Genomic DNA, 70,716 nt, shown 5'->3' with positions numbered 1-70,716 from the left:
CTGTCTATTTGCTGTAGCTGCTCTAAGAAACTTTATCTCTCCGAGTTTCTATTTGTTCCATTTTATTTTTCCACTGCTCACTTTTCTCTTCTGATTGTTAACTTCTAATTTAATTCCTTTCCAAAGCATTTCAGATGTCTCCTCAAAAATCCCTAGGAACTTTGCATCCTCCCATGATAAGCACAGTCTCATTCTCTCTAAATCCAGGCTATTAGCTTTGTGTTTTTATAAATATTTTGTTATACAGAGTATACTGCTATGGACATCTTTGGTTTTGAGTCTGGAAGCATGTTTGCTTTAACTCTGATGCCACAAGCCTGAGCAGGGCATCAAGACATAAGCGGCAAAAACATCAAGTTAGAGTTCAGAATCCTCATAGCTAATCACTAACCCCTTCCATTTGAAACCTTGTCCAGTGAGGACTTTGAGGCAGATCCATGATGGGGAAGAGCAGAGCCAGTTAGTGAACATCTGAAATCCCCATTAAATGGGGTCAGAATATAAAGCCAAAGCTCCAGCCCACTGTCTGCTTCTCCTTGAACATCTCTGGCACAGATACAAAGAACTGTAATAGAAATGTTAATACTGGTGTGACTAGAGAATGAATGGGTCTGCTTGGGAGTTGAAGCACCAGAAGGAACAGAAGCAGGATGTGTGTAAGAATAGCAGGTGCTGATGGCACTTAGATTAGCAGGTCAAGATCCCAGGACATCCAAAGGCAGCTTCTTAGGGCACTCAAATCAGGAGAGAGAGAACAATGAGTAAATCCTGATGACTTTCAAAGGCAGGACAGGATGGAGAGACTAATCACTGTGAGTTCCTAAAGGGTAACTAAGGCATATTCAAAACCTGCACGTGGTTACCAACCTCAGAATAACCCAGAAGTGATGAAAACCCAACAGCTGATGTTCCTTGTCACCAGTGTCATGGTGAAGAATCCTGGGCAGATCATTCAGACAAAACACCTTGCTGGTTGTAAGAATATGGGTCTGAGAGTATGAATGTGAGTGAGGGAAATCAGTTTTGTTTTTTAAAAAAATAACCTTCCTCCCCATAAGGTCCCAAATTAAACTTCACTACACTGTTGCCACACTATTGCAGCATTATTTCCAACATGGAGTTGGCTGCCAAGCATAAGGTCAAATTCAACTATCTTCCTTCTGTTTCTGTCCCTGTAGATGCCATGTGAAGGCTGCATGGAAAGGGACAATGGAAGCACCGATGCAACCATGGAATTTCTCCTGCTTGGCTTCTCTGAGCTGCTCCGTCTCTGGGCCTTCCTCTTCCCTATCTTTCTTACTGTCCATCTGGCCACATTGGCAGGGAATGTGGTGATTTTCATGGCAGTGGTTATGGAGCCTTCCCGTCCTCCCACGCTTTTCTTCCTCTGTCAGCTCTCTGCCATTGAGCTCTGCTATACCTTAGTCATTGTCCCGAAGGCACTCCTCAGCCTGATAGCGGATGGCAGCGCCATTTCTTTCATAGGCTGCGCTGCCCAGATGCACTTCTTTGTGGCGCTTGGTGGAGCTGAATGCTTCCTTCTGGCAGCCATGTCCTACGACCATTATGTTGCCATCTGTCAGCCTCTTCACTATGTGGCAGTGATGAGTGAGGGGCTCTGCCTCAAGCTGGCTGTGGCATCCTGCCTGGGTGGCTTTGCTGTTGCCCTGGGGTTGACAGTTCCGCTTACCTTTCTGTCAGTCACATCATATCAATCACTTCTTCTGTGATGTCCCTGCTGTGCTGCACCTCGCTTGTACTCAGAATTACACCCTAGAGCTGCCCTTGCTGGCTGCCTGTGTGCTCCTCCTGCTCCTTCCCTTCCTGCTAATCCTGACTTCTTATGGTTGTATTGCTACTGCTTTGCTGCATGTCCACTCCTCCATGGGAAGAGGCAAGGCCTTTTCCACCTGCTCTTCACACTTGGCTGTCACTTTGCTGTACTATGGATGTGCCACCTTCATGTACATTCGTCCAAAGTCCAGTTACTCACCAGCTCGAGACAAGATGGTATCTCTGGTCTACACTAACATCACTCCATTACTGTATCCCCTCATTTATAGCCTGAGGAACAAGGAAATCAGAGGGGTCCTGAGAAAAATGTTGAGGAGGAAGAGAATAGCTCAGCTGAACTGGGATACTATCAGGGCTGTGATGTGTAGGTGTGGTAAATTTTGGCAGAATAAGCATGTGCTTGGTGGAAAACAGTCCCATGACTAGATTAGGACCAGATTCTCTCTAGACTTCACAAGGGTAAACATCCAGGCAGAATTCAGCATGCATTTGTACATCTCTGACAAAACTACATCTCTGCTAAATAAAAGGTCTCTGACATAACACTTTAGATAAAGAGAAATGTCTTTACCAATTTGTGAGGAAGAAGAGCTTTGACCAGTTTGTAATCTCATTTCTGTGATCACAGACATGCTTAGCATGATCAAAAGATCAGCATAACATTATTTAAGCTGCTGTATTGTTTTCACTATTTTTCTATCAATTTAAAAGTAGATTTCAAACTGAGAAGACGATAAATATTCTTAGATTGTTGTTAAGTTTTTCAGTATAGAAAACATAAAGAGTGTTACTGGAAGTTTAGAAGAAGAAGGCCAATGCCTTGAAAGAAACGGAAATTAAGCTGTGACCGTCTCCAAATTTAGCAAAGGCTGCACTCTAGCATCCCATCACAAGCGAAAAGATCATTAGTGTAAATTCATCTTACTTTGAATTATTCTAGATAATGAAATTGAAAGCGGATATGGATTTGACAAGAGTATGAATTTACTGTGCCCATTTTGGAGGATGCAACCTTTCCTTGTATAGGGAGATACTTTAGATTTGGATTGTTCCTCTGGCAGCATAAGGATAAGATTATTGTAGTTATGCAGTTATTGTAATTGCTTTAACAATACCAGTGAGAGTTCTGGTGTATGCTAGACTGCAACAGACATGAGTCTGAAAGGTGCAAGGCAGTGTTATTTTGTGTGTTCTCTACATTTAGGCAGAACAGGATGATTCAGACAAATTAGTGAAGAACAGTTTTGGACAGGAACAGGGAGAAGAAAGCAACTTCAACATTTTATTTATTACTTCATTCCCCAGTGGCTCCTCAAAACACCAAACAGATCTTATAGTTCAGAGCCCACCTCTTTACATATCAATTACTGAGAAAAAATTAAAAGGTTTGCTTCTGTTTCTCTGTCTAATCCAAAGGAAATTCAGCACCCCAGCTGCCCTCAGATCTTCCTGCTGGCAGATTGAGAGAACAGAGTGATATTTGCTTTCTCTGGGCTACAATCATTAAAAATTATGGTAAGTGGATTTGACTAATGTAAAAAAAAATGGCACTGTAACTGAGGAAGTTAACTTGGAGCCATCTGACAAAAGAGAAATGCAAAATTTAAAACTCATATTAAAAGCAGTCTTACAGTTGACAGTTTAGCCAGGCTAACATATTAACACAGAATATTGGCTCTCATGTCAATGAATACTTAATTAATATGAGTGAAGGTTTAGCTGCGTTATTTAAAATGATCAAAGTTGTAGTGAACATTTTAATCACCTGCCAGGCCTGCCAAAAATGAGAAGGGAGGATCTCAGCAAACACATTAGAAAACTACTTTAAGGCAAATACTATTACAGGATTTAAAGATAGTAAATAATTGTAATGAGCATGGGACAAAACTGAAGCCTCAAATCCAAACCCTGTCTAGTCCTATCAAGCTTTGAAGCTAACCCTGCTGTAAGCAGTGGGCTGGACTAGGGCCTCCAGAAGTCCCTTCTGAGATTGCTAGGATTCTACAGCAGAAATTTCTAACTTGCCCTCTAGAAGCTATTGATGTGTTCATATACATGACAATAAAACTAAGGGAGGAAAAGACATTGAGCTTTGTAATGCTGATAAGGACCTTGGAAGGGGTCCTCACATGTTTCTGTCAGCTCTGGGGACTGGATAGCAGAGATGCAGATAACGGCTGCATGAGAGGGTAGCAGGGCTTGTCCTGAATTAGAGATGTTCCTCAGGGACAAATGCTGGTTGAGAGCACTTTAGCAGACCTGTCCTTACTGTGAGGCTGTGGATGATGCCTTTGGGAGGGATGAGATGGCTGAAACAGCAGCCAGGCTAGACTCCTGACTCTTCATTTCTGAGATACTTGTGAGGAGAACAACAAGGAAAGGAAGCTTTCTGTGATGACACTGTTTCCACCCAAGGTCCTTGCAAATGAACTGAGGGAGGAGCTATCTCTGAACCCAAGACCATCCCCCCATCCTACTCCAGCCAGTATTCCCACACCCATCCACAGCACTCTCAGCCCCTCTTCCATGCCCAGCTGGGCTGAGTGGAGGGCTTTGCTGTATAGGTTTGCAGTGAGGATCAGGGGAAAGAGTGGGAGGAGGGAAACTTATGATTTAATAGTATCACATAGTTTATTACCTCCAGAAACCAATGTTTATCAGAGGTCAGAACTTCTCTTTCTTTAAACATTTTCTTCCCAGCCCCAGAAGCCACCTGAGATCCCTTTCCTTCACCCCTCCTTTACAAGTGGCTGGTTCAGTCCTGTTGGCTTGACACAGTATGTTGAGAGCTGGGGAATGCCTAAGTGGAGTAAGACAGCAACATCTCTCAGGTGCAGGATGAGCACAGAAAAAAAAGATGAGAATTTTGAAGTCTTTTTTAGAATTTCACAGGAAACACCAGGCTCCAGTCATTCTGAGGACACTAATAAATTGGCATCCAGTCAGGCAGTGAGTCTGACTCATGTCAGTGAGACAAGTGTGTGTTCCCCTTCCAACCAAAGATGGATAGGGCAGAGTTATCTGTTCATGGGCACCATAATTGTCTGGGTTGGGTAAGGTCTCAAGACCCTCAAGAGTATGAGCATGGCTGGGGACCTGCATTCCACGAAAGGTCATGTCCTTTCTTGGAAGGAGAGTGCCTAGAATCACAAATATGCAGAGGCCAGAGATCTGTCAAACACAGGTGTTATGAGATTGCCCAGTGAAACCACCTGAAAAAACTGTAAACCTTAATGCCACCTTCCTTAATGCTTTACAGATCCATGACAATAGAAAGTTCATCCTTGCAGTTGATTTTGTTAAGGCTACCCTGGGCAAGGCACTGGATGAGAACACAGATTTCACCAGTGTTTGAGCAGGAGAGCAAAGGTCTGTAAGCTCTCATCGGTGTTGTCCATGTGTTCAAAAATTAAGAGGTTTGGAGGAAGATGTCAGAGACCTTGAGTACCACTCGAAGTACTCAAGGTACTGGTAGGATACCAGTGAAACTTCCTTTCACTGGCATGAAACCTGTAAAAAATTTTCCCCAGCCCCAACTGTCATGTTTTGCTGGCAATCCAGGCAAGATATTTCCTAAAAATGTTTCCTATAAATAATCTACCTCCTAAAAGAATTACATACACTTTGGCAATTAAAAAAAAAAAAAATCCTTGCTTTTCTAGGACCCTAACTATAAAAAGTTCATTAAGATGATATGTTTCTGTTATGGGTTAGAGGAGTTGAAATTCTGCTGGAAATCCAATTTATCAAGAACACTGAGGAGATTTTCTAACTACCTCGCCTGAACTAAAGCATATTGTCACAGTGTATCTTGTCTTACATGCAAAGTGAGTCCACCAGCCTCCCTTGTTTTGCATTCTTTAAAAGCTTAGAAAACCTGCAGATAATCCTACAGTTATCCAAACAGCTTCTTTTGTCCTTTGGTCTGAAGCAGGAAGAAAGCATCAAGGTGAAACTAATCTAGCTATTTACAACAATGGAGTTGCAGCCAATGAAAAGGGATGTGTGGATAGTATTAAATCTAGACCGAGGGCTTTGCTATCATGAGGGGTGAAAGCTGCCGGAGATGATGATTTGCTATTTAGAGAACGGATCCTTGTTTTACGCATGTTTATCATTCAATTTGCCAAGAACAGTAGCTATATTGGCTTTAACATGATAAAAACTAGAATGTTATAGGATTTCCTGTAAAATCTTGCATATATATAAGAAGACGGTAGATAAGCCTGTCCTGAGATTGTTTTGTGCCATTATGTGAAATTACCCAGCATACAAAATCTGATATGATCCTACAGAACTTCAAAAAACAAAGTCCACACCCCTATAAGCAGGCTAACAAGGAGCAAATACCCTTAAAGATTCTGGCCTTCCCCCCAGAATCAAAAATATCTAGACTCTAAAAGCTTTTTATTTGCCAACTGGGAGGTTGTGCAGGCCTTCAGTCTCTTAAATGGACTGCCTCAGGGAGCAACTAAGAAGAAGGGAGAAGAAATAGTCAGGAGACCGAAGTGGAGTTGAGGAAGGAGGTGAATGAAGCTCTGCACCAGCTGGTTTGTTTCAGAGTCAGTTTCACCCATCTCTGCGAGGGCCCCCAGATCAAAAAGCCAACTGAACTGGTTGGTGATAATTCCAGCATTGTATCCCTAACCTAAAGCTCTTGGCTTGAATTTAATATGTTGCCATGTTCAGTTAGCTCCTAGATAAGTTAAAGAGAAAGTGGAGATGGAAAGGTCAAGATCCACCCAGTGTGTACCCTAGGCTTGACCTGCATAAGCTCAAAAATATAAGACTGTCTACAAATTGGTACGTAAAGCTGAGGGAAGACCAGATGGCTCAGCAGTATTTGGCGTCCAGCCTAGTCACTGCTAAAAACCTGGACTCCCAAAGCCTGTGTTATGTTTTACTGTGTTTTCAGGCTGCAGGTGCTTTCAACATTCATTTCTGTTTTCATGATTTAAGTTCAAGCCTCAAAATTCAAATGGGAAGCTCAACTGGGAAGAGAGCTGACAAAGAGTTGGGAAGATGTTACTATCACAATCAGTGCCCTCATTCCCCCTGTGAGAGAACAAGGTATCTGATTCAAATATTTTCCCTTGATGTCAACACTGAAACCATTCAGGATGAACAAAGGTTGTTAACACAGTGACCAGCTGCAACTATTGCATTTATGCACAGGATAGCAAGGGCTGGCAATGCTACAACATCAAGACTATGCTGCAACATCAAGAAATAAGGGCAAGCTTATTGTGTTTAGATTGTTGAGGCATCTGTAATTTATCAAGAAGGGGACCATAAAGATAACTGTGGATTTGAAACAGAGATAAACATAAAAAAATTCTAATTAAGAAATAGAAATAAAAAGCTTCATTAGCTCACACATTCAGCTGTCAGTGAAGAAACAAATAATTAAAAATCACACCATCAAACTGATATGGCTGCTTGCAGCATGTTATGAATGCTAATGATTTTTTTCCAATATTGGAGAGGTATTTTCACACTTACCTCTAAGCATAATTAATCTGAGAGTGGGAAAGAATAGACAGAAAATATGAACAAATGACAAATTAAAGAGAGATATGTACTTGCCATGCAGAGACTACTTCTGATATAATAATCTGTGAATCAATTCACTCCATTCCTAAAAATATTATAATCTAATTTGTCTGCAATCTACCTGAAGAGGTCATGAGCATCTCTAGTAGAAATCAAAGTTCTCTGGGTCAAATCTTGTGTTTATGGTTCACCTGCTGTTCTGTTAGTAATGCTCAAAAAAAAATTGAATCCTGTTTTTTTTTTTTTTTCCTCCTGCGGGCAGTAATAGAAATAACAAAATAAGAAGACGTATGCCACCAAGATAAACAAATGTCTTCAAATATGCCCAGAAAGCAGATGTGCTCAAAAAGAAGTGTTAAGTGCAGAACTGTACTTTTTTGATTTATTTGTGTGTGTATATATATATATTTATAATGTGCTGTAATATCTGTTAGAAAGTAACTAACTCTTGTGACCCAGATTTGTACCACTTGTGACAGTTTTATGAAACGGAATGTGAATGTTCGTTTATCACATTATGTTATGGTTAGATTTGGTTTGCTTTCCACTGTATATCCAAAATGTAGTGTTTAACACAAATAATGCTCTGTTTTGCTTAGATTTTTTAAATGGATTCCCCAGTCTCTCATAGCCTGTTTGTGGCCCAAAAGTGCTAACTTGTAACAAAACAAAATCCTGGACATCACCAGAAAAAGCTGATTACATCACTTTTAAGCTATGCGGATTATTGATGAATGGGTTCCTCTCTGCTCCTGACACAACTCAGGCATCAGGAACCTCTAAGGCATCAGATTCATTCCACCACTAGAGGGAGTAGAACCGGGATATGAAGGATAAGGGATTTTCTCAGGCAATTTCTGGTGAGAAGAAAGGTCCTCCTCATTATCAGGATGGTACAATAATTGAGTTTATTCCTGTTTTGTAAGCTCAGTAAAAGCATGGCAGACTTGATGCAGGAGAGGTTATCAAGAGACAACCACCAGAGGACCTGCTCTTCAGCCAACAGCTTAAAAAAAAAAAAAAAGTCTGAGTTGCTGTATGAAAAAAGTCCATGTACAAAATTTAACAGTTTAAACCATTAGATGGTAGGAGTCTATCTTCTGCAAAAAGGCTGTTTGAAGTCAGCTAGTTGAAGTATTCTAAGCTAATTACTGGTGGGAGTAGAGCCAGAAAACTTTCCAAGATAAAAAAAGAAAACATTAAAGAATCAAACTGTGCTCATGGAGGTGACAATAAGAGAGAGAGGGCACAAATTCTCTACAGTGAATGAAACATCATCATACAGAATGTCCCCTATGTTCTATGGAGCTGTCACTGAGATTTTTTTTTTTAAGAATTCTAGAATTAATGGATAAAAGAAATGAATCAGAGGCCAAAGAATAAGGGTCTGGTTCCTTCTCCCAGAGACATCTCCAGAGAAATTTCCTCTTTTAGACTGAAGTGGGACTTGTTGCAGAATGTGGTTGAGGCATTGGCGCTCTGAGTTATTTGTTACTATAATGTCTTACTGAAAGCCAGGTCAAGATGCATGGATTCAAGCTAAAAATATGAAGAGCTGACTGATGTAAGGATGCTTTGTTAATCTGGGAAGTAATATCAAGGGAGGGACTCCAGAGATTGTTTCTAGGTTCAGTTTCATTCATCATCTAGGAGGGCATTTAATAGCATGTTGGTGAAATTCACAGCTCTTTCTAAAATGTGAAGAAATGGTATAAAAGAAACCTAAGAGTACTGCAGTTCAGAAGAAGCACACCCCAGCTCCGCATCTTGGGAGTGCCTTTTGTCCCAACAGGACATCAAGGCAAGACCCTGGTGTGTACCGTTCCTCCCCACTTCCCCCACCACAAGTCCACATTTCTGTAGGAGGAAAGGCCAGGTGTGCTGTCTAGTGGTATATTCCAGCAAGATACCTAGCCTCAGCAATACATGAAACAGAATAGTGGGAAACAGAAGGAAGAAAATTTGCTCTGCAATACAGAAATACTCAGAGGGACTAGAAACAGAAGATGAGATTCAACCCGAAGAAACATTGAGAGTAAGTTTAAAACATGTGACTATCATCATATCATCAAATAGCGTCCCAGAGAAGGCCAGGAAGCAGTGACAGTGAAAGTGCTGTGGAGGTGTGATGATGAAATTTTTTTTGAAATTAAGTTATTTCAGATTTTTTTGCATTAGACACGCAGGGAATTAGCTTTGTCCAACAGTTTACAAGAAAATCCAGCCTTGTGATGCACATGAAGAAAGATCCTGTCAATGAAATACTTAACAGAGCTGCACAGTGATTTCACCTATAATATTCTAATTTATTGGGTAGAGTCTCTGTGTAGAGTGTCTATTTTTCCCATTGGATTTGCAGTTCAGTGCATGGGACAGACAGCAAAGCAATGCAGCAGAACTTTTCCAGGTATCAGTAAAGTTTCAAGCATCTGGGATTTCTATTTTGGATAATTCCCACTTGTTTATAGACTTGCTGCAAATCTTGGTGTGCTGTGACATTAGAACATATTTTTTTCAGCTACCCTTGTGCATATTCTGAGAAGCAGCTGCAGTAGGTAACAAACAAAAAGTGAATCCCAGCCCACAATGGTGCATATGATTTCTGATCCCCATCAGCTGGAATATCCCATCAGACAACCCTAAAAGGAGGAAGAAGAGGAAAGTAAATCTTGTTCAGGCCATCTTGTCCAATAAGCCCTAATAAATCTGTTCCTGCATATTGCAAGTAGCTTAGACCAAATGTCCTGAATATCTGCCAACTAATGAAACAGAGATAGAGAATCCGCAGGTTCTTCACCCCAAGGCTTTGGCACTTTAGATATGCTACAGAGCTGTACAATCAGAGATGGATGCAAACTCTGCTAGCCCTGAGGAACTGCATGCAAGCAAGACCTGAAGTTCCAAGCCTTTTGCCTTAGAAAGGATGTAAGTTCTTAAGCGGTCCTAGAAACTTTCCTTCAGATTGCAAATGGTCCTTTCCCATTCCCATGTCTATGTGGGCCTCACCTACATCGCCCTGTCATGAAGAAGAAGTTAGCTATAGGTCCATCTGCCCCAGTGCTACATCATAGGATGAAGAAGGCCCAGTATTTCACAGTTGAAGACTGAAATGGATACATTGCATTAGTGCAAACTTAAGCTATGGAATGTAGACAGGGAAACATTATATGGGTGCTGTGATGGAAGTGGTTTAAACGGAGGGAAAAGGTAGGTGTAAAAATTTGAGACTAATATAGTACTGCAGGCTGAGAAAGAGCACTTTAGATAGGATTAAACTGGAATAAATTTAAGGGATAACTGCTCTGAAAGACTTCAGCATCTGAATTATTTGAATTGATTATTTTACTTCATGTGTTATGTTAAACTTAAAGCTTAGTATTTTGACTGTTTCCTCTGAAAGGAGCCTGAATTTCTCTTGCTTGTGTTCAACCTCCTTGGGGTAGATTTTGGTTTTCTAAGATGTGTGGTTATGGAATCAGAGACCTTCAGAAAGATTCAGGTGTAAGGGATGTCTGGAGGTCGGTAGTATCAACCCCTGCTCCCAGCAGGGCTACTCCAGCGCTAGATCAGGTTGCTCAGGGCCTTGCCCAGGTGAGTTCAGAACATCTCCAAGAGTGGAGATTCCTTAGCCTCTCTCAGCAACCTGACAAATTCTCTTCTTCCGTCTTCCTTGAGGAGGAGGAAGAAAAGAGAAGGAGAAAAAGAGCCCAACAGAAAGTGGAGGAATACTACCATCTCTATTTTATGGGAAGGGGTGTATGGGGGGAGTAACATCCTTGACAACAGAACAATGTCAGAACGGCAGAAGAGATACCACAAAAGTATCATAAAAGTTTCATGCTTATGTCCCTCAAGGAAGAAACCTAAGGTCCCATGAAGTTTTCCTACAGAGAGAGAGAATCCTGGTTTCTCAGTTGCTAGGTCAGCCCCGGCAGAGCCGCCCGCAGAACCGGGAGCGGAGCCCGGAGCCCTGGGCAGGGCTCAGGAGCCCCCGCGAGCCATGGGGCCGGTCCCGGAGCGCTGCTCTGCGGCGGTCGATCCGGAGCAGGGGCAGGGACAGTAGCAAGGGCAGCCCAGGAGATGGCAATCGGGAGCCTCTTACAGGACTGGAGCAAAGGTAGAGGGAGGCTCCCAGGAAAAAGGGTGGCTGCCTTTAAGGTGGGTTTATTTGCCTGCCAGATAGGAAGTCTGTGATCAGCCCCTTTAAAACAGGTAAAGGCAGTAAGGCTTCTCCACCCACTTGCCTTAATCTTTCATCATAACTGTGGGCCAGGCAGGGAGGTTGTGCAATGTATGTACTCCAATCAGGAGGGTGTGGGAGAGGTTCATGCACTGGGAGCAGGAGCCAAGGCTCAAGGGCCTGAGCCAGAAGAGCAGGCAGGGGCGGGGAGTGAGGCCCCTTCTACAGCCAGCATGGAACTGAAGACCTCAAGCAGCGGCATGGAGCTCTCCCTTGGCCTCCTTCTCTTTTCAACTCTCCTTCCTCCTGAGGTGCTGGGGAAAGAAGGTAAGCGGTGCACCTGGCGGTCTCTCTGCCCACAGGGCTGGGCCTGGGTGGGGAGGGCCCCACCAGGCGAGGGCCCCCCATGAGGGCAGGGAGAAGGGCCTGGCCAACTTGCGTGGGACCCCAGGGACATCACAACCTGCCTGAGCAGAGCTGGCGAGGCACTGCAGAGGCTCTGGTGTCCGGGGAGGGCAGGAGGGTGTGGGGAGAAAAAGCCAGGAACAAGCGCCATTTGACTCTTGGTGACTCTGTGTATGCAGCTCCCAGATGTTTCCCCTCTCTCTCCACCCTCTCACAGTTAAAGCACAAACACCTTGGCATAGCCAGTGATCCAGGAGAGATCTGCCTCTGTTTGCATTTAATGCAAGTGTTGCAGATAACAAGTTTAAACACAAACTCAGAAAGTCCCCCCCATCCACGCAAAACACCCCCACAGTTTCCTCAAAGAACTCTCATGAAGTTATCCCTTATGAGCAAGGATAGTCATTTTTTCAGAGGCTGGGAAGGTGAGATAGCCTCTCTCAGCTACTTCAGTGTTAGAAGGTAGAGCTGGGCTTTATAATTTCCTCCTCCACCTCATCTCTTAAGCCTCCCCTGCCTCCCTTCTCCATCCCAGTTAGTCCCTTTTGTTAGACGTAGTAATCTTCTTTTCTTCCGTCTTGGCAGTTCCACAGGGGTTGTGAAACATCTGGTGAATGAGAATTTCAATAGAGAGGTGAGAAAGAATAAATCTCTGCTGTGTTCCCCACCTCCTTGTGTAGTTAATTCCTGCCAGCAACTTCTTTTCAAATTTCTGGTTTGCACAGTGAGAGGTGTCAGGTGCTTTCCATCCCAAAGATGGTTCTCTACTTCAGCTGCTCCAGGCCCTCAGTCTAGAGGACTTAGTCATAACTGGCAGTTCAGCCATGGGCTCATCTGAGATGCTGTGTGCTGAATGCTCTTTCAAAGTGTTTTTGACTAGCATGTTTGTATTAAGGATTCGGCTAAATGGATGCAGCTAGTAGACATTGTGGAGAAAGCCAAACCAGGTGAGAAGTAATATAAGGTGGCTCCACACAGGCTCTGGTTTCTGAAAGTGCGTGAACAGTAGTTGGCAGTAACACTCAGGGACTTCTCCCTGCCAGTTTCTCACCTATCTCAACCATCTCATTTTGGTTGTGGCTGTGATCCGCTCTTCCTGAATGTGTCTAGCAGGGAGTAGCCCCTTTCCCTGGTACCCTCTTTTATCTGAAGTTTTTCTTCTTCTGGGGAGACCTCCTCCCTTGCAGTTGGACAGCCATAGTGAGATTCTTAGGAGTGAAGCTGTGATCCAAAGAGCCAGTAGCCCTAGAGTACTCACATTCTCTGTACTCTCATAGTCTCTGTGACTTGATCTTCCTTTTTTTGCAGCATCCCTGCTAGTTGTTTCACTTTGAGAAAGCTCTTTCTTGTGAATGGGCTTTGCCTACCCCAGTTAGTTGGCGGCTGAAGGAACAGCTGCTGGAGGTCCAGCTGCATGGCACATGGGCTGAGGGAGGTTCCCCTCCCTGCCTTTCCTGAGTTTCTTTCCCTTTGCTCTCTACTAGAACTTGCCATGCAGCCGCTCTCACTTCCACATCACTGCTTCAGGCCTGGAGTGCATGGGATAGATATTATCTGGGTGATGGTTCTGGAAGGACAAGCTACCTCACCCTGAGAGTTTTTTGGAGCCAACAACACAAGAATAGTATCTCAAATATCTCAGAGAGATTGAGGGAGAAGAGAAGTGAGTGAGGACAGGGTGTCTGTGGCTAGGAAGATTTTGCCATATGACCATGCTGGGCGAATGCAGCAAACCTGCAAAACCTGGATTCTTGCTTTTCCCTTCTCCCAGTCCTGAGTGGGTGTTTCAGAGGTGAGAACAGCAGTGCAATCCCTCTTATCTCTGATTCTGGGCCCACAGCCTGCTTCCTCATTCCACAGGACTCTTGCTGATCTGCACTTTACACTCTATTAGTTGTAGTTGGCAGGCAGCATTTGTAAAGCAGTCAGACGAAGAGGAGGAAATCTGGTTATTTAAATGCCATTAAAATATTACCCCTCCTACCTTTCACCCCCAAATTCTTTTCTAAGGTGTTTAGAAATGACCCTTCTGAATACACCTGCAGGAATCCAAAAGGGAATCCAATGAATTTTTCCTGTTTCCTATGTTCCCAAGCTAGGGCTGCAAAAGCACACTGAAACTAGTAGTCTGTACTGGCAGCACCATATTTAGAGGGGACCTAAAGTTGCACATCCAGCAGTATGACTTATCCCAACTCCTCTCCCTCTTCCTTGTTGGCCTAAGAAGTGATAAATTTTTTATTTCTTTCTGCATCAAGACTTCAGGGCAAACTCTGATCACATTCTCAAATTCCTTTGAGGGCTGACATGAATAGAAAGCTGAGTTTCTCCTTTGTCACACAACTCCAGGAACCAAATTGTAACACACAGGCAGGCAGTGCAACTCTGCAAGAGGTGGCAATGCTGTGCCCTGGAGCAGTTATTCCCTTGCTGTCATAGGTAGTGGCTACCTATGGGGATGGGGAGGCAGGTGGGGAGTGAAAGGATTTCAAGGCTGGGATCAGAAGGTGCACAGCCTGAATCAGAGGTATAGGGGTAGGCAATCTGAGAAACTGAAGTATCTCATGGCTTTTGGGTACTGTGACACAATGGAAAATCCCTTTTACGGCTTCACACTGCCTCTGTACTTTCCCATGTTTCCAGCTCCTCAGCATTGAATAATACCTCTAGGTGACACTGATTGATCTTTTTTGTTGGTAATTTATTTGATCACCCTCCTCTTCATCCATTTTTTCTGCCCCTTTCCTACTGGAAGGAAAGATGTGTTCAGCTCCTAATATTGGGTTCCCATTTGACTAGGTTTTAGTCTCCTGCCCCCATTTGGGGGCAGCTTTAGAAAGCAGAGTAGATTTCTCAGGGTTTAGCATGGAGCTGTGTCTTTGACTGTGTGTAGGGGTGTTACTTGCTGGAGCAGAAGATGGAAGGCAGAGTGTCTCACACATTGGAAAGAACTTTTAACTAGCTGCATTGTCATATCTCTTCCTCTCCTTCCTCTAACCATGCTTCTTGATGGTAAAAGAACACAGTGGATGTGGGGTTGTGAGATCTGAGAAGAAGTGCAAGCTTTGCTTTCTGTGACAAAACTAGGATGAAGCCACTCCATGGGCCATATGAATTGGGTCCCTGATTTTGTTTTCCCCTTCTGGTTTTCAGTGAACCTCCTAGACACAAGCACTGCACAGGGTGAACTGGGCTGGCTTCCAGATCCTCCAGAAGTGGGGGTGAGTATACACATTCCCAGGAAGGGGAGCCATTGGGAATACTACATGATGGAAGAACATAACCCATGTTGAAATTTCACCCTGCCTCCTAGAATCAGGCTTCTTCTGCAGCTCCACCCTCTCCTGGGGATTCCTTGCTTTGTAAGTCCTGCCTCCCTTGCAGCCCCTTCACCTCTGCAGCCTCACGCCCTGGCTCTTCAAGGGCTGTAAATCTTCTGATGCATACTGCCGTTCAGTAGCTCTTAGTGATTCAACATGCCCTTGAAATATATTGTTTTCATGAAATAATAAACCTGAATGGAGAAAGAGGAAAAATCCAATCATCATCCGGTTTTTCGTCCTCTAACATGTTGCAAATACAGCTTATGCCTCTTCCTCCTGGCAAATAACCATGGCAGAAGTATTTCTGTGCACTAGCCTGTGAAGATTTAGAATCTTTGTCTGTTTAAGATTGTTCTGTCTTTTTTTCTCTTATTAAATCGAATGATTCAGTTACCAATTTTTTCTTAATTTTTATGATCAGCAGCTGACTGAACAAATAATTGTAAACTGATGGGTCAGCAATCTGGCCTATTGGGTAGGTGTCAGTGTTCTAGGACTTGATATCCAGCCCTGATGCTGTGTCTGACCCACACAACTGATGAGTGAAGCATTTGCCTTTGTTTCCTGGCTGTAAAATTGAGCTGATGGAAGTGCTTCAAAATCTGTTCCTGAAAGCCCAGCAAATTTGGATCCAAAAAGGCAGCTGAGCTTTCAGCTATTTTTGGTCAAGCAGAGATGAGTGGTCCATCTACTGTTGCGATTTATGTCAGTGAAAAACAGAGAGTTTGAAAGATGGCTTCCTTTGTATTGTGGCAGTGGAGGAAGGAAGGCACAAAGGAAAAGGGAACTCGGGCTATGTTGCAGTGGTTAGAAAGAGGTATGTTAATACATAGTTCCAGTTCCTCATCCATGCATTCATATTTCTAGCAAGCCCAAGCTCTCCTAGGGAGGAAGAGTTTTTACCTTGGCTGCTCATACAGTAGACCTGGGTTCAGCCTACTCCTAACTCATTTTCATAACTTTCCTCCATAATATGCTGTGGCTGGTTTAAATAGGTCACAGCCTCCTCCTATTCCCAGTAGTCTTGCTGGGTGAACTAGAGCCAGATACTGAGGTTCTCATGTACTGTCATAACTGCACTTGTTTCATTTGTACAGCTGTTTTGGTTTTTATCACATCCTACTCAAAACAGGTGCCCTAATGAGACATATGTGTAAGTCACATTTTGTCCATAGTTCCCTTTCTTACTATCATCCATCTGTCTGGTGATTTTAACCCAATATTGGGCTCCAGGCATATACAGGATGAAGTCATCCTGTCTTGAAGAGACAGGAAAAACACTGAAAAATGCCTAGTTAAAATAATATGATAAGAAGACAAAACTTTTCTTATAGAGCAATTGATTTTTGCTGAGGAGGTTCCTAGTGATGCTAGGAGCTGTCATACCCTTCTGCTTGTGCTAACTGTTTTTTTTCTTTTTTTTTTAAATAAGTATTTTCAAAATGCACTTTATTTTAACTGAGAATTGTAGAAGATTCTAGAGAACATGGCCCGAGAGCAATCTAAACTAATAGCTCAAGATACTGATGACAGATGAAGAAACTAATGGATGATGAATAGATTTATTGACTTCTGCTGAGCAACTGTACTGTAGGGATTTGTCTAATCACGTCATTTCTCAATAACTGTTGGGTGAAAGGCTGACAAATTGCCACAAGCAAAAAGGGAACAATAGGTGATTCTCTTGAAATAAGAACTTTGGACAACTTCTTCTGAAACCGTTCTTCCAGAATGAAGTAAATGTGTTTGAAAGAGAACTGAGATTAATTCAGAACATTTTTACACAAAAGAGCTAAGATTAATACTAAATACTCTGACTGGTTTTATTAATAGCTGTCTGGAAACATCAGAGTTGTAGACTTTACAGAGTTCGAGGACAATCTAGATTACATGCAACAATGCTACTTGTACATAACCTCAGATGCCAGAGAGCTCCCATCTGTGAGCTGGATTTGTGTCAATATACTTATTGTACAGAGGAGGAATGTGCTGTGAGGAATCATCATGCTTTATATGGATAGGGGCTCTGAGACATGGGACAGAAGGCAGATACTTCTGTGGAGGCAGAATTATAATTTTGTTTTCTGCTTTGTTTTAGTCATGACATGCCGTGTGTGTTCGTTTCATGGTCAGACACAATCTATATCCAGTTTGCTGGATACGTTCAGCCTAGGAAAACCAAACTGTAACTCTGTCAATTTTAGACAGGATGTATCATTTTTCTGGACTTTTAGAGTGCATTAACTGGCAGTGCAATCTTGCCTAAGCTTAAAGGTGTCATGTAAGACAGAAGTAAAATGTTTGTAGAAGTTTGTTTGGTAAAAGGTTTGGGCTAGCTTGCTTTGTAATGGCTGTTTAGAAAGTGTTTCATTCATTTTAGGTTACTATTGAAAACCAAGCCCTTGAAAAGACAGACTGTAGTTCCTGCTTTACAATCTCCCTTCCCTCCTGCCCCTGCCCCATCATCTAACAAATTCCTTGCTCAAATTTTTGCCTCTTTCTGTGAACTTTTGAGATAGCAATACCAGTTGGGCATGGGGAGGTGTATTACAGTACTAACAATAGATTCCCCTCTTCTAACATGTATTACAGAGCTAATGATAGATCACTTTGAAGGTGTCAAGAGTCTAGAATTCTTGCTCTGACATTTCCTTAACCCTCCCCCCAGCAGGCAGCCTGGCTTACCTGAACTGATTTGAAAGATTACTGAATCTATCCAACAAGGAATTTTGAAACCCTACCATGAACAAATTCAGCTACCGGGCATAGTGGCATTGCTACTTGGCAGGTTGTACAAGAGCAGTATAAAAAAGTTATCTGTTTCTATTTTGCTTTCAAGTGTAATTGCATCAACTTTGAACAGATGGTGATGAGAAGTCTCACATGACTTTTACTATCTTCCTGCATTTTGCTTTTTGCGGACAAGGGCAACCTGAGCAACATGACCTAACTTTGAAGTTAGCCTTGCTGTGAGCAGCGGTTTGGAGTAGAGGTCCAGATGTCCCTTCCCACCTAAATCTTTCTGTGTTTCTGTGATAGTTTTGCATTTGTTTGTTCATTAGAATTATGAGTTTTCATTTTTAGCCCAGGCACAAAAGAACCTCCCAGTTCTATCTGAGCAAATATTTTGAAATGTGCGTAGTATCTATCCCTATGGATTTGCTATATTGATTTATATAGGTCTATGATATAAAACATTGGGCAATCCAATTTTTTATTGTGTTTAGTTGCTGCAATTATGCCACCCTCAGCTTGTGTGCCTGTCTTGAAGTTTTCCTTTCATCCACTTATTTCCAGTTCTTTTTGTGAGAGGGGGAATAGCATTTGCATAATCCAGTCATATGTTCATGAGTACATGTGACCACTTAAGTTCTTTGCCATTTGTACTACAGGATGCTGTGTGCTGTGCCTTTCAAAATGGCATTCTGTCTCTATGCAGTTGTATGGATTGTAAATTAAACAAACTTATATTCTTTGGTGGTTGATATGTTTTCTTGAGAGGCATGCTGTCACCAGCCCTGCAACTGCCTTTGCTTGGAGAAGAGTCCTTTTTCACAGTAACTTTGTTTTTAACATTGGATATTTGTTTTTTCAGAAACCACATGATGTCTGATGCTGCTACTAGTTGCAAAATCATGCCATCTTTATTATATATTAAAGATTCAGCAGTGCTCAGTTCTCAGCTTGTAGCTAGTTTACGGAGTTTTATTTCATTAAACCTAGGCAGCTTGCTTAATGAGACTTCTTCATATTTTACTCAGATAGTCCTATCTGGAACAAGCCTCAGCCAGTCAGCTTTTTGTAGCATCCAAAGACAGTGTGAAAAATAATCATCATAAACACTGCTGTGTGTGTCTGTCCCACGGCTGCTGAGAATGCATGTCCTTTAGGATCTAACTCAAAGGGACGTTAGCACCTCTGAGACCCTGGAATAGAGTAGCATTATATGCCTCAGTCTGCTCTCAACTTAAGCATCAGGCCTAGGTGAGTAGCTCTTGCAAGTGATGAGGGTCTGCAGAGAGATAAGGGACAAATGCCTAGTAAAGTCCACAACTAACTGGAAATGGGAAGAGCTCTGGCTTCAGGTCATATCCTGCCATGCTTTGCTGCTGTTGATATGCAGACTGGTGGGGAGACTTGCTGATGATATTCTGTTAAGTGAAAAAAAGTTATCTTTTGTGGATTTGGGAGAGAAAGAAAAAAATGTTACGCATGTCCAGGTATCCTTTAGCTTACTCAAGTATTGATCAGAGGGGTGAGAGGAGGGGTATGAAAAGTGAGATGAGAAGTAAACTATAAATTAATAATTGCACAGTGGGCCATATTGCATGAGCCACAACCAGGTAGCCAAGGATGAATTTACTGCCCCAGAATCAAGTAGCGATCTCAGCTACTCAACTCAATTCTGTGACTTGAAGGGGCAGAAAAGACCACACTCTGAGCCAAAGCGAGGATCCTGTACAACCATTACATCATCACCATAAAATCTCAGGCACTGAAATGATGACAGCCATGTTGCCTAGCAACTTAAGCAAGCTGATTCACCCTTTTATAGCTGTTGAATGAGAGTGGACAGGGTTCACTGAACTTCCTTAGATCAACAGGGAAGCACCACAAGTCAGCTGGAGCTTAAGACCAAAAGGCTATTTAAAGTTAAAAAAACCAACAACTTTTATTCGAATATCAACTCGAATATTTGATATCAAATAGTCATGGCTGAGTTTGCAGGCAGGCAGGTTAGAAAGGAAAATGCCTTGTATCTCTTGTTGCCTGCTGTGTCCTTGCTGGGTGGGCCCATGCTTTGAAGTGTGATTCTTACCAGCTTAGAGACTGAGTTGTAGAAAATTTTGCTTGAAGGGTTACTTCCACTTCTAAGGCCTGGTTCCTGGCTTCTCTGTGCTTGAGGTACAGGCTGCCAGCTCCTCACTGTGACTTTCATGCTACCACCTGCAGCTTCTCTTCCCTAAGCCTGTCTGATCATCCCATAGAAAAGGCACAATTACACTATCCCTGTGTGGAATTCCACCTGATCTGTTGCTCATCTTTAACAGGAACTAATACAAACAGAGAATGTACTGTCCATAACAAGCAGACTTGTTTCCTAGGTTCTCTATAAATACTGTAAGTGTACTTGACTGTATAACTGACACACCATACAAAGCCCTTTTCCTTGAAAAAAAAATTTTTCACTTCCATTTATGGTAGATACTATACAAGATACAGCACAGTGCATGAGTAACATGAGAGGTATCAATTGCTTTATTGGAAATATGACTTTAGCTATTAATTCTGAAATCTTAAGATGCACCATGTGGTTTTTGCCTCCTCTCCTTTTTGTAATTATTGACACTGTTAGTGGGTGTTACCAGAACAGGTACATATGAAATGAGACTTCCAAACTACCTAGATGAAATGTTGGACTAGAATATCATTCTCCCTCACCTAGTAGCATCTGTTGCAAGCAGAATTATTTTCCTGCAAGACCTTAATGTGGCCAGACAGTTCAGAGAATCAGCAGACAGCAGAACCTGAATTTGATAAACAGGTTATATAATCAATGCACTGAAGCTCTGTGGCTCAAATTAGCACCTTATCTTCCCATAAGGACATGAATACAAGTTAAATTTGAAGCAGATGGGTGGGATGGAGACCTATGTGCTAGTGCCCTAAAGAACAAGTAATTACCTAACAAAGTTGCTCCTCCCTGAAAATAATCAATTGTGGGAAAAAATGACATCCCACCCAGAAAGATATTGCAGATGAGTAAACATCACTTCTATGTTCAGTTATATCAAAGGCTTCAAGACGATGTGATGAAATCAAACTTTCCTGGCCATTGCCAAAAGATCAAAGAAATAAAAGCAGACTCTCTGCTGTTCTCAGATCTAAAGTTATACGACTCGTGAAGTTAAGTGTCTAGGTGTCACCACACTTCTTTTATCATCATCATCTAAATTGTCTTCCACACCAGCAAGGAACGTGCAAGAGCACTGAGAAACTTTCGACGAAGGGTCACAGCAACTTCAATCTGAAACATTTTTGAGACACCAGTGTCATGATGCTATTTTTGACTTGCTGGTCTAGCATTACCTACTGACAGATTTTTGTGAGATCTATTCAGCTGAAGAGGAGCTCTTCACCGTATCACAGTAGATATCAGCAAGATGTCTCTACTGTCACAGTCTTTTCTCTGAGGTACTGAGGTAGTACAGCTGAGTCTGTAATGTATGGTTGGCCTTCAACCCTGAATCTCTCCCAAGAGGCAGAGTTAACACAACTTTTTTTTTTTGGTCATGATGTCATGCAAATGCCATACAAAATTCAAAGAGACTTTATAGGCAAAATGCAGCCATTTCTCTCCTGTTTCTGTGTGAGCAGGGGAAAGACATTGGAGCTGTTATATGATGTGTGTTCTGCTAGTGAGTTGGAGGCTTGGGACACAGTGATGTACCATTGCTGAGAAAGATTGTTCCTTTTGGGCCCTGAGATTTTTCTTAGGGAAGAGAGTTCATGGATTAAAACAGCCCTTTGAATTCTGTTGCAAATTAAATGGGAAAGATGTAGTTTGCTAAGCCCAGGTAAATTGTAGCAGGCTGTCCTAACTCAGACTGTCTTTTGATCTTAGTACAACTCTCTAACCCAAAGTCAAACAAGTCAGTGTTTTTCAGTATATGAACTCCTAACTTTTCCAGTGGAGACATGCATCTTAGTTTAGTAACTCTAGGCCCACTGGCAAGATATTTCCTTTGTTCTTGCCTTTTGTAAGTCCCTTAAAAGTAGCTCTGTGCCTCTCCCCGGGGGTCTGCAGGCAACAGATTGGAAGCCACTATGCAAATCTAACCTGGAGGTGAATGAAAGCTGGGTCATAGGAGGCAGGACCTTATCTGAAAGGAGACAGGGCAAGTTCCTGGGAAGCTGGAGATGCAGACAGCATTACTGTTGCAATGCACAAGCTCTTGTGACTCCTGTCTGAGTCTAAAGATTTGCGATAATGTCACAATCTGCTGCCTCTGTCACTGGTAGCCTAGCTCTTTATATCAATGATGAAATTTTTATTCATCTTCATAAAAGTTTTTTTTGCCATAAAAATGACTAAAACCAAAAGAGACCACCTTACCAATGCCTGCAGAGACTCAGACAGTGGCTCCAAGACATACAAACTGTCTCAGTCCATTTCCATCTTACATCTTACTGCAGACCCTAGGAATGGCTCACAGATGGATGGAGGAATCATAGGTTGTCCTATACATGCTCGTTGACACAGTCCTAACTTACAGAAAGCTCATAGAAGAAACAGAGTAGCCCTTCCTTGGGCTTCAGAACTTCAAACTGTATTATCAATTCAGAGCCAATCAAAGCAGATGTTAAAAGGCAGGTACAGGGCCCTCTCTTATCTTTGGACCTTTACTCACAAGGCAGACCAAACAGATACTGTTTACACCACATATCCATTGACGCCCTTTCAGTTTGTTATTCAGCTCATTCTTAACTGGCCTCATAAAGACAGCTCTTCTTCCCCACTTCTTTCCTGATATTGATTCTGACCTAGCCATGGAAGAAAGTGGCCTTCCTTTTCTCTAAATTTACAGTGTTCTGAGATCATTGAGACAGCACTTTTGCTAAGTTATCTTTGAGGTTTTCATTCACTTAATGCTAATTGCTGTACTAAGCTGTTTTAGCCTGATTTGCTACTGGAATTGTTTTACTCTGTATTACACCATCAGACTGTGACTTTCAAGAACACATCTCTGGAATGAAGTGCCTGTGTTAGTGTACGGATTGATGAGAAGTACAGAGCACCCTTTTGACCTCAAATCCAATGGCCACATCTTTAGGCTTTTTAGAAAGTCAACCTACTAATTTATGGCCCTCTTGAATGCATTGGCCTTTGCTTTCTTAGCAACTCTTTAAGAATTCTAAAAGTTTAAGAATTTAAAGAATAGTTTAAAGACAGTTTAAATTTGAACTTAAGAAAGAATTTCAATTTAAGAGAGTTTAAGAGGAGTTTTAAAGAATAAAATTTAAAGAGTTTTAAGAACTTTTTAGCCTGCTTGGAGGAGGGGATTGGACTAGATGATCTCTAAGGGTCCTTTCCAACCTAAATCTTTCTATGATTCTGAGTCTCATGAGAAAGTTTTCTGTAGCATCATAAAACCACAGTTCACTCACTGCTAAAATGAGAGAGTCTAACTCTTCCCCTCCCCCCACTTTTTTTAGAATTTCTTCCCATCTTATGACAAAACTGTGACAGTTGGAGTAAGGATACAGTCTGGAATGAAATGGGTAGAAAATTATATTTTCAAGGGAGATTCAATCAATATCATTGGCAGAAAAGCTGGAGAACCAGGTAATTCATATTGATTGAGCCAAACTGCCACACACTTTCATTAAGAATATTACATTAAAAATCAGAGGCATACATTTTGATTTTGCAGCAGATTCTTTGAGGATGTGAGACAGTTGCCTAGCAACTTCTGGACTCATCATCCTTTCATTAAGTCTTGTAGGTAACAGTTTTTCTCCACTGCTTTGAATTTAAAAGCTTCACTGACTAATGAAAAGAAGTCACAGGCATATTTAACGACCATTCTGTATTGTTAGCATAAATAATATCCTCATTTTACTTCCTATACCCATCATCAGCAGAGTCTAAAAGAACCAAGTCTGGCTCCCTTGTTATTTCTTTGCACCACACCGCATGAGAGACTGTACAATAGACAGTGGTAAGCCTCTTTGCCCTGAAGAGCTCAGTCTGGAAGAAGTCGAGCTGAGATGAGCTAAGAAATGCAGGAGTTAGCAGCTGGATTTTTCCAGTAGCAGAGTTTACAGTAAATTTTTCTGCTAGAGATGTAAGTCACTATTGAAAATGAAACTTTGACCTCATGTCACTTAGTTTTGAAAATGGTATATTCAGGACATGCACCACAACAGCTCATGTTTTTTTGGTAAGTGATATCTGTTACAAGATCAGACATCCTACATAGCCTATTTCCTAGGAGTTTAGACTGGGTTTTAATGCCTTTCTAGTCTAGTGTTCAAAACATGCAAAATCGCTCAGCTTTCTGGTGGCACTTCTCTGTGGCATTGCCTTAGGATAACTTGCTAATGGCAACTTGTCTAACTCTAGACCTTAAAATGCAATCATGCGTTTCCCATCAGCTTGATGGAGGCAGACATCCATGGAAAAATGCTTCTAAAAGACAGAGTTAACATTAGCAATTCCTTGCGAAAGCTACTTTGTTCTCATACACCTTTATAGTTTCATCTCCTCTTCTATTTCAATATACTTAAGGATGTCTTGTAAATTCAGTTCTGTAGCATTTTCCAGAGGTTTTTCCATGAAATGGTGCAATGGATAATTAAGTGACTACCTCTTCTGATAGATCAGTTTAGATCAGTCTATTTCTCTTTCGTGGTATCATAAGTCCTATGACCCATGTAAGTGAAATAGGTGTAAATCCCATGTGGTGCAGGTCATATTAACAGGGCGGGATAATACTGGAGATTAATTACATGGAAAAAGAGGAAACAAGAAGGGACACATAGATACCATCTGCAGAACTTCCTGGGAGAAGATTGCTAGTATGCATTTAGGTAAATGGCTGCAAACAGCTCGATATGAGCCTATTATCAGGGCTTGCCAGCTTGGACAAAGCACTGGCAATTTTCAGAGTGGGGCTGCACAGGAGGTATGCTCTAAGTCATGGCATAAAACCAGAGCCTTATTTGGCACTCGGTGGCTCCATCTCTCAGACTCCACTAGTCAGCAGAGTGGCCTAGGGGGCTGCATCAGGTCTGTGGGATAGCAAGTAGGGAGAGAGGCTATAGGGCTGTGCTGTGAGTGCAGGAGGTCGTGGTGCTAGAGGAGAGAAATTTGTGAATCTCACACTCAGCCCATGAGACTTGACAAGCCTGGAGTAATATAGAGACTGAGGCCTTGTTTAAATTGTATCTTAACCTGATGTGTGATTTAAAACCAAGAAGCTTAAACTTGTGCCAGTACCTGTGTGGGTACTTGTTTCAATTTAATTTGATTAAACATTTAAAGCATAATGTAAAAGGCACTCTTCATATGGGGGCAAAAAGAGGATCTAAGTTATTTTCCCTGTGGACAAACCTTCATTTCCAAGTTTTCAGTTCTCATGTGTAACTTTCTCTAAAGTGAACATTCTTTGCATTTCATACCTGATCTGTAATGAGGAAACAAAACTAGAAGCATACAAAATTGAGCAAAAGTGTATGTTAAAATACTTGTCAAACCCTACTGGACTCATACAGTGACCAGCTGTGCCCATGTCTTTCTCCCAGCCATTATTTACCTGGGCTAGAAGCAGAACCTAGTGTGAAGTCAGGAAAATCAACTGAATTTTAACAGGTAAATTAGTTTGCAAAATCTCAGACTTAATGAGTGCCTGCTCTAGTGTGGTCCTCCTGCAATTGACCTATCCATTGTGGCAGGCCATCTCTTCCCTTACCCCAGAGTGCTGTTGTCTTTAGAAGACGCTTCTGCACCTGATCCTCCTGCTACACTATTTTCAGGGGCAGATAAGAGTCCTGCTCTGGCAGCTCCTATCATATCCTTTGAATGTAAACAATGGGAGAGAGAAGCTGCCAATACACAGAAGTAGGTGGATCTTTCTCTGGCTCTAGAATGAGAAGAAATAAGCCAAGGTAGGATGAAGGGGATAGGTGAAGGTCCATGCACTGTGGTTCCTTTCAGTTTGGCATGAGTTAGGTTCTAATCACAGTATCCCCTTTGCTCCCTGCATAGAGTTTAGGCAGGTTTGGACTCTAGACTAGATGCATCTTTTGCTCAGCATAAGAGACTTTTCAGCTAGACAGGCTTTGAGCCCTGAATGCTATATGGGAATGGATCTTGTAGGCTATATTTTGTCGTATTTGAAGTGCAACTTGTCTCTCACATCTGTCTGACAATGTGCGTTTTCTTCTGCCCCGGGAACAGTGGAGTGAAGTGCAGCAGATGATAAATGGTACCCCTGTCTATATGTACCAGGACTGCAGTGTGCTTTCTGAGGGCGATACTGATCACTGGCTTCGCACAAATTGGATCTATCGGGGCGAGGCAGCCTCCCGCATTTATGTGGAGCTAAAGTTCACCGTGAGGGACTGCAAGAGCTTCAAAGGTGAAGTGATCACCTGCAAAGAGACCTTCAATCTCTACTACATGGAATCTGAGCAAGATGTCGGGATCCAGTTCCGACGACCACTGTTCATCAAGGTCTGTAGAGCTGGGGGTGAAGACTGGTTCATATTTTTCAGCTTAAACTAGGTGTGTCTTGCTGGCGAGGAGAGGCCGAGAGAACCAGAGTCGGAGGGCAGGAGGGGAATGGATAGTGAGTGTTGTCCTTACAACAAGCTCTGTCACCAGTGCCTCACTGTTATGCTCAGAGCAGTCTTTGCCACAGGAGGTAATAGTTTTCAAATGAGATCAGACCTCTATTCCACTTAACCACTTGTTTAACTTGACACAATTTATGTAAGGATTCTAAAGAGTTATAACAATGCTAGGTTGTTACACCAATTTTTACAGATAGAAAGCAGAGTCCCATGGAATTTGACTTGCCTTAGGTATTAAAGCAAGATTAGACCAAGAGAAGAACAGAATCCAGTTCAGGTGTCTGGGCTCCTGATCATTTGCTGTGATTGTTATGAGATATAGGGTGTTTTCTCTAAAACTGGAGCTGATAGCTAGTTATAATGAATGATAGATAGATAGATAGTTAGATAGATAGTTATAATGAAATTCTCCCTTGAGTAAAAGTATTTAGCTCCCCTATATTTTACTTGCTGTACTTGCTGCCCTGATGTAGTGGCCTCTTGCCACAGAAACATTTGAATTCCAGAACAGGGAACCTCAAGTTCTTTGTAGATGACTTTCTAGAACCCAGTTCTGTCCTAAAAGAAGCCACAGACCTAAATTATTTGACTGCCATTTCCTCTGTAGTTTAAAAGACATATTATGAAAACAAAGAACTGTAAAGGCTAACACAGGAAGAGCAAGACTCTTGTATCCGACTCCCCTCCCTCCCCAGTGCTCCATCACCTCCCCTTGCAGCTGGGGCCTACCGCATGAATTTGTGTGATACTTCCACAACTCCTAAACCTGCTCTGTGATCCCACTGCCAGATGCAGCTGCTGAGCAAATCCTTTAATCTGCTATCCAGCTACGGGGAGCAGGTGGCATCATGTAATGGGGAGTGGCCTACAGTGGAGTGGATCCGTTAGCAGGCTGCCTGAGAAGGAAGGCCTCCCCACCTGCAGCCCAACTTTTCCATATAACATGATGCCATGGAGGCATTACCCTCTTGCCCCAGCATATGAAGCATATCTCACTCATTCTCATTCTTTCTTTGCTGAAGCAGTGGGAATGTAAGAGCTTGGAAGCATTTTTCACCTAAGTATCTATAATGATAAAATGTGTTGAACACTGCATGACAACTGCCTTGGTGCAGAAGACCTGATCTGAATCAAATGCAGCCCGGAAACAGTTGGCTGTAATTCACTGGTCAACTCAACACAACTCTAATGGTTGTTGTGATTTTACTGTATACAATTTGCAAACAAAGAAGAAAAATGTAACGGAATAGAGATGTACTGCTGATTTGTTCATTTCTGCTGGGGCAGTTCCTAAAGATCAGAAACCCAGAATATGAAATACTGTATAAGACCAAAGAATGATTGCATAGCAATTGAAAGGAGATGGTGGAAAGCATGGAAACAAGAGAGGATGGGGACCCATTGCTATATTAACGCTTCTTCCAAGTGCAAAGAAAGACAGCATGCAGTGCATTGGTATTAGAAGTAGTTGACCATGCAGCCTCTAAAGGGCCTTAGCATAAAAGAAGTTTGACAGGCGTAGCTATCTCAGAGCTGCTGCTGCCTGCTCAGATGTTGAAGTTGCTGTCTTTTTCTCTTCTGCTTAGCTCAACACCGTGGCAGCAGATCGAAGTTTCACAAGCAGAGATATTGAATCGGGTGCCATGCAGCTGAACACAGAAGTGTGCCCCATTGGGAAGCTGTCTCGCCGGGGCTTCTACTTGGCTTTCCAGAACTCCGGGGCCTGTGTGGCGATGGTGTCTGTCCGAGTGTATTACAAGACCTGCCCAGAGGCAGTGCAGGGCCTTGCCCATTTTCCAGAGACCCTGGCAGGTTCAGAAGGGCTCACAGAAGTGCCTGGTACCTGCGTGGAGTTTGCAGCTGAAGAAATGGGATCTCCCCCCAGGATGCACTGCAGCACCGACGGGGAGTGGCTGGTACCAATGGGTCAATGCCTTTGTGCTGTGGGGTTTGAGGAAGTCGACGGGAGCTGCGTAGGTGCGTGGGCAGACAGACACTGGCTGTAGGCCATAAGAGAGGTTCTAGGGAACCAGAGACCAGAGCATCTGTGAGCATAAAGCGGGATCGGGGAGTTAGTGTGGTCTACTTCTCTCTCTTGCCAGCCCTCTGTGCTGGCCAGACATTTCTTATACCTTTTTCCCTCCCTGAGATTCTCTTTCTCAGTTGTGATTTACTCCTCCTGTGTCAGGTGTAAGACCTGCACACACCTCTCCACTCCCTCTTGGGCTTCATCCAGGAGCCTTCAGCTCTGGAGCTAGTTTCTGTGAGCGGTAATTGTGTGATTGACACTGACTCACTCAACAACTGGTTCCCAACCCTTAAATGGCAGCCTTGTTCTCCCAGGGCAGGTGGGTCAGATGCATGGAAGAGTATATTTGTCCCGTGACTAGAAAGCTGAGAGCCGGAGGCGAACAAGGGCAAAGTTTCTCCTCTGTGCCCCCTTCTGCTTGGACTGGGATGGTTCTTCTGCCATGGGAAACTGTGTAAAGCACATTGCACAATACCATCGGTGCCTGGCTCATTTCTGAGGAAGAGCAGTTAGCAGGCTTAGGAGTCACCATGCTACTGGAGCCACAGGGTGAGCCATGGTTGTTGGAGCAAGCAGTACAGGGTTCTCCTTTTGCCACAGAGGGGAGAGGATACAGCTACTTACAGCAACTTGATGGGTATGTCAGGGGAGAGGATGTGTGTGGTGTTATTTGGAATATGTATTACTGCCGAAAGGGAGGTAAAAGGATGGCACATCTCTGCTCTTGTTGTCAGAGCCATATGGCACAAGGCTGGGTTAGTTCAGAATACAGAAAAAGGAATCCATGCACAGTTCTTTCTTAGGGTCAGCAGCGGGGCCTGTCTCTCTGCTTTGTCCTGTCTTTGCTCCAGTACAAGGATCTGATGTTTCTTTCAATCCCCACTGCTTGCTCATTTTGCTTGGAGAGTTGGCAAAAGTTGAAGCACAAGATCTTTGGCCTTCTCCAGCAATCCCCTTTCCTTCCATAGCTCAGCCAGTTTTTCCACTTAGGTGCTGCAGAGCTATCCCCACCCTCCTGAGAGTACTCCCCTGGGAAGGGGCAGGGAAGCTGTCATGCCTGGACAGGCCATGACTGCTATCGCAGGACAGGTTCATTCTGCATCTGTGCTTTTCTCCCACTCCACCCAAGTACAGCTGCAGCCAGAAGTATCTTTTGTAGGATCAGTAAGGACTGGGAAGATCTCTCAGGAGAGGAAGGGAAGAGGGGAAAACCTAGCAGGGGTAGGGAGAGTCAACCTCATGCCCAGAGCAGTGTCTTACTGGAGGATCAGAGAAAGAGAAGGTGAATGTAGGTTGCCTGTTGGAGGATGTCTTGGGACCCTCTCACTCTAGGGTAAAGGCCAGGCACTGTACAAAGGACTGGGAACAATCTAGGTCAGCATAAAGGCTGAGATCAGGGCTTCTACTTTGGTGTTCGGAAGATGAAGGGCTTCCCCTGGAAATATGAAAAGGGGGAGAGGGCAGAGGACACGGATCTTCCGGCAGAGTCCTTTCATTCTGATTTTTGCCCTGAGCAGGAACAGAAAAAAAAGAAAGCTGAGCTATGACCCTTGCCACATAATAGGCAGGAGACTCTGACCTCTGTTGCAGGACAGGAAGCAGTGGAAAGCCAGAAGTCCCAGTTCTGAACTAGTTCGCTCAACCTCTGGTTGAATTTCCAAGCACATAAACCTCTACTGGGTTTATGGGTTTAATGGCTCAGCTGTCCCACGTTCGCAGAAAAACTGTGCCTGCCCACAGGGTTAAATCTCAGCTTTTCAAAGTATTGCAGACTTTGCTGCTGACAAACCCAGCTCTCTGTGATTAGCTTCCTCAAGTTAAGTAATTTATTGTGAACAGAGACTGGCTGTGCCCCCTGCCTGCCTTCTGGTTTCTTGATGGGCTCTGCCAGTGGGTGAGCGGATTGCTCACCCTGAACTCTCCATTAGCTCAGCTCTGGTGCCTGAAGGCTGCCCAGTGCTTGCTGGCAGTCTCCAGATGAACACCTGTAGGAATAAGGAATGAAGGGAGGGCCCCAGTCATCCTCTTTGCCCTCTGGAGCCTGGGGAAAGCAGTGCTAACAGGCCCTTTCCCAAGCCTGTTTTTCCCATCTTGTTGCCTGGAAGGAGGAGGTGGGCCTGAGGCAGGTTCCCAAGGGCTGAGGAAACCAAGTGCCTGGGGCGAGAGAGGGGCTCGGCTGCTGCTGCTGAGACTGCTGACTTTTGCGTCTTTGCAGCCTGGGTGAACGCCTCCGCTCACTCACGCCTGGGCGAGCTGAGGGCACAGGCTGCTTTCCCTTCTGCCTAATGAGCCTCGTTAAAGGAACTGCAGGGTGGGACAGAGCAGCATGGGAAGGAAACCGGGCTCTCCGGCCTGCCGCCCCCCAGCAGGGCACGCTGCCAGTGCGGCAGGCGCGCCCCGGGGGAGCGCGTCGCCCTGCCGCTCCCGCCCCCGGAGCCGCCGGGCGCTCCCCCCGCCCCGGGCCCCGCGCGCAGGAGCCGGCCCCGGGCGGAGCCGCCGCCTCGCCGGCGCAGTGCAGCCCCCTACCGGCGGTTGCGGGCAAGGCGGCGGCAGCGGGTGCGTGGGAGCCGAGGCGCCGGGCGCCGCCGCCGCGTCCCGTGCGGCAGGCCGGCAGCGCGGCTCCGGCGACGCCCACGCGGAGCTCGCTTCCGGGATCCGCGGCGCCGGGGCGGGGGTTCTGCCTGGGGACACCAGGGCCGCTCCCTCTGGAGGCCTGGGGGGCTCCTCTGGGCTCTGGGGCTCTGCTGTGTCCTCTGCTCCTCAGGCCTAGGTGGGCTTGTGCTTGTATGGCTCAGCTGCCTGCTCATCCTCCTGAAACTGAGTGGCCTCATTGCCCAGTGGGAACAGCCACTCACTGCCCTGTCCCTCCAAACATACCTGGGCCAGAGGCTGGCTGTCCACAACCAAAACTGTACTGGAGGCATGCTAGTGCCTAGATAGTACAGACAGCTGTGTGTTATGACTCCAGCCTGCACTCTGGTCCTGTTTAGTTTACCTTAGTTTGCTCTAGATATAGCCTAAGGTGACATGAGCCTGTCAGGCTGGCTAGTGTGTTCTCTGTTACCTCCTAGGTTTATCCCTCACCCAGACGTCCCCCACGCAGTTCCCTGCACTGCCTCTCACTACTAGGCTTACTGTCTTCCTCTAAGTTAGCTATCCCACTTGAAGGAACTCACCAACACTGGTGAGTGAAGCAGAGGCCCAACAGTGGCTGGTTTTACTCTGTGCCACAGATGTGGACTGAGGGCCTGGAATGGCATTGGTGTTCAGGCCAGGTGGAACAGAGGAAAGCTTTGGAGGATATTTTGGGGTAGGAGCTAAGTGTTCTTGGAAAAATCCCTAGCCCCAAATTGCCTTGCCAAGTTTGGCTTAGCTGGATAATAAGCAGGTATGTAGGTTGCCCCATATTCACGGCAGGCAGTATTGTCCAGGGAACGCCAGAGTATCTGTGTTATATTTATCTGTGGCTCTGCTCTTGATTTGTTTTTCATGTTGTTGCTGTCTAAGCTCTCCCAATCCAGACTGATCCAGTGTCAAGAAATTTGAAATCTTATACTGGAACAATGGTAGGAGGTCACAGAGTTTTCATCTTGACTCTACCATGTAGAAGTACTCTCAGTCACGAGCAGCCTAGAGACCAAAGTAATTTTTCTTTTTTCTGCCTATTTCTGAAGGGGGTGATTTGATGTTAAATAGAATATAAATGATTTTTTGAGCTGGTGACACCTTTGGCAGTGGAAATGTGTGGAGGAAAGGGAAAGAATGAAGATTGTCACTGGTGGGCTTCAGCCAGTTGGTACCTATCAGTCTCACACCCACCAAGCAACCTCTCAGTGTTGATGGCCCATCTGCTTGCCATAGCTCCTTTATAGGCAGCAAGAAGAGATTAAGAGTATGCATTTTTTACTTTTCAGGCCTCAGATTTTCCTAATCCCCATTCTCTGAAATATTTTGTTCAAGTAAAAGACTGTGCTGTTTTCACTGTCAGGCTGCTTACCAGTGAGAATCAATGGTTGAGCCTTTTAGATGTTTCAACAGCCTTTCCTATCATTAGCCACATAGTTGCATGATTCCTTTTCAGTTTGTAGCTAAGGATGATAGACTCATTTTCATAAGTGGTCCGTTATTTCCTGAGCTCAGAAGGTGCTGGTTGCTTATACTGCTTGTGATTATTTCTTCTTTCTGTGCTCTTCAGGGTTCAAATCCTTTTGGTCTATGTGTACTGGCCAGATGGTTGTGTGATGGCATTAATATGTAACCAGTAGGCCAATCAGCATCATCCAGCATAATGGCACAGTCTTCTTGCCATCCCAGGGCAAAAGAAGGGACCAATAGGAATGAGGTGGAACCGCTTCTCTGATGATAATCTGGAGAGAGGTCTCCATGTACAGTGAGGATAATGACTCTTCCTGAGACTAATAGAGAGGAGTCCTGTTTGGCCTTTGTTAATAGAAATGTTTTTAGGTCCCTCAGTTGTTCCTCTTTGTCATAGAGTAGGAATAACTGGATTTTTTTAAACCTTCTGGATAAAAGATTATTTTCTATGCTATGCACCAACACAGTAAGCCATTTCTGTATGGCTTCTGAGCAGATGGATTTGGGATGGTCTCCATTGGGATCTGCTGAGGGATTACACAGAATATTGTTGCTGTCATAGTACGATGTGAAAAGGTTCATTCCCTCTATGCTGACGTTAAATGCAAGGCTGTAACCTGTGCAGAATATCAGTTTATCCATCCCTCTACCATCTGATTAGTGATAGGTTTTTTGTTTGCTTTTAGTTTAAGAACATTTGATAGATTCATTTAGTTACTCTTCACAGGTTGATAAAACATTAAATTCGCAGGATACTGCAATTTGCCTCATTCATTCCCTCCTTGCCACACTCCCACAGAGGTGGAGCATTACCCTTAAGATAACTGAAGAAGGAAGCAGACAGATCAGAGCATCTGTAGCTCAAGCTAGTAATATTGCAGTAAAGGCTGTGTCAGATGTTATAGCTAGAGAAGGATGTGGCTGCTTACTTTTACAGGAAGCACATGGCATACGTTCTCTGCAGTCTGTGTTGGCTCCATAGGCAGCTACATTCAGTGCTCTTAGGCAAACTGATACTTACCTGGACATTTTCCAGGGCCCTGCTAGGTGGTGCCCTGGTACAACACTTGAAAAGTCAGGAAAGATGCTTCTGCTATATAGTCCCTAGGCTACTACATATGATGTCAGTATGTAGAGGATTCTCAGGAGTACAAGGAAAGCTTGAAGGGGTAAATTGAAGAATGGTTTGAGTTTAGGTTGTAAGGACTCTCTAGGGCTGACCAGGTTCTGTTTTTGTATAGCATCCTTGAGGAATGAGATCCCTGATCTGCAGTCTACAGATCCTACCATAAGGTTGATCCTACCTTGAGTTTGCATCTCCTATCTATCTGCTCTGAGCAGGAGGCTTGTCTAGGTGATCTCCAGGAGTCCCTTCCAACCTAAATATTTCTGTGATCTAAGAGAATGGAAAAAGAGAGCAAAAAAATAAAGGAATGCTTAAGAAGTTGAACAAAACTGGCAGATTGTTTCTTGTTGATCTTAAGCTGATTCATCTGTCTTTCCACAGCTTGCCGGCAAGGATTCTACCGTCACTCCCTGGAGACTAAACGCTGCCTGAAGTGCCCCCCAAATAGCTTGTCCAATGAGTCAGGGGCTACATCTTGTTCCTGCAACACAGGCTTCTACCGGGCACCTTTGGAGGGCCAGAACATTGCTTGCACCCGTGAGTCAAGGCTATAAAGAAATAATAAGAAAAATGAGAGAAAATGAAGTGTTGGGAAATGGAGATTAGAGATCAGGGAGGGAGAAGTTGGGAGAACAGAGGGCATGATTTGAAATGCATCAGCAGAAGGGAAGCTGCCTCAGTACTTTGGGTATTAACAGCTGGATCTAATACTTTCTTCCGTGCTTCTTGTAGGCCCCCCCTCAGCTCCCCGTAATGTCAGCTTCTCCCTCATTGGCACACAGCTCAGTCTGTGGTGGCAGCCACCCAGTGATCATGGTGGACGGAAGGACCTGACTTATACAGTCTTCTGTCAGCGCTGTCTTTTCCTGACATGTGAGCCATGTGAGGCTGGTGTGGTCTTCTCCCCCAGTGCTTCTGGTCTCACTAAACCTACTGTGGACGTGGACGGCCTAGAAGCTTACACCAACTACACATTTGCTGTGGAAGCCCATAATGGTGTCTCAGGAATGGGCCCTGCTGCACAGAGGACTACTCCAGCTGTCTGGGTTGCAGTTGGACATGCAGGTTAGCAAAAGCAGAGAGAAGTTCTTCCTGCGCATCAGGAAAAGAGGAATCTCTGTGAATTTTTTAATCTTTCTCCATCTTCTCCTTCTGTCTTCCACATGTGTCAGCATGCTATGATCAGGACTCTAAGATACCTCTGCCTCTGGCTTTTAAAGTCCATCAGTCATTTTCCTTGCCAGTCAAAGCAGCAGAGCAAATAGCTCACCAAGAGCTATGAATCCACCAAGGACTTCACAAAGGCAAGGAGGACAAAGCCCTCCCTGTGATACACTGGTGTAGTCCAACTGGCTTGTTCCCCGTGTGACAGGAGGAACAGGGCCTGTGGCAAGAAATATTTCTTGTGACTCAGATGTTGCAAAAAATCAAACCAAGGACAATAGAAATCCCGATGTAGCTGAAAAGAAAAGCTTTTTAAGCAGAGAGAAATGAGGATGCTAAAAAAATGCAAGTTATCTCTGGCAGTTTTCTGTATAGTTTAGCTTGAGGTTGGCTAGTCTGACTGTCCTGTGAATACTTTCCAGTATGCTGTGAAACATGACTGTGGAAAAGAGATATGTCAGTGCTCAACAGGCCTTGGTGCTTTACCCAATTTTGATTTAGTGACAAAATAAGACTTTTTCTGCCTTTTCTTTCTGACCCTAAGCAGAGGCAGCACAACTTAGGAAACCAGAGCTACTTTTGGGTCACCCCATCCCTTCCTAGTGATTATGAAAAATAAGGAGAGAACCAGGCTTGACTCTTCAGTCCCTGCAGACCATTAAGAATTACCTTTTTATTCATGAGCAGGGTACATTTGCAGTCAATTGAGAGATTTTGAATGTGAAATCTCATGGTCAGCATCTTTCTGAAATGGAGTTGCATTCATAAATCATATAGGATGGTTGTGCTACAGCTGCTTTAAGAGCTGAAAATCTTTACATCTTGATTTCAAACCGAACACTTTCAATACAGTGTTGCGTTAAATATAATTCCTTGGAACCCTGATTTTGTTTTGGAGGCCAAACAGAGTTATGCTTCTACTATTGGGGTATTCATACAAAACAATTATTTACAACTGGAGATCTTATTTCCCTTTCACCGTAGGCAAGAAAGATAATGGAGTAGAAATTCAGCTGTGGCAGTAAGAGTCAGTTCCAGTTTCATGATATGACCAGAGTAGGAAGGATAGAGCCTCAGGTGAAGAGAGGGCCTAGTTTGCATTACATTTGTATTTCCTCCTGATATTCTCTGCTCTCCCCACTGCAGCTCCAGTGACAGTGTCCCAGTTTATCCTGACACAGAGAGATGACAGCAGTCTGTCCGTTTCTTGGCTTGCCCCATGGCAGCGCAGCCGTACCTCAGTGGAGTATGAGGTCATGTTCTTTGAGAAGGTGAGACCTGCCTCATCTGTTCTTCTCCTTTCACCTAAAGGGGTGAAAGAGTCCTGTTCGTTCCATGTGCATCTGTTACTTGACCCTCTTTGATTCCTGCAGGGAGAGGAGGCACGTTACACAGTGAAGCACCTTCTTGAGCCAAATGTCACTCTGACAGACCTGCAGCCTGACACAGCCTATCTTCTTCGTGTGAGATCCATCACACCCCTCGGGCCTGGGCCTTACTCCCAGGAGCAAGAATTCCGCACTCTTCCACCAGGTGAGGTACAACCTCTGGTATCTCATTTGTGATAAACTTACTACCCCATTGGATTGTATATGCACATGGTACATGGATCTCTTTTGGTATTGTACTAGCTGTAAGGCAAAGAAATCACACTCTTGAGCTCCTTATCACCTAGGCCAAGCCTCTTGCTTTGTGAAAATGCAGAACAGGGAGACAGTTAGCATGTTCCCTTGCTGTCATACAAAATACTCTCCCGTTTGGAGCTGACTGGTCTCAGGTTTGTGTAATGTACTGTTAAATTATGTACTGTCTCTTCATCTAGTTCTCCTGAATGATTTTTTGATTCTGGCTAGTAGTGTTTCTAATTTTGAGTGTTAGCAAAATGATTCACATATGCACCTTTTTGCATGGAAGTTACTAATGAAAAGAAGGTGAGACCTCAAAGCACTTCATCGCAAATTTTTTTCCAGCTTTCTCATTTCCACTGTATGTAACCAAGCCCCTGAATGTAATTCTGGTGATGATTCTGCCTAAAAGATATGCTGCTGAGAAAAGTAGTTCTCCCCCAAAGTACAAAGTGTAGAAGGCCAAGCCATTGAAGCCACAAGAAAGACCTCTCTCCTCTTTCAAAACCAGCTCATACAGGCTCCACATCCAACCTCCCCTTTCCCAAGGTTATTATGGAACTATTCTTTTAAATCTCTTCTCCAGAGATTTCCCCATTATTGAAGTCTTCTGTGATGGAGTTTCCTCTTTCTTCATTCCATGAATTCACAGATCCTGCTGTTGACCCTATGGATGGTCCTAGTAATTACAGAAATATGTTCATTGGAATGACGCCTAAGAAAGGCTAATTTTAATTTAATGGAACAAGGACACAGAAGAAATCAAAGGCATGATTTAACATGACTAAATAGTTATGTTATCTGAGTAAAAGATAATAAGGACTTGTGTCACTGTGATTGGAATGACATTTAAGATTGGCATCTTTTGACACCAGGAGTTTTTGATAAGATGTTCTTGAAGTCACAGTGCCCGTAATGATGACATAAATGATATTTAACCAATAGAATAATGTTCCACATATAAATTAACATGTAACATAGATGGGTTTGATTATAAAAGGACATGTTAGAAGATTCTTTGCAGCTTTTCCCAAGATGATGCTTTTTTAAACAAAATCATCTCGTCCTACCAAGACAAGGGTATTTTGAATATGAAAGCAAAGTTTCATTTGGTAGGAGTGCTTCTCTGATTATAGCAGAAGCATTATTTAGTTGTATTGGCCTAGGAATATTAGTGGAACAAGATTTGTAGGAAGAGGCCATAATTTTTTGCCTGAATTTGAGAATTTAGGTCCCTTAATTTCCTGCAAAAGAACTATGTACCTAAAAGCTCATCCATTTTTTCTAGTTGGTTTAATAAAAGATATTACCTCACCTTCCATGGCTTGCCTCTTTGATTTTAGCAAAGAGAAATGTTAGCTTTGCCTCTTGATTTCTGCTTAACTAAGCTGGTGATTTTTAATAATTTTGGTGGGATGAGTCAGCATCAAATTGAGCAAGGATAACAAGAGTTAATCAGTGATGCTGACCATTGGACTGGATGTTAGGAAAAACTTCCGGACACATTGTCATGCAGTTGTTCCTTGCTTTAGACAGTTTCTTTACGAGTTTTCTTTCTTCTGGATATTTCCCTAAATGTTTTCAGAGAAAATATTAAAAAATGTGGATGCGCATTAGATAAGGATAAAAAAAAAAACTTTTCTGTATTTTTAAAATGTTTTTAAAGTTTCTTTAAAGTTATGAGAAATAAAGGTTTAAGAACACACACTTCACCAACTGAGGTTATTTAGCATTTGTTCTGATAAAATCAAATATACAGTCTGGCAATTAATGGCTTCAGTTTGAGAATACAAATTGAAGAAGACAACCTGAGTTATCTGAACACTATCCAATCACAAAATGAAACCATCTGAGGCTTAGTTTTGAGAAAGTAGGATCATGACATTAGATTTTAAGTTCATAAGTCAGTACCTGCTAAGCAGCAGTGTTTTCTGTCTAATTAATTAACGAACTAAATCCAGATTTTGGTAAGTCTGAACAGGAGGAAAAGTCTGATCTGAAGGAGCAGCTGGAGAGGAATGGGAGGGAAGAAGCAGCAGTTCTTGGTTTTTGAAAGTGTCACAGATTTATGTGGGAACAGACCTCTGGTGTTCTCTAGTCCAACCCAAGCGTGGCTTATTTGAAAGCTAAATCAGGTATAGGGATAAATTATTCAAGCAGAGGATCAGCATTATAGATAAAAGTCAACCACATACCCACCTGAAGATGCACGATGCACGTGAATAACAATGCCATAGGACTCAAATCTGGTGGCTCCGCTGCCTGGAGGACCAATGGCCATAACTTGTCTAATACCATTGGCTGGCAGAAGCTGGTGGCTACATTCCGGTGAAATAGTTCTTGGTCTTTGCATGATATGGCCTGTCTCTTTGTCTCTGCAGACACGGGAGCTCTGTCTGGTGGAGTCATAGTTTCCATTGTTTTTGGAGTTCTACTATTTATGGGGCTGCTTATGGGACTTCTCATCTTCCGGCGAAAGTAAGTGCTAATCCTTGGAGTTGAAAAAAGTGCAGGTGTAGGGGTAGGAAAAGCTGAGCTATGGGAGCTTGAGAAGGAGTTAGGAAGGGAGGACCTGATTTATCACTGGAAAATTGGATGGGTAGAGGTTAGTTAGAGGAGAAAGAGGAAGACCAGCATGCTGCAGCAAAATGGAATGAGTCTCAGTCGACAACTCTGATTATCAGGATTGGAGGGGCTGCTATGTCTGTAAGATCATACCTGCTGCTGAGGACAGAGGAAAATGTGGTGATTTCTCATTTTTTTAATAATCCAGCACTATCATACCATTGTCATCACAGATTAATCAAAAATATTGTTATGACACAATCATTTATATAGCTACTGGTCAGTTAAGCAGGCTATACGTGTATCTAGTCATATCAAAGCATTCTCCATATACTTTTACTTTAGCAGTTCTCTACCTGAATATGAAGTCCTTCTACATCCTTTCTAAATGTCTACAAGGCTGCTATTGTTTTAAGAAGATCAGATATTGTATTGAAACTGTATAGAATACATTAAATGAATAGAACTTCATCTGTAATTCAGCAAGCCCAGGAATGAACAAAACAAACTAGATGGAGACAAAGCTTCATCTTAACTGTAATTGAAGCCACAGATTTTCTTGCCAGCTATACCCTATCAAGTAGGTGCAGCGCCTGGTTCCACTTTGCTCTGCACTACTGAGAGCTCTGAGCCTGACTGACTAGGGCAGACACCCTGAAAGTTTTGCTTTTCTCTTTGCTGTCTGTTGATCATTCCAGTTTCATGACTATTCCATGACTATTTCATGACTTCCAGGCAGGCTCGTTGGAGACAATCACGGCCAGATTACAGTACTTCAGGCTTTGATCGAGGTGAGCTCAAAGGGGGTGTGCTGCTTGACAGAGACAGTGGAACCAGGGAGAAGCCTGGAGTGGGTTGGAAGAAATGAAAAGAAAGAGTAGTTTCAAACAAGACACTGGCTTGGATTTTCTGATGTGGTTTGTCTCTTTCCATAACATGTTTGGTAGATTTGTCCACTGCTCTTGTAGCAAATCTGTGGATTCAGCTCTACTTCTGTAGCCTTGCCCTGCAAAGCTTGTCCAAAAAGTTGGCAGGTTAATTTGCTCTTTTGTTTCCTTTTGCCATAGAGAAGGCCTGGCTGAAGCCCTATGTGGACCTGCAACCATATGATGACCCAAGCAGAGGGGTGCTGGAATTCATTAAGGAACTGGATGTCTCTTGTGTCACCATGGAGAATGTAATTGGGGAGGGTGAGTTCCTTGTCTCTCTCCCCATCTTTCAGCTCACCCACACTACTATCTGGCTTCCAGTTCCCGGGTTCCTCTGTGACCTTGTGTCTCTGGTTGTCCACAGGGGAGTTTGGGGAAGTGTATCGTGGGTCCCTACGGCTTCCAGGGAAAGAACGCATTGTGGTTGCCATCAAGACCCTGAAGTCAACATATTCAGACTCGCAGTGGTGGAACTTTCTGCGTGAGGCAACAATTATGGGGCAGTTCAATCACCCAAACATTGTGCATCTGGAAGGGGTTGTCACCAAACGTAAGAGTTCATGGGAGAGAGTTCTGGAATAAGAGCAGAAGGTAGCACATCCCTAGAGCCTTTCCTAGAGAGGGTGCTGTCAAGGAGGCTGTGCTGGGAGAAGACTGGCATTGTCATGTGACAGAGAATGAGGAAGAGAGGAGAGGTATAGATTTCCAGTGGAATCGTGAGGCTCTGTTAGGAGAGGTTTTCTTGGGTTGGTGAGTGGGTGAGGAGATGGGATAATTTAAGGGATGGTTTAAGGTCATGTGTGTGACAGAGAGGGAGGAGTACAAAATCATTTGGGGAGGTCTAAGGAGGAGAGGACAGCCAGCTGTGCCGCTGGAGTGGGGATGTTGGCTGGGGCTGGATGTGGTTCTCTGTTCTGGGGGATTGTGGAGAGTGCTGAAAGGCAAGAGCAGGAGAAATGCAAAAAGGAGAATGTCTTCTTGTCTTCCCCAAGGGAGGCCAATGATGATCATCACTGAGTATATGGAGAATGGAGCGCTGGATACCTTCCTCCGGGTGAGAGACCCCAATCTGTAATAGGCCTGTGTGCTGCTGGAACTTGCACTTGACCTGGGTATAGGTCCCTGGGACTAGAAATAATACCCTGACCTCCACTTAATTTCTGCTCACTAGCAATTGCATTTCCAGTTTCAGTAGTTGAAGCTTGCTGCCTTTCCATTTGCTCAATGTCCAGAGTGCTGTCTTTGGTAGTTGCAGTGCAGGTGCCTAAAGATGACTCCTCTAGTGAGAACCTGTGGGGTCCTTTAGCCTGCAGCATTGCCTTTCTGCTTGTTCACCAGTGTCCTCTTTCAAGGATTGAAAGTTGATAAGGCCAGTAACCAGAAATCAGCAGATTGATGTCAGTTGACCAGTCGTCTCTCATTTCGTCTTCCGTGCAGGAGAATGAGGAAAAATTCAGCCCTGTGCAGCTTGTGAGCATGCTGCAGGGAATAGCTTCTGGCATGACCTACCTTTCAGAACACAACTATGTGCACCGGGATCTGGCTGCTCGCAACATCCTCGTAACACGCAGCCTTCAGTGCAAGGTTTCTGACTTTGGCCTCTCCCGAATATTGGAGAATGATGCAGAGGGAACCTATGAAACCAAGGTAATGCAAAAACAATCTCTGGAGAGATAAGGTCTCAGTCTTGTAAGAGAAATTGCAGTCTCAGGGGGATTGGGATTCTGCCAGATAAGAATGACAGAATTTCTTCACAATAAAGAACACCAGGCCAGGGAAGGATTTGGATGGAAAATCTCTGAGGAAAACCCATAGTAAAACTGCAAGTCACTCTGTGGATGATTCAGAAGGTGGTGCTTTTCTGTCTGGAGTGCATGTTGATTTTGTTTGCTAGGAGATTGAGTGGCACAGGGAATGCAGTTTTTGAGACGAGAAGCAAAACCAAGGATCTGATGTTTTGGACCCAATTAACTACATGTGACTTTGAAGATAGTCCTGCTGTGAGGAGGGGTTTGGACTAGAGACATCTACAAGTCTCTTTCACAGAATCACAGAATGGTAGAGGTTGGAAGGGACCTTTAAAGATCTTCTGGTCCAATCCCCCTGCTCAAGCAGGTTCATGTTGCCCAGGACCGTGTCCAGTCAGGTGCTGAATATCTCCAAGGATGGAGACTCCACAGCCTCTCTGGGCAACCTGTTCCAGTGCTCTGTTACTCTCACAGTGAAGAAGTTTTTCCTTATGTTCATATGGAATTTCCTGTGTTTCAGTTTGTGCCCGTTGCCTCTCATCCTGCCACTGGGCACCACTGAAAAAAGTCTGGCCCCATCCTCTTTACATCCTCCCTTCAGATATTTAAATGCATCAATAAGGTCAGCCTCAGTCATCTCTTCTCCAGGCTGGACAGTGCCAGCTCTCTCAGCCTTTCCTCGTATGAGAGATGCTCCAGTCCCTTAATCATCTTAGTGGCCCTTTGCTGAACTCGCTCCAGTAGCTCCATATCTCTCTATTACTAGGGGGCCTAGAACTGGACATAGCACTCCAGATGTGGCCTCACCACAGCCAAGCAGAGGGGGAGGATCACCTCCCTCAACCTGCTGGCAACGCTCTTCCTAATGCACCCCAGGACACCATTGGCCTTCTTGGCCACCAGGACAAATTGCTGGCTCATGGTCAACTTGCTGTCCACCAGGACTCCCAGGTCCTTCTCTGTGGAGCTGCTTTCCAGCAGGTCAGCCCCCAACCTGTACTGGTGCATGGGGTTATGCCTCCCTAGGTGCAGAACCCTGCACTTGCCTTTGTTGAACTTCATGAGGTTCCTCTCTGCCCATCTCCCCAGCCTGTCGAGGTCCCTCTGAATGACAGCACAGCCCTCTGGTGTATCAGTCACTCTTCCCAGTTATGTATCATCAGCAAAGTTGCTGAGGGTGCACTCTGTCCCTTCATCCAGGTCACTGAGGAATAAATTGAACAGGATTGGATGCAGTATTGACCCCTGGGGTACACTGCTAGTTACTGGCCTCCAACTGGACTTTGTGCCATTGATCACAACCCTCAGAGGTCAGCCATTCAGCCAGTTTTCAGCCCACCTCTCTGTATGCTCGTCTAACTCATACTTCCTGAGCTTACCTATGAGGATGCTATGGGAGACAGTGTCAAAAGCCTTGCTGAAGCCAAGGTAGACAACATCCACTGCTGTCGCCTCATTGACCCAGCCAGTCATTCCAGCATAGAAGGCTATCAGGTTGGTGAAGCATGATTTCCCCTTAGTGAATCCATGCTGACTACTCCTGATCACCTTCTTGTCCTCCACATGCTTGGAGATGGCCTCCAGGATGAGCTGCTCCCTCACCTTTCCAGGGATGCAGGTGAGGCTGACTGGCCTTTAGTTCCCTGGGTGTGTAGTTCCCTGGGTTGAGCTTTCAACCAAAGCTCCTGTGATTCTAATATCTGGTTCTAATATCTGGTATTTGAAGGAGGACTGTGATTGGTACCAGGCTCTTATTCCTACAGCAGTGGTTTTGTGTAGCATTCGACAGAACAGAGGGCTTAAACTCATTTACTTTCCAAGACTGTTTCTGTCCTGTTGAGAAATTTAACTAGAGGTGATTATACATCACTTGGAGTGACGTGATCCCAATCTGTGAAACACTTTGCAAGCTCCTTGTATGAAAGCACTGGAAAAGTACAGCTCGGTGGTAAGTGCTGGGCATACCATGTCTGCGCTCTTTCACAGGGTGGTAAGATTCCCATCCGATGGACTGCCCCAGAGGCCATCGCCCATCGGATTTTCACATCAGCCAGTGATGTCTGGAGCTTTGGAATTGTCATGTGGGAGGTGTTGTCTTTTGGTGACAAGCCATACGGGGACATGACCAATCAAGAGGTAACAGACATTGAGCTGAAATGCTGATTTAAGGAGATAAAAAGCATGTAGGCCCAACTTTTGTAGACCTCCCTCTGCCCGAAGTCTTGCCATCCTTCTGAACATAAAACTATTCTGTCTCCCTCTCTGCTAAAAATCAGTGCAACCAAGTTGAGGGTGATAAGTTTCTTGGCCCCTGAACCAGGTTCGGGCTTCGACAGCAGTAAGCCAAATTAAAGGCTAGGTACTCTAGCCAAGGCCTTTGGGCCTGGAGATGTTTTCTGCTGGTTTCTTTCTTGCCTCTTCCCCTGTGCTCTGGAGTATTATCTCTAGCCTCATACTCCTCCCAGGTATGTTCAGCACATCTGTGAAGTTAGGACATGCTGCTGAAATTACTTCCCAGAGTCTAGTTCCCCTTTTCTCACTGGGCCTGTGACAGGATCTCTTGGTCCTCACTTCTCATAAACAGATGCCTTAATGGCAAAAAAATAAACTAATAAAAAGACTGAAACCAGCTGTATCTGCCACTTCCCTTTTTGACATCCCCTAAGTTCCTGATCCTTTGCTGTGCTGCCCAATATCTTACTTTATACACATATAATCTGTTTCAGCCTGCTTCCTCACTGTGAACTGTGCAAAATGTTAGCTGCCTGCTCCTTGTCCCTGAGGTCTCTGGTTTCTCTTTTGTACCTTTTCTTCTTGGCCACTGTTCTCTCTGTCCTTTGTACAGGTGATGAAAAGTTTAGAGGATGGGTACCGGCTCCCCCCACCTGTGGACTGTCCATCTATCCTCTACGAGCTCATGAAGAGCTGCTGGTCACATGATCGGTCAAGGAGGCCTCATTTTCAGGAGATACGGGCACAGCTGCAACACTTCATCTCTAGTCCCCAGCTCCTCCGGTCTGTTGCAGACTTTGATCCCAGGTAACCATGCTGTCATTGGAGGGGGAGAGGTTAACTGAGAGATTTTCATCTCCAACAGAAGGAGAGATAATGCTGGCAATGCAGGCTGGCAAGAGGCACCCTGAATGCTCTGTGTGAAGAAGGTAGTAGTAATCTCTCTCCCATGGTGACACAGGGCACAGCCGTTTCCCTGGGCAGTCTGATCTCACTGTGCAGAGAGCAGATAAATTGGCCTAGCCCTGACAGAGGCTGTTTGCCCTCTAGATACTGTCTCATGGTACTGGCCATTTAAGGTAGTTGCCTGGCTAATGAGCATTTTCTTTGTCCCCAGGGTAACACTTCGGCTCCCCAGCTGCAGCGGGTCAGATGGCATCCCCTATAGATCCATTCCTGAATGGCTGGAATCCATTCGCATGAAGCGCTACATCTCCAACTTTTGCACTGCCGGCCTTGACACCATGGAGTCCATTCTGGAGCTCACTGCTGAGTAAGGACAAGCTAAGCTCCTGCAAGGGACCCTAGGCTATGCCAATACCTGTGGCTGTCGTCGTGCTATCTGAACAGGCACTCCTATTTACCTGGAAAGTTTCACTCCACATCCTTCTCTGTGGAGTAAAATGGAAGTGGACTGGCCTCTTGCTCTAAAAGGGAAGAACCAGGATCAGCCCAGGCTGTGGGGCTAATTCATTAAATGTCCATGCTTGGGGCTCTCCAGGGGCCTGAGCTGCTCTGCACTCACATCAAACACAAATAGCAAGGGGAGACAATAGATGGCAGGCAGTTCTCTAACCTGACCATACGCCCACGCTGGTAGAACTTTATAAAGAGAAACTGCTTCCCTTGAATTCCACACAGACTAGTGACATTCACCCATATCAGCCAGGCACTGTTCCATCCTACAGTCCAGTCCTTCTGGACTTCTTGAGAAGGACTCAAGACAGATATTTATCAACACAGCCCTTATTGTGTTGTAGGGTCAGGGATGTATGGCCAGCTCCAACCAGGCCAGCCACATAAAACAAGTGAGCAGGCACTACTTTGGGGCTGACACTACTAAAGGGTTGAGATGTGGCCCATGTCACAACTGAACTGGATGCAATCCTAATTCACTGGGAGCATAGGCTTAGCTTTAGAGGCAGGAGAAACCAGCTGACTGGGTCCAGAGAGACAGCCATTCTCTAAGGAAGTGGAGGAACACATGGAGGTTTCTTCCCTCCAGGGAAAAAGTAGGAGGCAGTAGGAGGCAGCAGGCACTGAGGGGAAGGAAACTGTCTGAATTAATGCTTGATAACTGTTTCTGTCCTTCCCCACATCCCAGTCCCCAAGAAACAAGAACAGCAATTCATTTTTTCTTTCCTCATTTCCTTCAGGGACTTGAAACAGATGGGAGTGTCACTTCCAGGCCACCAGAAGAGGATCCTTTGTAGTATACAAGGCTTTAAAGAGTGATCTGTCATTGCTCTCTTAAGCTTCACAAATGCCCAGTCCTAGCAGATATCACTTGGAATCATTCCTATGGCAATTGCTTCCAAATGAGTGACTGAAACAAGCAAAGCAAAACAACCAGGACTGAAAAGACTCATAAGACAACACCACGTGCTCTCATTTCTGTTCTTGCTTTAGCACTACAGCAGCTGTCAGTGCCTTTTCAGGGCACTGGTCTTGGAATCCGTTCCCGAGCCTGTCTTCTGTAGTCTGGTCTGTACAGCATTAAATAATCCCTGTAGTCCACATACTGGAGTTTCAGGCCTTCAGTGAATTACACAGAAACATAAGGCTATGAACAATTAAAGAGAATAATGTTTTAAGACTGGAGACAAGGGTTCAGATAGAGTGGACCTTCAGGGAATATGCACAAGGACACAGACTCATGGAGATTGGGCCCATTCACTCCCTAGTGTCATTTCTTCCTCATTTCAGCAGCCTTCCATCTTCCTTATTTCACAACGGGAATAACATAGTCTTCCACAAGGCTGCTGATAAGGGATGTATTTTTTTAATTCAGTTATTATTGCCTTAAACACCACCAAGTCATGGTGTACTTTTTTTTTTTTTTTTGAGAAGAAGATGGGAAGTAGCAGCACACCCTGCTGTAACTCAAGTGATCATTTAACCTCAGCATGTTGCTGTCTTGCACATGCACACTTCAGCAGAGAGATTTGCATCTCTCCAACCTGCTTAATACCTTTACTTGTGCCCTGACACAAAACCTTTTAAGTACCCATTTTTCTCTGCCTCTTTTTAAAAGAGGGAATAACATTGTTTGGCTGGATAGGATATTTGTAACACATGCATAGGTGGTCTGTCTTATTCCTTCTCTGCGGAGGAAATGTTATTATTTATCAGAGCTCAAGACAGGTGCTATAGACTCTAAGTAATATTTTGTAAATAAACTTGTGGCAGAGCAAGCTGTGTTAGAGTTCTTTGGCTTATCTCATGTACAATTGGGAACTTTGCTTTAGTATATACATAATAAGCCCTAGCGGGGTGCTTACATCCACGTTTAGGTGGTTCAGTCAAGCTTGTGTCTGACAGCCATTTTAACTGCAGTTTTAATGTGCAAATGGAGTTGCAATAGGACTAAAGGATGTATGTGCAGCTGATCACTTTAGGTTTTTTTTTAAAACCCAGTTAAAGCTGTATCCATCCATTAGCCAAGTCCATCTTTGTGTAGCACCTGTGTTTACCCCTAAACAGTGATAAGCATTAGGAACTAACTCCTATAGTTCAATGAAATACATGCAAGCAATACTTTCAGCTGCTTCAGGGGGAAGGGAAGAAATTCTCACTCTGCTGTTCCTAAGACTGCCTCAGAAAAAAAACAAAAAAACGAGGTGCTCATATGCTACCCAGGAAAAGACAGCTGCACTCACCTCAAGAATCATTTTTTCCAGCAGTTGAGCTAAGTCTAGGCTGGTGAAGAGGGTGAGTGCACCAGTGTTAGTCATTCAGCAGTCAGTCACTGCTGTAAGATGCCTGTCAGTGTTTTCATAATTGTATAATCCTCCAAAGTTTCAAGGGCATAAATTAACACTCCTGCTCCTGGGAAGATCTAGCTTACCCAGAAAGGATAAGAAGCAAAGAAGTAACTTAAAGCAAGAAGGGTATTTTCTATTCACCAGGAGAAGTAGAAGGGCATACACAAGGAACCATGGGCTACATGCTCTAGCTCAGCTACTCAAGTCACTGCAACTATAGTAAGAGGCACAGCTGATGAGATTAGCTCTTATTATAAGTCTTGTTAGCGTATCAGTAAGTTCAGTCTTGCTAATAGGTGTCTTGAATATGAAGTATAGATGATAGAGTTGCTGCATGGGACATACCAAGGCTAGAAGATAAGCTCCAATGGAGCTGACGCAAGATATGAGCATGCCTCACACATATGTAAACTTTGCCCTAGCCTTGCAGATGATTCAATATTGGGAGGAGTGGTTGATACACCAGAGGGTTGTGCTGCCATTCAGAGGGACCTTGACAGATGGGAGAGCTGGGCAGACAGGAATCTCATGAAGAACATGCAAAGAAAATACAAAGCCCTGCACCTGGGGAGGAGTAACCCCATGCACTAGTACATTCTATGGGTGGACATTCTGGGGAAGCAACTCTGCAGAAAGGACCTGCAGGTGCTGGTGGATAACTTGAGCATGAGCCAGCAATGTGCCCTTGCAGCAAAGAAGGCCAACAGTATCCTGAGCTGCATTAGAAAAAGCATCTCCAGCAGGTTGAAGGAGGTGATTCTTCCCCTCTGTTCAGCACTGGTGAAACACAGCACCTGGAGCACTGTGTCCAGTTCTGGGCTCCCCAGTATAAGAGAGACATGCACATACTGGAGGGAGTCCAATAAAAGGCCACTAAGATGATTAAGGGACTGGAGCATCTGCCATACAAGGAGAGGCTGAGAGAGCTAGGATATTTTAGAGCTGAGAAGAGAAGGCTGAGGGGGGAGGTCTTACCACTGTGTACCAACACCTGATGGGAGGGAGTGAAGAAGACAGAGACAGACTCTTCTCAGTGATATCCCATGAAAGGAAAAGAGTCAATGGGTGCAAACTGAAATACAAGAAATTCCATTTGAACATAAAAAAAACCCCTTTACTGTGAGGGAGGTTGAACACTGGAATAAGTTGCCCAGTGAGGTTGTGGCTACTCTGGCCTTGGAAATACTGAAATCAGAACAGCCTGTTCTGACTGCACCTGCTGTGAGCAGGGGTGTTGGACTAGGTCATCAGTGGTCCCTTCCAACTTTGACTGTTAGGAACTGCTGAATCCAGAGCTGATAGAGGTGAACCTGCCCAGATCCATGCCCTCAGGTCCAGCCAGTATCAAGCCTGAGCATGTATCCCCAGTGGGCACATATGCACGCACCCATATATTTATATACACACATATACACACATATACACACACATGGCTGGCCACACAGACAGAAAATGCAGCACTCATGCAAATACAGACAGCACAAATGGTCTGAAATCTGTTCCCTTCTCTAGCTGATCGGGATGAAAGCCTGTTAGTGGAAAATATATGCATATATACAATATGGGTCCCTTCAAGTAGCTAGTCTTAGACACTCAGTCTATCCAGTAGCTGGCACCTGGATCCACTGGTCTACCCAATTGCTAGCATCCAGGCATAGGAACTCTTGAGGCCTATAGCCCCACTCCAATGGCTGGTACCCAGACCCCCTCATGCATGCATAAGCATGCACACACATACACACACTGGACCCCTGTAATTGGTCTTAATCAGTCTAGCCAGTACCGGCCCCTGGACTCCCAGTTGCCTCACGCACAAACACTCAAACACAGATGCAAACTGGTCTCTCTAGCGGCTGGTTCACACTTGTGACCTTACCAGTAGCCAAACTTCAGGTCCCAAGGTAGCTGGCTTGGATCTCCTGCTCTCTCCAGCGGTTGACTGTCCAGCCTTCCCAGCATCTGGCCCAGACTTATGGCCACTCCAGTACGTGGCTCCCAAGCCTCTTATCCTATTCCCCAGCTACTGTGCCTTGACGTTCACTAGTGATTATGCACTTAAACACCCATACAGTATGTATGCAGCCTCTCCAGGTATTGGCACCCCAGACCTGTGTGCCACGTGAACTGTGGCCCCCACTCCAGTTCCTGGCACTTAGACCTCCATACACACATGCAGAGAGACTAGAGAGTTCCTTCACCCAGAAAAATAGCTAGAAGTGGAGTTTAATAAGACAGGACAGACAGCACTGATCAGATGCAGGACATAGCCTGACAAACATACTGACCAGCAACCTGCTTACTTGCAGCTAGCCCTTTTTATTCCCTTTTCTCCCTTTGTTTTCCCCTGCTGCTTCCTCTCCTTGATGATTCCCTTTTCCTGCATTTGGTCCTTCCCTTACACAACAACCCATAAGTGTTGTACAATCCCCAAATGCTCTTCCCCTGCCTCCCATAAGTAGTTCCACACCCATGTGGGCAGTAACTCCCCCTCAGTCTGCAAGGTGATTCAGAGAGCATCTCCCATTGACTAAACTTGATGGGTTTCACAGGCAGATAATGGAGCTGATAGCACTCCTGCGATAGCGCTGGGAGGAGGTGGGTCAGGGTGCTTCTCCTTTCAGCTGTCATTGTCTTTCTGTGCACCTTTGTGGCTGTAAATACTGGCCTCTAATCACATAATCTAACATCAACCATTCTGGGAAATTATGCCTAGGAACCAGCAAGAACTCAGAGAAGAAATTAAAATGAAAACAAATACACAAATTTGTTTATTGCTTGCTCATCCTATAGGGAATTTCCAGGCATTTACTGGATAAATTTGCAGAGTCATTAAAGACTGTTCAAAAAACTGGCAAGAGAACAAGAGTAGGGCACAGTAATGTCTGTGTGGTAAGCTTCAATGCTCCTATGCTCCAAAAAATGAGTTTCACAAGCAGTTATGGAGACAGTACCATGCTTAAAACCATAAGACTGAGTAAACATCAAGCACAAACTTTCTGTCTGAGTAGCAATAGTTAAGGCAATGCAAGCAAAAATCAGTACTCCTGACCACTTGGTTCTGGTCTGGTGCAAGTGGATTGTAATAACCCATCTCCCAGTGACACACCAAGCAGACTACAGTCTTGCTGTACTGAAATGTAGTCTTCCATTCATTTAACTGAGGAAAGCTACTCTCCAGGCACAGGAAGTTAAGTAGGAAACTAAACAACTTGAAAAGGAGACCAAGAGGTGGAGAGAGAAAGGCCATTTTCCAATTCATAATACCTCTGGGGGCTGGGTGAAATAGCAACTATACATTTTCTACTGCCTAAACTAACAGTTCTCATGTGCACTTGAACACATATAGAGCAGAGACACATTAATGAAGAAAAATAAAAAATCCAAACACACCCACATTATATGCAAACAGTGACTGGACAGTATAGTTATCCAGAAAGTTTGTTCAGTTTGAGAGGTTCTAACTCAGGAAATGGGGCTTAGTACAGTAACAAGTGGAGCCAGACATACTGCAGCTTTCACTGACAGCAGTGAAAGCACCCCCACATTGGAAAGGGGAGGCATTCCTCAGTCTCCTGATTTCTCACCCACACATTGAGGCACCTCCTTACCATGTGCTGCCAGCTCTTTTGACAGTCTTTATTTGTAAACATACACATTCTTTGGACTGGTTTTCTACTCTGGTGGTCAGCCTGGCTGTCCAGAAAACCACACTGGGAAATAATTCACTTCTGGGGTGGGAAGAGAGAGCTTTTAGAGAAAAGGTAGAAAAGCTACAGGAGGTTAGCTTTTTCCAGCAACTAGAACAGAGATTCCCAGTATGCTCTGCCTCCACACTTTGAACAGGAAAGAAGACAAAAACCAAGAAAAGGCATCCTGATAATGAGGTGGTAGAAGAAAAAGCAAAGACAGAAGCAGTGCTGAGACAGAGGCTTCCACCTTCTAATGTCAAATAACCGGTCTTGGCTCCATGGAGTACAAGAATGCCCAGCCCCACCCAGCACCTGCCATCAGGCCATTCTTTCTACTTCCACCAGGTGGTGGGGGAGATCTTGTCTTACTCAAGAGCTGTTGCTCCAAGAGTGTTAAAGGAACATAGGTCTTTTGTCCACCTCACTCACAGTCCCCAGCTTGGAATACACTGTGGTCAGGGACATGGTGACTGGAGAAAGGGTGCTTCCTCGGCAGATGCACATAGTGAAGTTTAGGAGTGGTGAATCCTACATGAGGAAAGAACTGCACTGGCAGGGTCTCCATAAGGCAGAGATCTGCCTTGCCAGGCAGAGGAGCAGGACAGTGGTGGGGAGGGGAAGAGTATTGGGTGCAGGGGTCTCATGGGTATGTTCTCTTCAAGCTCCTCAGCGTGCTGTTTTGGCATGAGCAGTATGACATTTCATACACAGTATGTGCCCATCCAGTGGAAAGCAGCCATTCTCATCTGCCTCAATGGACAAGGGCCTCCCACAGTCCTAAAGGGACAAGAAAAAGAAAAACACAGAGCTCAGTGACAGGCAACAGTAGGGTAAATGTGGTCAAGGATTTAAGAAATGCCCTATTAGACCAGGCTAATGGTCCACATAGCCCAGGGTTCTCTCTCTGATGGTGTTAATGGAAGAGGCTATTTTGGGAGAGCATGTGAGCACAGTCCCTTTTGTGATCCATTCCCTTCATGCTCCCCCCGTATAAACAACTTTATATTAGGGATGTTAGAGGGTATAACCCTGCATAGTCCTTGTTCATGGACCTGAGGTCTGTGAATGTCTAATCCTTTTCTGAACCTGCTTCAAAACGTTCCTAGGTAAAAGGGACCTGAGTCAGGGTAGACAAGATCAAAGGTGCCCAGTTGGTGATGCTGGGAATGGGGGGGATGAGAGATATGGGAGGAGTAGGGCCAGGGTTACCTCACACTTGTAACATTTCATGTGGAAATTTTTCTCCAGAGCCACCACACGCACTGTCTCATCTCTTCCAGGCTCTGGCATGATAGGCTCGCTACAGACTGAACAGCGCGGAGCATATTTCCTGCAACACACACAAATGCAGAGACCATGATCACCGTGGTGGCATTGAATGCAGGTTTCTCACTCTGACACAAAAGGACTAGCAGCAGCAGAACAATAAATCACAGAAAGATTTAGGTGGAAAGAGACCTCCACAGGTCTCTAGTCCAACCCCCTGCCCACAGCAGGGCAAACTTGAGAGCTAGATCAGGTTGCTCAGAGCCTTGCCCAGGTGATTTCTGAACATCCCCAAGGCTGCAGATCCCCCAGTCTCCTGGCACCTGCACCAGTGCTGAACCACCTTCAGCAGGGAGAGGTTTTTCTTTATGTCCAGTAAGAATTTCCTTTGCAACTTGTGTCTGTTGCCTCTTGTCCTCCTGTGCTCCTATGAAGAAGTCTGGCTCTGTCTTCTTTACCATCCCACTACTCAGTGGCTGAAGACAACAATTAAGAGCCCCACTTCAGCATCCTCTTCTGCAGGCTGAATGAACTCAGCTCCTTCAACCTCTCCTAGCACATCAGGTGCTCCAGTCCCCATGATCTCTGTAGCCCTTTGCTAGACTGCCTGGAGGTCATCAACATCTCACTTGTACTGTAGGGCTTCACCTGGAAACAGCCTTCCAGACACAGCTTCACTAGTGCTAAATAGAGGTCAATAATCACTTCCCTCACCCTGAAGACTTTACTAATACAGCCCAGTATATGGTTAACCTTCATTGTTACAAGAGCACAGTGCTGACTCATTTTCAACTTGATGCCCAACAGATCGCAGGGACAACCCAGCTCAAGCCAGCTATTTTTGCAGAAAAATTAAACAGGTCTGAAAAAAATCAACCCTCTTTCAGACACCTCATGCATGGGCTCTCTCCATACCTGTGGTAGTCATCCACACAATGAGGCTGGTTGGCCTGGTCCACAATAAAAGAGGCCCCCTCAAGAGGAGTGTGGCACATCACACAGGTGAAGCACTGAGGATGGTATGAGTTACCAGTGGCTTTCAGCATACGGTCTGTGATGGTCTGTTTGCAGACACTGCACTTTTCCAAGGTCCCCTGGGCCCAAAGGAAACAAGCAAGACACATTAATGCAGTCTCCCACCCCCAGGATACTACACCACAGACAGGTGAAATGAAAGGTGGAAAGGAAAGCAAGAGATATCAGCCACAGTGAGCTCAGCTCTCTCCAACAGCCCTCATCCTAGTTACTCACAGCATAGCAGTCCTCGCAGAAGGGCTTCTCATCCACATTGTAGAACTGTTGCCCCTGCAGCTGCTTCTCACATTTGAAGCAGGTGAAGCACTCCACATGGAAAAGGCAGTCCAGGGCTCTCACAGCTGGCTGGGTTCGTGATAGGGGCTTCCGGCAGAAGCCACAGAGCTCTGCCAGTGGAAGGAGAGAGGGATAAGAGAGAGGAAAACCCACCACAGTCTTGGTCTTGCTGCTGTCCACTGAGGTAACGCACCAGAAGTAGTGGCTTCTGCTGGGTGTGGGTGCTCCATATCCTTCATTAGCTTCAGAGTCAACATCTCCAGCTCTTCTACCTCCTTCATGGTCAGAGAAGAATTTCCCCTAGGGGGATCTGCATTGGAGCCTGTGGGTCTACGCTGCAGGAAGGAGAGACATTCAATCCCAAAGGACACATACGGACAGGCCCCCTCCTACCATGTCCCTAATAAACCTATTTCTCTCTCCTTTACACTTCCTCTCTCTATGGAACAATCTGCCATCCACTATGCCTATTTCTTTCTACCTTTACATAAAGCTATGTCCCCTTCCACCACTGTGCCTAGTTCAAAAAGGTAATGAAAGGTGCCCTCTTTCAGATGGAGAACAACTCTCCCTAGCCAGGGACAGACCCTTCATCCTTTTCCTCCAACCTCACCCCCCGTGACGCTGTGCTTGTCCAAAGACACTGGTCCCATGGCTCTACCCTTACCGTGTATTTTGCAGCAGCAGGCTGTTCTGCAGGACGTGGCTTCTCCTGCACTTGGGGTCTTTCCCACTGCTGGGCATAGGTGAAACTGGGAGGCTGTGGCCGTGAGGAGGGACCTACAGGTGAAGGGGCTGTGAACTGAGTCTGAAGGGAGGTAGGATATCTTGTAGAGTTTGGGAGAGCTGTGGGAATGCTGGCACCTGGTTTGGACCCAGACTTAGGAGAGTCAGCAACAGGAGGTGGGGTGTATTTAGGGGTAGGCTGAGCAGGAGGGAGAGAGGGGGGTGGAGGGACTGGTGCTGGGGGCTCTTTGTGCTGCTGTGGGGCTGCCCATGGGGCTGGGGCAGGGACCGCATCCACTCCAAGGGTCTTGGAAGATAAGTTTCCACTTGACTTTGGAGTGAACTTGGAGGGAAAGGAACGAGGAGGATCTTTGGGTGCAGATGAGATTTCCACATGGCCTTTTGGGGCAGACAGTTTCTCCAGAGAGCCCATGGATCCTGGAGATACCTGTAAATGGAAGAACCAGAAAGAAACAGGCAGTCATCGACAAGGAGGAAGAAAAAACATGCCATCTACAGCAGTAAGTCAGTAACTATCCCAGACCCATGATAAGAGCTCCCACACTGCTACATATTTAGCAGTTCTGACAAGCTGCAAGATCCATGCTTTCCGGTCCTTCAGGTAGGCTTTCTCATTATGGTTTATCTAGACATTTGAATCTTCAGTAGAACCCTTCTCAACTACCTCCATTTGGCAAACCCATCATTTCTCCTTCAACCTGCAACACACTCTGGAGAGCAGCTCACCCGGGACTTGAAGGGGTCGTTCTTCTCCATGTCATCCAACATTAAGGACAGTGAGTCAATCTCAAGATCAATGCTGCTCATCTTGCCACGTACCTATACCACCATCCATGAGGAAAGAGGGAGCAGAGCATATTACAGGAACAGCCACAGACCCAGGTGTATGCCCTACAACAACAGACTTTGACACCTAGGGCTGCGGTACAGATCTTCTCCTAGTCTTGAAAGGATATCAAATGGGCAAAGATGAACAGGGCACAATCACCACGGTCTACAAGTAGCAGGGAATGTACAGCTTGAAGAGACTCACAGAAAGATTTAGATGGAAGGATGCCTCTGGAGGTCTCTATTCCCCTGCTCACAGTAGGGTTAACTCCAAATCTAAATCAGGTTGCTCAGGGCCTTGTCCAGGTGTTTTCTGAATATCTCCAAGGATGCAGATTCCCCAGCCTCTCTTGGCACCTGTGTCATGTGAATCACCCTTAGAGAAGAACAGGCTTTTCTTCCGTCCAATAGGAACTTCCTGTACTACAACTTGTGTCCATTGTCTCTTGTTCTCCTGCTGTGCCCCAGTAAGAATCTGGCTCTGTCTTCTCTCTTAACCCTCCTTTAGGTATTGAAGGCTGCAGCTGGATCCCTACCTCAGCCTTCTCTTCCGTAGGCTGAGCAAATCCAGCTCCCACATCACATACTCCATACAATGATCTCTGTCACCCTTTGCTGGACTGCCTCTAGTTCAATATTCCTCTGTGGGTATTATAATGGGACAGCCACCTGGAAACAATCTTCCAGATGCAGCCTCACTAGTGAGGAAGAGGGGGGGGAATAATCACTTCCCTTGCTCTGCTGACTATACTTTTGCTAATGCAGCCTAGCCTTTGATTGCCCTGCATTGCCACCAGGGTGCATTGCTGGCTCATGTTCAACTTGCTGTTCACCAGGCCTTATCTGCAGGGCTGTTCCCTGGTCATTTGACCCCAGCATCTACTGATGCACAGGGCAGTTCCATCCCAGACACAGGACTTTGGATTTGTCTCTGCTGAACTTCCACAGCTTACTCCACAGCATCTTATGGAAAAGGACAGTGCAGACCATGAGGGGGTGATTAAACTGGCAGCATTTTCCCAGATCTCAGTGCTTCCTGCTGCTGAATTTAGAGAGTATTGAGAAATTGTCCCAACTCACACATCCAGAGCATCACAAGAAATTACACTTCCCCAGACCTCACTCACCTGTGGGGCAGGTACCTTGCTCACAGGCCCTTCATCAAACATTGGCGGAGGAGGAGAAGGAAAAACGTCTTCTGGGGCTGGGGGAAAAGGCTCTTCAAAGGGCGGTGGGGGTGGGGGAAATGCAGTGTTTGAGGAAAGACTTGCCTCATCTCCTGGAGGGGGAGGAGGTGGCAGCGGCAGCTCTATAGGGAAGAATGAGAATAAAAGCAGGTTTGAATAAGTTCTTACTTAGTCAGTCCCGCAAAGATTCTTGAAAGTATTACAGCAAGGGGTCCCCAGTACCCATAAAGAAGAACTGAACTCCACAGCCTGGCTTTCACCTTGTCCAAGCTACATGCCATCACATAAGCTTTCTGAAACAGCTACTGCAGTTAGTCACTGGAAACAGTTAGCATTGTATACATTCTTGGTTTGGGATATATGCCTTAATGTGCCCTTCCCTACTCCTCCTCTCATCCTTTGGTCCTTAGCATGTGCTTCTCTCACCAGCCAGTGTCTCAGATAGCTGAATCCATAGCAGCACTCGAAAGAATAACAACTGACAACACAAGGGCCAGAAGAACCTATATTATTACGGAGAAACAAGCTGGTACCTTGCAGCTGGCTACTAAGCACTGCAAATAACAAATGGGAAATAAACCAAATCAGATCAACTGCCCCTCATGCATATAGGTGATCTTTGAAGTCACTTCATTTTCTGGAAGATGAAAGCAGCTTTCCTTTTGGACACTAAAATGTCCCCATGCCTGGTATAGATTAGGACATGAGAAAATTTTCAGACCCCTTTTAAGCAGGCTGAAAAGCATCAGAGTGCCTCCATCTCCTAGAATGAAACTCTATTGCTTCCAGCTACTTGTATTTGCTTTCCACAACACAGTCAAGTACATGTGAATCCTCTTCCCTTCACCATATATGCGAGGAAGGTGTTCTCTTATCATCCAAGCAGCAAAGAATGCTAAAGACAAGCAGACAACTCCTATACTCCTTCTCCTAGATATATGGGAACGCTGCTGTTCCCAGCTAGTCTCAACAAGCAGAAGGGTAAGAGTTCAGCACTACTGCTGCTCTGTGTAAGCCTCTTTAACAGCAGACATCAGATTGTCTCATCTTTATAACCAGCTGTTGACTACAGACTTCAACAGAACTTCTCATCTGTAACCTAAGGGAGAGGATATGGCCTGTTTCAGAAAATGAGAGCTTAAATTTTGTTAGCCAGTGGAATGCATAAACTGCACTGGTATGCGGCACCTCTTTTTGTTTCATAGAATTTCTGCTCATGGGGAAAAAAACATAAATAAGGCTGGTATTTATTTGAAACTACAGTTTTGGATCAAGTTTGTATACATTTGCTTTTCGGTCTATTTAAAAGAAAATTGCTGAAATCAAACCCTGATCTGCTGACACATTGTTTCAAACAGAGGCTCTAAAAGCCTGTTTTATGAATTATTCACACTCACAAAAGTTCCCCATAAAGTTATTGTACCAAATTTATAGAAAGATTGTATTAAACATGGCATTCCTACAGTGATATTAACTCTGCCATCCTGTCATTTAATACAAAGAGACAATTGCTATGGCTTTACAATTATACTACTATTTGTTTTTGGAGCAGATAGGAAGGACAGAGAAGGATCGAAGAGTATCAGATGCATTTGTCATCACATGACTGAGTTTTGGTTTTATCTGTACTTAAGATGTTTTGCCAGTACAGCTTTGCTGGCAGCCCTTACTCAATGGTGGCATGCAGCTTAAGCCAAATAGTTCTTTTTCTGATCTCTGTCAAGTCAGTTCCTCTATAATACACTTTACAGGGGGATGGAGGAGTGGGGCAACAAAATCCAATCCTCCACCTACACTACTTATTAAACAAAATAATTTTTAACAGCATCTATCAATCAACTTGAGTCCTTCAGTATTTGTGTCAGTTTGAGACCTTCCCACCCACACATCCCTAACCCCCACAGCTATGCTAGTAAAACCTAAAACCTAAGATGGAACCTTGCATTACAGACACAAGATTCTAGCTGAACGCACACAATAGAAAGGTCACCCAAGTCAGCACTTGGGCAATGCTAGGAGACAGAGGCACCAACCCACTGAGGCCCAAGTGACTTGTGCAATGGAAACAATGGCTTAATCATTTGCCTCCTCTGAGTGCAGGACCAGCCTTCCTAACATCACATTAGCTGCCTGCTAATTTAGCACACTAACCTGGCAAACATTAGTGTTGCATGGTCTACACTAGACAGTGAAAGAGAAGACATTTAACACAGCAGTTCCATTATCTGAACATATCTGTCCTGGCTGAGACGCTCACTGATAGGGTCCTGGGGTAACATGCAGTATTAAGCACAAACAACAGGTCCCTGCTGAGATTTCCAGTGGCCCCATGCTGACCTATTCCAACCAGGTGGCTATGCCATCAGGAGCCTTCTGCTCCTTAGAGGTCACAAAGAGGAGTGGTTTATTTATTAAAAAAAAAAAAACAAAAAAAAAACCCCACACCACACACTAAAGCAAGAAGTCCCTCTACACAGGAAAACACACCCAACTCAAACTACTAGCAAAAAATATAAAACTCAGCTATATAAACACTAAGTCTCACTTCCTGTTTATGATAGCTTTCACCCTCTTTTCATGCAATTACTTCTTCTTCCCCACCTCCAGCAGCGAAGATGGCAAGCGCAGAAAAGGATCTCTACAGTCAGAGACAACCAACTTGTGCTGAGATGAATCAACAAGAAGGGGAACAGTGTGATTCATCACCACCAGGGAACAATTTCTCTGCAACATACTTGCTCTCAGACATGCTGGCCAGAATTTGACTGCAGTTACACAATTGTACACTTAGGGAATACCACTAAAAATCCTTTTCATTCCTCCAGCCTTATTAAAACACCAGTGCAATACAGGATCACCTTCCCTGCTCCTTTCTTAATGGAGACACCATGTATTTTGAGACCAAAGATGTTGGAATTATTTTGCCCACTTCACAATCCTTGTATCTCACTCTGGACTCAGCCAGCATCGACAGCAAAACTATCCTTCATTTATAGCAGTTATGCCCCTATTTTCATGTTTAGCCTAGTTACAGGCCACACACCCTGAGCATTTTGAAACATGTTCACATCTGTCATGCCAGATCTCACCTACCTTCTGCCAGCACGAATGTAGAAGCTGAGGGAATTTCCCCCACTTTCCCTATCTGAGCACGCTGGGCACCAGCTCCAGGAAGCTGTGGCAACGATGACTCTGATAGACCCCCAGTCTTGAAGGGGTTCACCTTAGGTTTCGGGGCAACCACAGGTGCAAACTTCTTCTGTGGGTTGTAGAAGGATGGGGTAGAAATGTTGATACTGACTGTGGATGTCATGCGGGTCCCTGGGGCACCTGAGGAGGTCATCTTCTCAGCACCTGCTGGGAGAAATGAGAAGAAACAGATATGAAGTCATCCTTGGGGCAGAGTGGAAATTAATACACAGGAATACGTGAAACAGAGGGATATAGGAGCTTATATCAGGGCAGAGACTAAGGGGCCTGAGCAGAACAGTACTTCCAGGACCAGCACAGGAAAAAGAAAGAACAGAAACTGCAGACAACTCAACCGAACCAGAACACCTTACCATCTCTACTCAGTACAGCATTGATCACAGAGAAGTCCTTGCCAGACACACACTGCCATAGAGAAAACCAAGCTCTTTGTTGAATGAGAAACCCCTATGCATATGCAGGAGAAGAATGAAGCTAGTCTCCAGAAAGTCATCTGCTGAGCCAGCCTGAGTTGCACACCTAACTCCACACACCCTAAGGAGGGCATCCTCACACACACTGTCTCAAGAGTGGAATTAGTATTTCTACTCCCTCCCTCACCTTACAGTGCTACCTGTTTCCTCCTGACCTCATCCCATGACACCCCTGGCAACATCCCCTTCAACCCTTCCAACCATGGCATGTCACCTGCCTCCTCCATCCCACCCCCTTTACCTTGAGCCCCTTGCATGCCAGGGGAGTGCAGGCAGCTGCAACAGAAGCAGAATGAAAGGCAGGCTAAGGGGCTCCCTGGCGTCACACTCCCTGGCACAGCCCTCTGCTATCTTGCTGGCCCCTGTGCCTTGCTCTCCTTCCTGTCACTGGAGTCAGTGACACAGGCTCCCTCTGTCCCTCACTGGCTGAGCCAGCCATGTGCTCCATCTCCACCAGGAAGCAATTCTTAGATGTCTGGCCCACACTTCTGGAGCTGTCCCCCCCCTTCCCCCGCAGCCTCTGCTGCACACACAGCACCTTCAAATCAATCCCTTTTGCTTGCAATCCATACAGTGAGCACTACTGCAGACAGCGCTCAGTTCAGTCACAGCAGAACAGTAAGTGATGCAGCCACAGTCCAGTTGTGTGCAAGGACAGCCTGTGTGATGCAAGAATAGCTCAGCTGAGTGTGCGTGGGGGGTGGGGGGGGGGAAGGACTCCACTTACTACATGCAGGCATGCAAATCCTCCCTCCTTTCCACCACCAAACTTGAATGGCCAGTGGACAGCCCCACCAAGCCAGCCGCCACAGCAGCCACAGGTCTCATGACAAGAGCCACATTTCTAGGATTCTTGCAGTCCTGGAATCCAGGCCAGAAATCTCATCTGCGCTAAAAATCTCCATGAAGCCAGATGCTTTGTTGTAACCTCCGGCATGCCCATAGCCCTCCTAACATCCAGGCACAACAGTGCTTCCACCAGCACAGGGGCTCTGTGCCAGCAGTTTGAGTTGGCATGTTTGAATCTGCATCCTTCCACAATGCCAGCCTCTCTCACACAGACAATAACAGCCGCTGGGACAGCCTTGGCGCCACAAACATCCACCCACCGCTAATTCACCCATTGCTGCTGAGACCTGCATGTCCAATTCCAAGTACTCAGTTCAGGACGGCAAGATGTAGCTACCTGTAACAAGTACTCTGGATTGCGAGTGTGTGAAGATATAAACCTAATGTTAAGTCCACATTGCTGCCCTTTTTGTTTCTTTTGTGTAGGGCTGGCAAGTTAAACACAGCTTGACAAATTGTGCCGGGCTATTCAGAGTGTAAGAAGAGGCTGCAATAGTGAGCGGCAGCCAAAGATCAGCGCTCAGCATACTCCATATGACCCAGTGTGGAACAGGAACCAAGGCAGAAGGGTAATTAGCCAGCTCTGTCCCCGATCCCTCAGAGTGTCAGGGGATCAGACTTGCACATCAGAAGGAACAGACTCCCTCCCTCAAGCCTGCAGCTTCCATGCAAGCTAGAGTCGTTCTCTCTCTCTCAAGAAGACCTTCAGCATTTCTTTAGAGGCTCCAACTGATGGAGGCACTTACTCTGTCTTGTGCTACCCTGTTCCACTATGGAGTAATGAACCGCTTAGTAGTAGTACTAGTGGAATTAGCTGTCTTATGCTCTTGCCTGCCTGTGATCAGAACATCACAGTGACAGTCACTTCTGATCATGATCTGTACAGGGGTTAGTCAATGCAGAAACAATCTGGGGACATCAGCTGCTTCACAAAAAAAGTGCTGGCTTCGCTACCAGCAGCTGCTATCTCCCTGACCCCAAAGCAGCTCATTTCTCTGTATGCTGTCAGACTTAAGGCCCTTTCTGCTCAGAGCTGTCTCCATGCAGCAGCTGCCCCTGCTCATTCTCACTTCAGTTTGTCTGTCCACCTCCGCACAGACTAGACAGGCTGAGGAAGGCTGGCCTTGCTGAGCTTCCCCCCACTGCCAATACCATCTAAGCCTTACCAGGAACACACATTTTACATGAGTCTTGTGGCACTGTTTGTAAAACATAGCTGAGAAGGAGAGTCACACAGGCAGACCTAATCTCAAATCCACCTCCTCACATTTTCCCTGAGGGGAGAGATTTTCTTCTTGCTACAACAGCATTTAGATGACTCAAGTGGAGCTATGAAGAAAGGTGTCCCCAAAGAATGCAGTGAGAATACCTAGTTGCTTCATGCACTACTTCTCTCTAGCAGAGAGCAAAGAGATGTACCAGGGCAGAATCAAGCACCACCTCCCTCAGCCAAGTAGGGTCACCTCTTAGAAGGTCCTGTGGTGCATTGGCCACCTGTTGTACACCCAGGCAACTTTGCTTTCCCTACCCCAAGACTTAATTCCAAAAGCTCAGCTCCTTCCTGGGCTAGGGAAAGGAGAAGGAACACAAGGAGCAAGAGCGCTGAGTGTTGTTTTCCAGCTTCCGTTGGCAGAAAGCAATTGTGGCTCAAGCCACACAGGGAGATCTAGTAAAAACCAGTCCTGCACTGTGGTCTCACACTGCATCTGTACTTCCCCAATGCACACCCAACCTCTACTACCAACTTCCTTCCAGTGAAGGGGAACAGAAGGAAAGCTATAGCAAAAATACATATAGGAATATGAAGTGAACAGAGCAATCAGATTTAAGAGTTATGTTTATTTTCACTCTCTCTTACAGGCTAATTCTGGAAAGTTCTCTCAGCCTGACCAAAAGTTATGAAGCTTCAAAGAGAGCAAAGTCCTACCTTACAGCTTGTGTAGCTGATAGAGCCTGAACAAAACCGGGAGGGGGATGGGGAACATTCAGGGCTCCAAGCCTTTCCACCTACCCTGGGCTTGCTTCTTCCCTAGGCTCTCTCTGTACGAGGGGAAGCGGGTAACCCAAAGCTATACAAACATATTTAAAATGCTAGGAAGTTCCAGAAATTTGCAATCACTTGCTTCTCCACTTTCTCAGGGAGCTCCCAGAAAGACAGAAACTTATAAATTAAACAAATTTCATGCACAAAGACTCCCAGATTCCTCCCTCTTAAGCACATCTGGAAAAAGGCTCCATAGGTGTTTCACTCATCCATATGCACACAAAAGACGGATTGTCCTGACTAAAACCAGGCAACACCCCCTCCCTCTTCCTCGCTGCTAGAGCTCTACAAGAATGTTTAACTGACTCCATTTCACCAGGAGGGAAGAAAACTCACCAGATTCGCACACGCAAACCCCTCAAAGCTGAGCTGCTTTCCGCAGAAGGGCGAGGTAAAAGAAGGGGAGGAGGGAGGGTACGACCATAAATTAGTGCTAAAGTCACCAAGCGACTTTGTACAAGACAGGCAACTATGCCGGCAGGAGAGGCAGCCTCCGAGCCCCGGTGGGAGTGTCAGGAAGTCAGCATCCCCCCCCCCCCCCGCAAGTGCATTCCGGGCTTGAAGGCAGGATTGCAGACAAAAGCTTTTCTGTAAGCAAAGAGAAGAGACTCACCTTTGGGGACGAGGCTGCGAGGGTACGCAAAGGGAAAACGTCGCCTCTAGGACAACAAGTCACTCCAGCTGGAGGGTGCGCGACTTCGGGAGCGCAACCGCTGCTCCAGGGGGTCGGCGCCCGGCTCCCTCTGCCCCCCTCGCAGAGAGCCAGGAGAAAAAAGGGCTGGGAGAGCTGCTGAGTCCAAACACTTCCTACCAACTCGCAAAAAAGCCTCGCCCAGGCAAAGTTGTTTGACCATATAAGGAGAGAGGCTGTGTGAACAGCTGAGCTCACTCGCTAGGGAATGTGGCAATGAGGTAACGGGGGAATGAGCGCACTGAAAGGGGGACGGGGTTTGCGCAGGCGGCGGTGGGAGCCCTGGGCTGATATCTCATGTACCCCCCTGTGTTTTACACGGAAGGGGTTTTATTTGTATTCCTGGCAGCAATCACGAAGGAGAAATGTTTCTTTGGGTTTTCCCACTCGCCGCTTTACTGTGGCCTCGCAGCGCGGACCTGCGCCCGACGCCTCTCCCGTCGCGTCCCCCCCGCGGGCCACCCACCCCGCGCCCCGACCCGGGCTCGCTTTCTTCGGCTCTCACAAACCCGGCGCTTCTCCCTCTTTCTCTACCTCCAGAGCTACCCCCACCCCATGACTTCACTTCCAGTCGCTGAGCTGGAGTTTAGGAAGAAAATTAGCAGCCCTGGTGAATCAGGGTCCTTTCTGGCCTCTTGTTCGCATGAACCAGCTGCAAGAGCATCTGACTCACACTCCCTCGATCCTGCAGAAAGTAAAGCAAACCTCAGACAACTCCACAGCACAAAAAAGTGGCTTGTTCTTCTCGTACTGGCTGCAAGGGAAAGACTAAACTCATTTGTTTCAAAGATTAGCCACTCGAACTTCTTCACTGGGTTGCCTGTGCTGCGCTTTGGTTTGATTTCCAGTGTTGGCTGGGATCTCAGTCCTGCTCTAGAGCCAGGAGAGCTTGACCCAGGAGAGCTTGACCCAGCAAAACAGAGCATGTAATTTCCAATGCCAGTCTTGGTTGCTTCTTCTAGCTTCTAAGCCTGTTAGGAAATAGGGGCATCAAAGAGGGTAGAATTCCTGTGCTTTGTGTAATCTTTATGCTTTGAATTCGGCCTTAATATTGGGGTTAATACCCCTATTGTTGCAAATTCCAAATTTTATTTGGTAATGCTCAGGAGATTTGGGACTTGTCTGTTTCTAAGATTTACCTACCAACATAGGTAGGTAAACCCTCCAGTACTGGTAATTTACTTACAGATGGGTGAGTAAGCCATACCAGTTAGACTGCAATATGTCTGCTTGAGAGAGCTATAAAAATACAGGTTCAACAAGGCTTAAGAAATCCAGTGTAAATAAATCTTTAATTTTACAAGCAGGGTTTGTACAAAGAGGTATTATCTTTTATTTAACCAGCTGATACAGTTAGAAAAATTGGGCCCTCTGTGAAGTTTTTTATTTTTACACACCATATGAAAATGCCACCCATTGCATTGCATATCACTGAGCAGCTCACTGCTTCCCTAGCTGTAACTGTAGAACTACTGATGTATAGTTGTGAAATGCCTAGGGATATATAGCTCTTACATGGGTGCTAAATACTTTTATAATCCTAAAGTTACTGGCATTTTTGTAGGCATGTCATCAGCCTAGTTATCTATCATGGCTAGCGCACTAAGTAATTGTGTAGGATAAGGAAATTTTCTCCGTGCTGTGTTGGGTGTTCTAATACTGTCACTTTTCTAGTGCAGACAATCCTTTTTGCCCTTGCTAGGGGAAAGATGTCAGTGCAAAACCGAAAAGATGCTGTTGTGGAATCACTCACCAGCTTCTGGAATATCACAGCATACCTCACACATCAGCTTGACCTCACAGTAGTCTAGCGCTGTTCCAATGGGTTAATCTTGACTCCAAAGAAAACAAAGAATGTCTCAGGCTGAGGTTAAAAAAGAGATAATATGAATAAATCCCCCCTCCCCCCCATCCTTTCTGGTCACATCTCCATAAATCTAGATGCTTGCACATTTGATTTTCTCAGCAACGTGGTGTATATTTATTGCTGGCTGAACAGAAATGCTTTTTATCCAGGGGTATGGATATTTTTTCTAAAAAAAAAGAAAAAAAAAGAAAGGAGTCATTTTAACCAGGATCATTTCAATTATCTGATTTGCTCTTCAGTCTCACAGACAGTTTTAATGGAATGACTGACTGGGCAGCAAATTGTGGTATGAACATGAACAGCAGAAACAGGCAATGAGGGTAAGGAGGATGGTGTGGGACAGACTTCTGAGTTAGCTTTGCTGCTGAAGCCAGTGCACTGTATAACTACACTCTAAATTCTTTCATGACCTCATGGCTCCCTCAGGGACCTGCTCATGGAGGCAGATCAAGCAAAGTGGGCATAAGAAAAAGGAAAAGCATGACCTCTTAGACATTTGTGTTAACTTGTCATATGAGCACTGATTTTCAAATCAGAATACATATGAACAAAAGATGTTAAATTTGATTTCATGCTTGCCAGATACCTGATTTAAAGTTTGTGCTTTTGTCATCGGAAATTAAGCTGAGCTACCTTCCCTATGTTAGTTCTCATTCCTCCAGAAACAAAGTAAGAATCTCCCTTACGCCAATAACCTTCCTTCATGCAACCCCTTCCTTGCTTGGAGGGGTGTGCATTTTTCTGCTGCAGACTGAAGTTAGTGCCTTGATATGAATACCGTTGCAGTGAAGCTCATTAATTGAAGCAAAATATGAGTGCTGAGTAGGAGTTCAGCTGTCTGGGTACAGGGATGGATCAGCAGGTACGCTCAGCTTGTTGTGCTAGAGGACATGTGTTTGGCTGTCATTTCTGGAATTAGCAGCAGTTCTCTGGATGAATCACTTTGGTTGCCCCATGCCATGGATGATATGATCTGATATTTGGGAGTATATTATGGTGTGAATGCTACTCTGCTCCATAGACACAGGGTGGTATGACTACAAAACCCACTACAAAGTAGATGCTGTAGGGATTTAGAATATGCTGTTCTAGCTGGGCACTTCTTTGAGATTGGTGGCAGGAAGCAAGCCCCAGTGTCAGCCATCAAACCAAAGCTGACAAATTCTGAGAGTTCTAGGAACCCACCTCAAAGAGAGAAATTTTTCATGTAAACAGATATAAAGAATCTTAACTGGCACTTCAGTCATGTAGTACAATAAGTAAATAAAGACAAATGCAATACAGAACTGATATGGCAAATACGTGTGCTGCACTGAGATGAAGAATATGCTAACAGTGATTAGGTGGCCACAAAATGAAAATAAAAATAGACGTAAGAGTAGAAAAAATAAGTCCTTGAATGCAAAAGGAAGGATTCCAAGTACACTAATAGGGAATTAAACTTTAAGGGCAGAAAATCTTACCTAGATTCAGCAACTAAGTTTCAAGAGGGTTCAGGTAGCTGCAGATGGGAATCTTTGTATTAACAATAGGTTCAAGGTCAGAGGAAAGCAACATGAATGCTGGACAGGATGCTTTTGTTATGTTAATAATACAAAATGTCGGAATCTGTATAATTTTCATCTATATCAATGGATATAGTAATGCCACTTTATCTCAGTTTGAAATTAGATAACAATTAGTAGTGCTACTTAGCAGTCCATATATTTTTCCTATCCTTTTGTCCAGCAAAAAGTCCTGTCTCACATCTGTGTTGCATCTCCAATATTTTTTGATCATATACCTTCTGTTTAGTCTAACTACATTTTATTGATTTATGCTAAGCTGCTACTCATATGCTCATCCTGTGCTATATTATCATATCTAAATACTAAATCTGGGCCTACTGAAAGTGTTAGGAATATATAATGGGTCTGCTCTGGTCCTCAGGCCAAGAGGTACAGGCAAGATAAGGCCCATGCTGTTCAGAGCAAGGCCACCTACGGTGAACTGGCTGCATCCATACAGACTAGTGGATGTAACACACCCTGGTAAGAGCTCTCCTGGGATCCTCTCTGTGTTCCCACAGCACAGGCTTCTCCTAGTGTGCTTGTAACTCACTCTCATGCACAGTGTATGACCATGCTTCACATGAAAGACTACATCTGACACAGGATGACACCTGCCATCATTGCTGCTCCCACTCTTTGCACTGTTGCTTAGGAGGTTGTGACATCCAAGGCCTACTGCAGTGCCATCTTCCTCCTTCAGCATGGGGTCAGGCAAACAGCTACTATGTAGATATCATCATGCTGCAAAAACAGTCTGCCTCGATGTGCAGGAAAGGGAGGAGGCACTTGCCAGATCTCATTCTCTTCACTGAAAGGAGGTTTCAGGGTGGAGTGCTTCAGTTCAGTGGTGCGATGCATGTTGAGTGCTGGATGCCAAAGAGTCAAATACAGAGGCCTACACTGGAGACCACAGAGCCCCCAGTCTTTCCGAGCCTAATCATGCTCATGCATCTGCGAAAATGGCATGCAGTTAAGAATGCTATTTGCAAAGATCATGAAATCTCCTAGAAAGGTCTCTGAACAGCAGACTGAGTTCACAGTCTCACTTCTGTCCCATTGGCTCCTGTCCCCAAGGGTCCATGCTGCCTCTGTCCATGTTTCAGCAGGGTGGTAGGCCTGCATTTCCATGGCTCCAGGGATGTGCTCACTGGAGAGCTTCATTTCTCTTACAGTGCTCTCTCTCCTGCTCACTGCTGCAGGGCTCTGGGCCTGAGAGACTAAGAATGCAAGGAGGCTGTATCTCTCCCCCCCAGCTGGAGTATGAGCTGTTCAGTGACTCCAGAAAACTGAGAATGGTCAGCCAAGGACTGGAGAAGGCAGTGGGATGCAGCTGAATTGGGGCAAGCCTATGTGTGTGGCTAGGTATGGATGCCTGTCAGAGGCAGTTCTGCTTGGGAAGCCCTGATACACTTGTCATTTCCTCAACCTTATGCCCACCGCAACCTTATGCCCCACCAGCAAGACAAGCTGTGACATGTTTAGTTGTTATGCACAAATATTGTCTGCCAGAGCTGTCTGTCGAAGAAACAGATGTGGCAGCCTGCCAGTTAAAGAGCCTACTCTTCCTGGGCATGGTACAAGACTCTTTCTACCCCTGAGTGCCATGCTTTTGTGACAGAAGTCTCCTGTCTGCCTGTTGGTATGGAGTGTAGTCTCCTAAGCATAGCACAAACATGCCATGTGCCTTCCTTCAAATAAGTTTAGTCAGAGACATGTACTCACTAGAGCTGAGTGCACACCTTGTTGCATGCTAGGGGATTTTGTATGTGTGTGTGGGAGGATGTCATCCTTGGAAAAAGCTTCCCCTCCCAGATCCAATTGGTGACATGACAAAAAGCAGGCTCTCAACTCCCCTGGATCTCATACTGAGCCTCCTACTGCTCATACAATAGAAGTTCTGTGGTGGCCTTCCAGAGAAGTATCTGGTACAACTCAGTATTGCAGGGACAGAAGGCTGAGCTACAGCCAAACAATGGGCAGTCTCAGCAACATTAACTTGGGATAGTATCTTGGTCTCTCCAGTCCCCGTGTGGCCCCTTTCTACCCCAGTGTCATTATTTTGTTGCTGTAAAAGAAGCCAAACAGCCAAATAAGGAAAGGTGGCTTTTGCAGACTGCTAATATCTTTTTGTAGCATGCTAACAAAGATGTGCAACGCATGTGCCAGGGCATGGCATGAAAGCATACTGGACTTGTGAGAACACTAGGAGTACATAAGGATTGTTCTGGGCAGGAAGAATGAAACTTGGTGTAGTCCACACCTATATTATCTCTAGGGCGTGGACCCTGAAACGAACTACCCTCTCTTTTGAGCCTCACCAAAACAAATAGTCGGTTTAGTCCAGACTAAAGTCCTGGCACAAACTAAAATGTACACAGCATAGATGATGAAGGGACCAAGGCCTCGGAGCAAAACAAGAAACAAACCAAACAGACAATATAGGCACATGGTCTAACAGTCTGCTTGCAGAAAATATTAAGACAAACACTATCTACAAACTGCACAATAAAACACACTTTGAGTACAACTTAGTGGTGCAGCCCCTCAAGACCTTGCTTTGCAAAAGCAGGAACTATGGAGCTATATGAAGTTTTCTGCAGTTGTCAGTCTTGGTACATGTGACTACTATTATGTTGGCAGATTAATTTACTGCCAATATGAGTAAGAGGATGATTACAGACCAGACACAAATCTTAGACTGTTTCCTGGGCCTGGGGGCATAATTATCAGGACCTTGCAGGGGAAGCATTGTCCTTTCAGCACCAGCTACAGGTCTGTGACAAGTGACAACATATGGGAGAGAGCTGTCCTTCAAGCTATTATGATTTTCAGTAGGCTGAAAATGTAAGGGTGTGAAAGGCCTTACTGAAGATGTGTACTAAGTTCATTCTAGCAAAGTGATCAAGCACTGCATGAGAGCCACTGACTGTGGAGAATAGGAGAGTAGTAGTTATAGGCCACCAAATCTCAGCACTTTGTAGCTAGTCAGTGTGATATTGAGAGATCTGTTGCCAGAGCTGCTGTTTAAAATGCAGGAGAGGTGCTCAAAAAGTGGCTCATCTCGTACTACAAAGTAGACAATTTGCCCATTCAGTTCTCCAAAAGTGTGCTGGG

The 70,716-nt window shown here is 44.9% G+C and overlaps 3 protein-coding genes across 6 annotated transcripts in view; 2 read left to right on the top strand and 1 right to left on the bottom strand.

Moving 5' to 3' along the window:
- LOC112973020 (olfactory receptor 10AC1) overlaps positions 1–2,220 on the top strand; it is a 4,954-nt gene extending 2,734 nt beyond the window's left edge. The window contains 2 exon segments of the mRNA XM_026080365.1: positions 1,179–1,678; positions 1,680–2,220. Of these exon segments, the coding sequence (XP_025936150.1) occupies positions 1,179–1,678; positions 1,680–2,220 (1,041 nt within the window).
- Positions 2,221–11,719: 9,499 nt separating this feature from the next.
- On the top strand, positions 11,720–47,318 carry EPHA1 (EPH receptor A1). Its single transcript, XM_026080311.1, has 18 exons — positions 11,720–11,854; positions 15,086–15,153; positions 26,219–26,494; positions 28,200–28,590; positions 34,245–34,400; positions 34,596–34,928; positions 36,174–36,298; positions 36,401–36,560; positions 39,034–39,130; positions 39,953–40,008; positions 40,285–40,407; positions 40,511–40,696; positions 41,139–41,200; positions 41,584–41,793; positions 43,881–44,030; positions 44,740–44,933; positions 45,244–45,399; positions 46,283–47,318. The coding sequence occupies exons 1-18, from the start codon at positions 11,761–11,763 to the stop codon at positions 46,359–46,361; spliced, it is 2,916 nt and encodes a 971-aa protein (XP_025936096.1). The 5' UTR covers positions 11,720–11,760; the 3' UTR covers positions 46,362–47,318.
- A 3,311-nt stretch (positions 47,319–50,629) lies between these two features.
- Positions 50,630–64,197, bottom strand: ZYX (zyxin). 4 transcript variants are annotated; one of them, XM_026080350.1, is made up of 10 exons: positions 64,108–64,197; positions 60,012–60,275; positions 56,859–57,040; positions 55,630–55,722; positions 54,824–55,330; positions 54,350–54,491; positions 54,097–54,266; positions 53,761–53,939; positions 52,789–52,909; positions 50,630–52,356 (listed from the first exon to the last, which is right to left on the bottom strand). In XM_026080350.1, exons 2-10 carry the CDS (start codon positions 60,259–60,261, stop codon positions 52,246–52,248), a joined length of 1,755 nt encoding a protein of 584 aa, XP_025936135.1. In that variant the 5' UTR covers positions 60,262–60,275; positions 64,108–64,197; the 3' UTR covers positions 50,630–52,245. The 4 variants fall into 4 exon arrangements, with proteins under 4 accessions (XP_025936135.1, XP_025936136.1, XP_025936137.1 ...); XM_026080351.1 differs by having other exon boundaries at positions 60,012–60,272; positions 64,108–64,189; XM_026080352.1 differs by lacking the exon at positions 64,108–64,197 and adding an exon at positions 63,831–63,963.
- Between the last annotated feature and the right edge of the window lie 6,519 nt (positions 64,198–70,716).

This window comes from Apteryx rowi, unplaced genomic scaffold, assembly GCF_003343035.1.
Source record: "Apteryx rowi isolate R43461 unplaced genomic scaffold, aptRow1 scaffold_515, whole genome shotgun sequence".
In the NCBI taxonomy this organism is placed as follows: domain Eukaryota; kingdom Metazoa; phylum Chordata; class Aves; order Apterygiformes; family Apterygidae; genus Apteryx; species Apteryx rowi.
Note: the sequence above shows the minus strand (reverse complement) of the source record. Positions and strands in the feature narration are given on the sequence as shown.

What these genes read in the sequence shown, in the direction of transcription:
- ZYX (XM_026080350.1), bottom strand. Translation starts at nt 60,261, where the DNA reads ATGACCTCCTCAGGTGCCCCAGGGACCCGCATGACATCCACAGTCAGT. An exon ending in ACGACCCCTTCAAGTCCCGG is followed by an intron (nt 55,331 to 55,629) that starts GTGAGCTGCTCT and finishes TTCCATTTACAG; the next exon opens with GTATCTCCAGGATCCATGGG. An exon ending in TGTGTGGATGACTACCACAG is followed by an intron (nt 52,910 to 53,760) that starts GTATGGAGAGAG and finishes TGTGTGTTGCAG; the next exon opens with GAAATATGCTCCGCGCTGTT.
- EPHA1 (XM_026080311.1), top strand. Translation starts at nt 11,761, where the DNA reads ATGGAACTGAAGACCTCAAGCAGCGGCATGGAGCTCTCCCTTGGCCTC. An exon ending in AGTCGACGGGAGCTGCGTAG is followed by an intron (nt 28,591 to 34,244) that starts GTGCGTGGGCAG and finishes GTCTTTCCACAG; the next exon opens with CTTGCCGGCAAGGATTCTAC. An exon ending in ATTCTGGAGCTCACTGCTGA is followed by an intron (nt 45,400 to 46,282) that starts GTAAGGACAAGC and finishes CATTTCCTTCAG; the next exon opens with GGACTTGAAACAGATGGGAG.